At 50.2% G+C, this 70053-nt stretch overlaps 2 protein-coding genes across 6 annotated transcripts; one reads left to right on the top strand and one right to left on the bottom strand.

Moving 5' to 3' along the window:
* The first annotated feature begins 25814 nt into the window (after positions 1 to 25814).
* Vsx2 (visual system homeobox 2) lies at positions 25815 to 48079 on the top strand. Of its 2 annotated transcripts, none has more exons than XM_052185445.1 (5): positions 25815 to 26184; positions 27425 to 27509; positions 31967 to 32090; positions 46750 to 46930; positions 47757 to 48079. In XM_052185445.1, exons 1-5 carry the CDS (start codon positions 25815 to 25817, stop codon positions 48077 to 48079), a joined length of 1083 nt encoding a protein of 360 aa, XP_052041405.1. The 2 variants fall into 2 exon arrangements, with proteins under 2 accessions (XP_052041405.1, XP_052041404.1); XM_052185444.1 differs by having other exon boundaries at positions 47700 to 48079.
* A 7872-nt stretch (positions 48080 to 55951) lies between these two features.
* On the bottom strand, positions 55952 to 69251 carry Abcd4 (ATP binding cassette subfamily D member 4). Of its 4 annotated transcripts, XM_052185424.1 has the most exons (19): positions 69121 to 69251; positions 67380 to 67498; positions 67132 to 67259; positions 65933 to 66072; positions 64848 to 64964; positions 64386 to 64511; positions 63655 to 63705; positions 61556 to 61650; positions 61160 to 61281; positions 60939 to 61030; positions 60709 to 60798; positions 59193 to 59401; positions 58981 to 59072; positions 58515 to 58551; positions 58146 to 58195; positions 57526 to 57578; positions 57156 to 57232; positions 56571 to 56686; positions 55952 to 56407 (listed from the first exon to the last, which is right to left on the bottom strand). In XM_052185424.1, exons 1-19 carry the CDS (start codon positions 69156 to 69158, stop codon positions 56339 to 56341), a joined length of 1821 nt encoding a protein of 606 aa, XP_052041384.1. In that variant the 5' UTR covers positions 69159 to 69251; the 3' UTR covers positions 55952 to 56338. The 4 variants fall into 4 exon arrangements, with proteins under 4 accessions (XP_052041384.1, XP_052041385.1, XP_052041386.1 ...); XM_052185425.1 differs by lacking the exons at positions 67132 to 67259; positions 67380 to 67498 and having other exon boundaries at positions 69121 to 69245; XM_052185426.1 differs by lacking the exons at positions 65933 to 66072; positions 67132 to 67259; positions 67380 to 67498; positions 69121 to 69251 and adding an exon at positions 65521 to 65928.
* Positions 69252 to 70053: the final 802 nt, after the last annotated feature.

The raw sequence follows: 70053 nt of genomic DNA, 5'->3' as shown, positions 1-70053 counted from the left end.
CCCACCTGCCCTCTTAGACTCCCTTCAAGTCACGTCTTCCCACTGCCAAGGATAGTAGTGGGCATTCTTTAGGTCTTACTTATTCTTATTGTGTGTGTGTGACGTGTAAGTGAGCACAGGAAGGTGTTTGCTAGGCTTGTGTGGAGGTGGGAGGGACCTTCCAGAATCAGTTCTCTCCTTCCACCCAGGTCCCAGGGATCAAACTCAGGTCATCGTGTTTGCACCCACTGACCCACCCACCAGCCCAACCGGTGACATTTAACTGAGTGCTTTCTAGGAGACTTTAGAGAGCAGATGGCTCAGTTGTGGCCACCTAGCTCTAACCACAAGTAGACCTCTCTCCAAAACCTACACCTAGCACCCACAGACCCCACCCACCCCACCCCACCCCACCCCGGGCTCATCTGCCCCACCTTCTCACTGTAGGAGCTCCAGGCTTTACCATTCTCCTGCTAGGGTCCATTTCTCAGGTCCATCTGCTTTTCATTCTCGTCCTCTCTCCTTTCTAGAGCCCGAGCAGACATCTCCATTTGGGACCCCTTCTCCTTCACTGCCGGTCCCCTCTACTCTTGACCTTGAGTCTGCCCTACCTGAACCCTGGGGTCGGCCCGGCCCTCCCCTAGGTGATGCCTCAGGCTTTTGGGGTTGGAAGAGCTGGAGAGGGGAGCAACGGTTACCATCACCTGACCATACCCAGCCAATTCATAAAGACAAGATGTCAAGTTAATGAGCCTGTAGGCTTCTAATTAGCTGTCAATTACCTCAAATTAATCAACTCCTCGCCTAATTAAGCATTATCGGCAGGTGGGCACAAAGCAGGCCATTGTGTGGGAGCCATGAGAAAAGCCGGGCTGGCAAACTTGGTTAGGATCAGCGCAGTGCACCGAGGCAGCCTCCCTACAGCTCTGAGCCAGCAGCCAGCTCGGAGGCACCAGGGCCCTCTCCCCCCCTCCCCACCCCCGACACTGGGGTCTCCAGGTCCTCCTGGGAAGCTGGGTGAATGGACAGGGAGAAGCAGAGCTCAGAGGGAGGCGGGGCGTTAGGGAAGTGGATCGTAGGAACAGAGAGCCGTGGAGAATCCTCAGGAGCAGCCCCTGACACTTGCGATCCTGGGCAGGAGCGGAGCCAAGAGGAGGCTGGGAGTTGAGGCTCCCCGCGGATGTGAGCTCTGCGGCACTGGAAATGACTTAAAACTTCTTTAAGCTGCTTTTCCATTCTAAAAATTAAGAAGACTTTTCAAGGCCTTCCCAGGTCTCTGAGCGTCTCTGTGGGAAGTGCCTGGTGCACGCTGGTCTGGTCGGCAGTCAATGGTCTGACAGTGGATGCAAGAGACTCAGGACTCAGCGGCTTTGCCTAAGAAGTGCTCAGGGTGGAGAGAGTCTGTACCTCTAGGCTCCTGACAATCCCCAGCCTTCAGTGCTGCCCCTGAAGAATATGAATTGGTGGTCTAGAACATGCCAGGTACTGGAGGCTAGGGTGCTCAGGCTACATCGTGTCCCCAGGGTTCAGGTGTCCTTCTCCACTCACCAAGAGCCCTGGATGCAATGCACGGCTCGTCATGTGAGTTACACAGCTTGTCATGTGAGTTAAATACAGACCTCCAACTAAAGGACTGGAAGAAAGGGGCGGATAAGGACCCTCTCCAACTTAGGTGTTGGGGGTGCAAGGCCTAAGGGGCCAGAGCCTCAGGTCAGACCTTGGGTACTGAGATCACGTTTCTGATATGGTTCTGGCAGCTGAATACTGCCGGCCCTCCTGTACGGGACAGGGTGAGCTTGGCAGCTGTGACTCCAGTAACAGTCAAACTCCAGCACACCGAGTATTTGCACGTCTCCACCCTGGCATGGGACATCTTCTTCCCTTGTGGCAACTGGAGCCCCCCCCCCCCACGAAACTTAAAACAATAATAAAGATAAAAATTTGAATTATATATACACATTTTTTATTTTTTATGAGTAATGGAAACAAGGTATAGTGTTTCTGTCTTCCTTTTTAAAACTAATGCTCCCTTGAGATTGTCCCAGACCAGAGTGTAAAGTCACAATCTCCCAGAATCCCATTCTTTAATGGATACTCCTCCCCCCTGCCCCCCATCTATAAAATTAGGCTGAAAATGTGGTTCTGTTGGTAGAGCATGCACAAAGCACTGAGTTCCATTCCTAGTGACCCAGAAACCCAGGTGTGGTAGTGAAGGTCTTCAACACGTGACTAGGGAAGCAGAGGCAGAGGGCTCAAAGGTCAAGCTCATCTTCAGTCATATGAGGAACTTGAGGCCAGCCTGAGCTACTTGAGATCCTGCCTCAAAAAATATTTTTGTTGTTGTTCTGTTTTTGTTTTATTTTGAGACAGAGTCTCTAGTGGAGCCCTGACTGCCTGGAACTCAATATTAGACCAGGCTAGCCTCAAACTCACAGAGATCTACCTGTGTCAGCCTTCAGAGAACTGGGATTAAAAGTTTGGGCCACCCCACTTGGCTTCAAAAAATAACTCTTTATGAAGGAAATAAAATCACAGCCCAGGTGGTAATGCTGATTCCAATCTAAAGCCACATTCTGGAAGAAACAAACCAACAAAATGAGCATTAAATAAAGCTAGAGAAACTTAAAGCATGGACTTTATTTAGGCCTAAATAAATAAAGTGTAGTGTGTGTGTGTGTGTGTGTGAAATTTGTTCTATTTTTCCTATTAATCATAACAAAGACACCACGATATTAAATAATAACAGAAAATGAGTGCTCGATGTGTGCTTTGCACCATATTTAAATTTCTTTTAAAAATCGTTCTTGGATAATTTAAAATAAGACACTGATTAATAAGGCCTCAACTCATGTAAAAGCACTAGGGGCCAGCACATAGGCCCTGAGTCAAATGTGAACTTGAGAAGGCTTGTGTGTGTGTGTGTGTGTGTGTGTGTGTGTGTGTGTGTGTGTGTGTGTTGAAAATGGACTGAAAAGTTGTAACTGCAGCCCCGGCCCTGCCTGTCATCGGACCACGAGGAAAGTGCGTTGGTTTCCGAGGGACTAACTTACCTGTGGTCCCTGACTGAGCACACGGGGTTCTTCCAGGTGCTCCAGCTCTCAGCAGATTGCCATCAGCTGTCCCCACCCGCAGACGCTGGCGCCCTCCTCCCCATGCCGGACTTTGAGCTGAGTGCCAAGAGAAAGATGCCCCTGATGTGTGGCCCCTGTTGGAGGTGCTTCCTTTTAACATTTAACCGACATACAGTTGAAGGAAAGATAGTCTCCTGATGGGTGTCAGCAATGATCAAGAGGGAAAGCCTTTCTGGTACCCCTTCCCTCGGATGCCGTGAAGGGCGTGGGCACCACCGACCAGTGTTCCAGCCTGGGCTCTGTCCTAAGCCGAGGTGCCTGCGCCCTGCTATGCCCTCCGTCACCACTAGAGGGAGTGAAGAGCGGTTCTTCCCTGTGCTCTGTCCTCCGTAGCCTTCCTTGCCTATAGAGGTAAGAAAGGTCCCTCAGAGTGAGTCAAAGTGGGAGGAGGTCTAACTGGGAAGATGGGTAGGGGACAAGTGAGGAAATGGAAGGGTGGATATGAGATGAGATGAGATGAGATATGAATCTCATAATAAAAGTCATCATTTTATATAATTAATATATACTAATAAAGAAAAATTTAAAAATAAGAGTGTGAGGCCCAGGCCTGTGACCTCAACTTTGGAGATTGCCTGGCACTAAAAATCACACTCTGCCCTCTCCTGTGAAAAGCATTTTGCCATTCGGAACCAAGGGGCTAACAAACCTAGCCAGGGTCACACAGCTGTCAAACTCAGGGACCTGGCTCCGGACCCCCCCTGCCTCCAAAGTTCTCCCTCCGAGGGTCTGAAGTGTCATCACCACAGCCTTCTATCCCAGGAAACCAAGGCAGAGGGCAATGGTAAAAGCATAGTGTGTGGGTGGCCCCATCTGTCAGGGGTGGGCAGAAGGCTAGGCCAGACCCTTGGCAGATGACCATAACAGGAATGCCAAGGGCTCCAGGGAGCCAGAGGGTGCCAGCCTGCCCCCGTGAGAGAAGGGAACTGCTGCTGACTCTCTCCCAGGCATGGGTGACAGCTGCAGTGCAGGGCAGGACGCAGGCCCCACACAGTAAGGACTTTCACTCACTCTGCCTGGGGTCTAATCTCATTACTCTACATGGACCCTCTGGGCCACCCTCCCTAGTCCCTTTTAATCCTCTCCCTCCCTCTGGGAATACTCAAAGACCCTCCCCTTGCCAGGTCCTGCCAGGCCCATGCAGGCCCCACCCTTCAGTCTTTGTCAGACTGACTACCTGTGCCTCACTTCTATGGTTTTCAAAGAAGGGCCAGGAAGGCTGAAGATCTCATTTCTCTCACCTGCCTGTAGCAGTCCGACACGCCTTCCTGAAATGGCCTTCTTCTGGGCCCCCTGTTTCATGAGTCTCTTGTCCCCCACCGCCCCCTCCACTTCCCTCCCCCAGCTGGAAATACCCAGAGCTACCCTGTGCTAGACAAGTCTTCTACCTCCCTCTCCTTTCTAAGCGGCTCCCAGGGCTTTTGTTTGGGTTCTGCCTCAGGAGTGAGTGATGGAAAGAGACCCCTGTGTCCACAGTAAAACTGAAGCCAGGCAGTGGTGATGCATGCCTGGAATCCCAGCACTCTGGGAGGCAGAGGCAGGCGGATTTCTGAGTTTGAGGCCAGCCTGGTCTACAGAGTGAGTTCCAGGACAGCCAGGACTACACAGAGAAACCCTGTCTCGAAAAACCAAAACAAACAAAAAAAAAACCAAAACAAAACACAGTAAAACTGAAACAGCAGATCCCCCTTCAAACAGCTGTTCTGAAGCCAGCGTGTGGCAGAGGGACCCTCAAGGTGTTGGTACCAACATGGCTTTTTTCGGGGATGCAGGTTTTCAACATCACATGTGCTAAAGATGTCTCCTGGTTGAGGTCGGGTGCGGGAGGAAGGTTGGGACTCAGTGTTTATAATCTTCCTAAGAGTGCTAGGTGTCCCTGGCTTTGAACTGAGTTCCTTACTACCAGCACCCTCACAGGAGAAGTCCTGTATTACTCCCATTTAGCAGACATGAGAGCTGAGGTTAATGGACAGCGCGTGGGAGATGTAGCTGCAAACGACTCCACTCCAGGATTCTCCAAGGCAATCTATTGCCTCTCAGGACGCTCTAAAAAACAGGACAGATGCCCAAAATACTATCCCCCTGCCCCAGTAGTATGTTCTCCGTTCTCTAGAAGTATTCGGGGTAATGTCACCAGTAGTGGCCCCGACCCCCATCCCAGCCAGCCAGGGTCCTACTCTCCTCACCCTGAGAATTCGAGGGGTGCTTTTGGCTCTGTGTCTCCCTCTCTCCCACCTTCTGCTGCTGTTCCTCATTTACATAAATTATCTCTTCCCCAATTATCCATCCAGCTGTCCCAACGGTGATCTGTGAATGAATTAAAAACGGAATATAATTTAATAATGGCTGATTAGAAGAAGATTAGTTGTTATATAAAAAGGAAAAGCCAAGAGCCAGCTAGTTGCCCTTAATCTGAGCCAATACCTTCGTTATTCAGGGAAGCTGCCCTGGCCACCGCCGGGCAAGGCAGACACGGGGCAAGAAGAGCTCTGGGGTGGGTGGCAGACCACCCCAGAGACAGCCTGAGGGCTGATTCCCACTACAGCACAGAGACCGACTGGGCGGCTGCTGTGACTCCTTCTAAGCGGTCTGAGCCATGTCTGGGGCGTCTGTTCATGCCCTGAGTTCTAGGCAGCCTGGAAGAAAACCACCAGGTTCTCCCAAGGCAAGCACCGTACCCTTAAGATCCCCTGACGGGTTTCTACTCAGTCTAGGATACAAGGTTCCCAGAGCACATGGTAGTATGGGCGCACAGATCTCCCTACCAAGGAATCTGCCTCTCTGGGGTAGGTGGCGAGAGAAATAATTGGATGGGTTAGCCAAGGATGGTTCTGTGGAGGGACCATCCCACACAGGGGACTTGGCTCAGTGAAGGGAACTGGCGTTACCTTTTAGCATTTCAACCTCAGCTTAAGTGAACCTTCTCCAGGAAGCCTGGGCTGACCTTCCCAGTCTCACAGGCAATCTGCTCCCTCCATCAATACCTGTGCGTGTGTGTGTGTGTGTGTGTGTGTGTGTGTGTGTGTGTGTGTTGGGGGAGGGCTTCCAGCCTCCTACATTGAGAGTTGCTTGAGGGGAGGGGCCATGGCTTTTTTTCTGTCTTAGTATCGATATCTGTCTGTGCATCAGTCAACAAATAAAGACATCCAAACCCCTTCTGTGACTGCCTTCATTCAAGTAAACCCTTCTTGCTGCTTTCCCAAAACAATGCCCTCAAAAACATAGATGATCGGGCTGGCAGATGGCTCAGCAGGTAGAGACACTCACTCACTTGCCACCACTCCTGATCATCTGAGTTCTGCCCCAAGGACCCCGATCCACCGGGCGGAAGGAGAGAACTGACTCTCTAAAGTTGTCTTCTGAACTCCACACTTCACACACACAATAAATAAAAGGGGTTTGTTTTTTTTAAATACAGCAAGTCAGTGTTGTTTAGGATGTCTGTCCGTCACTCCGTCCATCGGTCTGACTAAACAGTTTTGGATAAAGATGGAGGGGCGGTGCTGTGGAAAGAGGGAAAGAGGGTAAGGTTGAAGTCTGACTAGAGGGGATATGCCTCAGGTTCTCAGTTTCCTGTATGACCTGGGGCATGTTACAACTCTCTGTGTGCCTCGGTTGGCTCTTCTGTAAAGTGGGTGTCTGTCACAGCAGAACCAATCTCCAAGGGTTCTATGAGGATGAAACACAAGAAAGGAGGAAAAACATTTAGTACTAAGTCAGACTTATCCTACTTGCTGCGTAGTCAGTTTGCCTGTCTGCATCCAGACAAGAGTTCCTAGAATTCAGAGAATGGCTTTTTTTTTTTTTTTTTTTTTGAGACACAACCTCATAGTGTACCCCTGGCTAGCCTAGAACTTTATTTATTTATTTATTTATTTATTTTGGCTTTTTTGGATTTGGTTTTTTCAAGACAGGGTTTCTCTGTATAGTCCTGGCTGTCCTGGAACTCACTCTGTAGACCAGGCTGGCCTTGAACTCAGAAATCCACCTACCTCTGCCTCCCAGAGTGCTGGGATTACAGGTGTGCACCTCCACCACCCGGCTAGCCTAGAACTTAATTTGTAGACCAGGCTGGCCTTGAACTCACAGAAACCCTCCTGTCTCTGCCTCTCAGGTGCTGGGATTAAAGGTAATGTACCTCACCACCACACCTGGCTGGCTTCTCCCCTTGCTGTTGGGTGGACAGACAGTCTTACAAAGGACTCTTTCACATCCCACAGGTCGTGACAGGCCTATGAGGCAGGTACAACTCCGGCTCTCGGGTCTGGGCAGTGTATCCCCTGTGGTGGGTATGTGTGGATGTCTTCCAGGCCCAAGGACACACCAGGAATCAAGAGGGAGGTTGCCAGAGGAAACAGGACTGACAAGAAGGGCCAAAGCGGTGGAGTGGCGAGCCTGGGTAAGCAGGGCCACCATGGATCAACCTGCAAAGAAAATGGCCCGCAGCACTGAAGGTTGGATCTCCCCCCAGACACCCAGCAGGAAAAAAAGTGTGCGCAGTGTTTGTTGATTGGCCAGCTGAGATTTTTCTAGACTTTCCTAGTCATCAAAATAGTCTTTTGTCTGAGTGGTAGTGGCACAGGAATTTAATCCCAGCATTCAGGAGGCAGAGGCAGGCAGGTCTGTGAGTTCTGAGGCCAACCTGGTCTACAGAGTGAGTTCCAGGATAGCCAAGGCTACACAGAGAAACCCTGCCCTGGAAAAAACAGACAGACGGCAGAATATTTGCATGTAATTCATGAATGTCCTTTGGGCCACTTCAGCTCCTCTTGTGATAACTACTACAATGGCAGTGTGGTATAAACTGTATGCTTGTATTATTATTACTTTGTACTCTATTATTGAATGGCAATAAAAACCTCTCTGTGTTCCCTGAAAGTACAGGGTTTTCCAGAGGATTGTTCATCCATGGCTGCTAGAATTCATAAACTCAGAATTCATGGATATGGAAGGCATGGAAGGCCGATATATTTGACTAGAAGATCGGTCCTCCTACTCAGGCCTGGGAGGGGCAGTGGCTTATAAGGACGGGCTAACAGGTGCCCCTCACTTTCCCCAGCACACCTGATAGCCATCAGCATCCTCTGGTCCAGTCCGGTCTCTTCAGTGTCCCCCATAGATCTCAGAACACATCCGTCCATATTGCAGTGGGGGCATGGGGGTAGGAGATGCTCCCAGGCCTGCCTAGGCTATGGGATAATTTGATATTCAAATCCTGGCAAAGACCTGCTTCAAATTGCTACAAATTAAGCTGATTTTGGCCCTCTGGATGAGGGATTTGCTCCCGTGGATCAGCCTTCCCGGGACTTGATGAGGTCAGATTACAGAAGGAGGGACAAGAGAAAGAAAGGACTGGGGGCTGGGGGGAGCTGGGAAATTAAGGGGAGGGAGCAGCCAAGACCTTGTAGTTAGGGAAGATTCCCAAGGTCTCAAAAAATCAGCTTTATCGGTGGTACCAGGGATGGCAGGGTGTCTGGTCCCAAATGGGTCAGAAGAATCCCCCAGATTTCCAAGAAAGCCCAGCCCTGTGCCATTCACAAGGCAGTCCGTATAAAGTCTTTATCGAAGCCATGGAAGTTGGTGCAGAACCAATCACCCCATTCCACTGGTAAGGAAATAGAGGTTCTAAGGGTTGAGACAGGGCTGGCTGTGGACCAAATAAACTGGACTCAATGGCTGCCACCGCCTTGCTGTGTGACCTTCAGCCAATAACCCTTCTTATAAGGAGTATTAGCAGGACACCCACAGTAAGGAGCACATGGCAAGTACTCTGTAAGTCCTGTCCAGGGCACTTGGGAAAGCCTGACCGCAGGGCTGAGCGTGGCTACTCCGGGTCACACTCAGTCGCTCAGGGAAGAATCAATCCCCTGCCTTCTCCTCAGTCTGCCTCCCTCCCGACAAGACACCCCTCACCCCCGCAGAACCTCATCTCCATCTGCTTGATCAGGGCCTGCACTGTATATTGCAGCAATTTTAAATTGCACCATTAAAGATTTTATGCTGGAGACGTTAAAATTAAAAAGATCTATGTGCAAAGCGTCACAACGAATTTAATCAACTTGATTTAATAGAAAACAGCAAATGGAATTTATGATGCTCCAAAAGACAAGGGAATTTTTTCTCCCACAAAAAAAATAATAAAAAGCACTTTGTAGAAAACAGAAAGTGGAGTACTGGGGGGAGGGCTCCCCATCTGAGAGTTTATCAGAACCTAATCCGGGGAGAACAACGCTGGCCGGGGCTGTTTGCCTGCTAATCCCGGCTGCCATTAAAATATTAAAGATAAATCTAATCGTCTCTTTATCCAAAATAAGCGACTTTTGTGTGGGGAGAAAACGTCTAACCCCTTAGGAGGGGAATTGGTTCTAATGCATCAAATGGAATTCGGTCCAGGCTGAGGCGAAATAGGGTTTAGAGGCAAATGAGACGGTAATAGAACTAAAACCCAGAATAACAAATTAAAAACCCTCATTTACACGAATTAAAACGGCTCACAAAAGGGATAGAAACCCAGCTCTGCCCTCCTCAGCCCCCCAGGCTGCCTTACTGTCTTGTGACCCCCATGTTCTCACCACCAAGCTCTCCGTCACCCACCCACACGTCCCCTGGAGAGGCCACAGAATGACCTCATCCTGTCTACCTCTCCCACCCCAGATGCTTCCAGGCAGAGGTGCACAACAAGCCCTGTCCAAGCCCGGGCCCAGAATGTCTAGATCCTTTGACCTCCCACAGCCAGGTCCTCCTGCCTCTCCCCACAGTCCTCACCAGGGCTCTAGGGTCAGACAAAACTCCATTCCTGTCCTGCTTTGTCCCACACAGTGGTTTGGTTTTGTTTGATAGGGTCACTCTATGGGTATAGGCCACACTAGCCTCAAACTTATGATTCTCCTGCCTCAGCTCCCTGAGTGCTGGGATGTACAGGCATGTTTCACCATGCCTGGACTAGTGTTTTATATTCCAACAGCCCCTGCTGGCTTGGGAAAATAGGTGTCACAGCCCCTGTTCTTACACATCTTCCAACCCCAGCCTTGATCCTTTAGTGTTACCGCCTGTCCCAACTCCACTGGACTGCACCAGGCAATCCTGTACGGGACGCTCTAGAACAGGCCTGTCTCCCTTCAAGAGCTCACGCTGGCTCTGACAGTGAGGCACCTGAGAAACTAGGTCTCTGCTTCCCCTGCCCCTAAGAGGAATGTCTAACAGGGATTCCAGCGGAAAGCAGAATGGGCGGCTGATCTGAACACCAGGTCGGGTCACCCCCTGGGTTGTCACTCAGAGGGGACAAGGCTGTCCCCATATGTTTAGATTTCTCTTCGGGCAACCCCCTGTCTCAGCATTAGCATTCTGCATCCCTCTACATGTGGAGCCCTGTCTCCCTGGGACCTCCACACCTACCTTCCTGATCAAGCTCTGAGTCCCCTCACATTAAAACAAAATCCTGTTTATGTATATCTCTGAGGAGGCACAGAAGGCTCAGGGCCTCTAATACCCGGTCACGGATTCAAGGAATCTGGGTACACACGGTCTGACAAGTGAGTCTGTTTGGACTGCAGAGGGGAGAAGATGAGGAGAGGCCTGTGTGCCCCATACCAGGAGGGCCAGAAAGCACCTCTGACCTCCCTCAGCCTTCTTAGCAAATCTACTTGAACGAGAAACTCATGTTGACAGCACCTTATTATGGGATGTTAAGGGGAACTGGATTGTGAGGCCAAACCCTCCCCTGGCTGTTTCTTCATTCAACTCCCCCTTGCACAAACATCATGGTTGCTCCTCACTGCAGGGGGTGTTATGTCGGGGCGGGGGCTGGGGGAAGCAGGGACACGGACATATTTTCTCTCTGCCCACCATCTACAGCATTGCAAGAAAATGACCTCCGCCCTTGCTTTCAGGCCAAGAGAAAAATTTTGAGATGGGGTGGAGATACCCAGCTCCTGGGGGCCTAGCAGCCCCCCAGGATGGCTGAGGGGAACCATGAAGAGGTCCCTGAGTAGAAGAGGTTGTTCCTTTTGGTCAGGGGATAGACGGTACAGAGTAGAGGTGGTTACAGGTAAAGCTGTTGAAGGCGTCATTGCTTCAGGCCAACTAGGAGGAGTCCCCTGTAAGTCAGAGCTCAGAGTCTAGTCCTGCCACTGCCTCCATCAGGAAGGCTTCCCAGTATGTCTATAATCCCAGTTACTCGGGAAGATGAGGCAGGAAATTTGAAAGCCAGATGGGACAACTTATTAAGTCCTTGTCTCAAGGGAAAAAAAAGGGACAAGGATGGGGGTATGGGGGGGGGGTCACTCAGTAGGTAAAGGAACTTGCTTCTGGGGCTGGAGAGATGACTCAGAGGTTAAGAGCAGTGTCTGCTCTTACAGAGGTCCTGAGTTCAAGTCCCAGCAACCACATGGTGGCTCACAACCATCTGTAATGGGATACGGTACCCTTTTCTGGCCTGCAGATGCACATGCAGGCAAAACACTTATACATAATAAACAAACCTTACAAAATAAACAAACAAACAACAACAACAAAAAAAACACTTGCTGCCAAGCCTAACAGCATGAGTTCAATCCCCAGGACCCACATCAAAGTGGGGAGAGAGAACCAGCTCCTATGAGCTGTCCTCTTACCTCCGCAGATAAGCCATAGAAAGTGACCATGGAAATAAGTAAATAGGATTGGAGAGATGGCTCAGCGGTTAAGAGCACTGACTGCTCTTCTGAAGGTCCCGAGTTCAAATCCCAGGAACCACATGGCGGCTCACAATCATCCGTAATGAGATCTGACGCCCTCTTCTGGGGTGTCTGAAGACAGCTACAGTGTACTTACATATAACAATAAATAAATCTTTAAAAAAAGAAAAAGAAAAGAAGTAAATAAATGTAAAAATTAGAAAAGAAAGAGAGGAGGAAACTGAAACAGAGAAAAACTACCTTGCTAGAACAACCCATCCTAAGTGGCAGGTGGGAGCTGGGTAGCCCAGAGGTAGAGCATTTCCTTAGCAGGCTCAAGGCTCTATGTTCAATGCCCAGGGACTGGTTTCGAGCCAGTGCCGTCAGCCCTGCTTCATTGGTGACTTGAGCTTGGAGAGATGGAGACAAGAGACTGCATCTAGCCGTGCTAGGGCCTTCAGGAGCACCTCGGCTGCACGGCGCCCTTGACCCATCTCAACCCTGCCTCAGCGTAGGTGTCAGGGTAGTTTTAAGTTCTCAAGCCGCGTCTCTGCTGTACATTTGTTTCCTTTGGTTTGGTTTGGTTTTTTTGAGACAGGGTTTTTCTGTGTACCCCTGGATGTTCTAGAACTCACTACAAAGACCAGGCTCAAACTCACAGAGATCTGCCTGCCAATGCCTCCCGAGTGCTGGGATTGAAGACACACGTGCCACTACACCCTAGCAATTTCTTACTTTTCACCATCAACATGAATGGTAATGACAATAAGGCTGTGCTTCCCATGAAATTTCATGGCTGTGAACCTTTAAAACTCCCATGACTCATGTAAGTCACGGGGAGGGAACCTGGTACTCCAGCAACACCTGACTGTCATTAGGGTTAGAATCCCATGATCCTCAGCAGGTTGGAGGCAAGAAAGATGGAGACTGTGACTGCCATACTCATACTGTGGGCCTCTGGGGCTCTGGACCTCGTGCTAAGAGTGGGTGTGGAATTAACAATTTAATAACGTCCCCAAGGGAGGGGCGTACCTGTGAGGGATTTTTCTTGACAGAATTATTTGAAATGGGGAGACACACCTTTAATCTGGACCACAACAACCTATAGAAAGAATCTGGAAGAAGGAAGCTTTGCCCTCTTTTCTTTCTTGGTCTCTCTCTCTCTCTCTCTCTCTCTCTCTCTCTCTCTCTCAACTCTACTCCTTCAGTAGCATCTGAAGACCAGATGCAACATTCACTCTTGTAAACAACTACTGGATTCTTGGACTTTTTGTTGGTAGACAGACATTATTGGACTTCTGAACAACAGTCTCTAATAATTCATATGTATACACACACACACATGCACACACACACACACACGTACACACACACACACACACACACGCACGCGCACACATATACACACACACGCGCACACACGCATGTGCGCACACACATACACATATTCATTCTATCAGTTCTGTTCCTCTAGAGAACCCTGACTAATATGGTGGGAGGTGAAAAGGACCCCACAGTGCACAGCGGTGGCAGGAGAGGATAGAGGGAGGCCCTGGGGATCAGCCACGCAGGCAGGTGCTCTACTGTTCAGGGTTCTCTAGAGGAACAGGACTTTATAGAAAAAAAATATAATCAGAATAAATTAATAAAAATTCTAGTAAAGCATATATATGTTTTATTTGTATATATACATATATATGTACATACATACATACATACTTTATTAGAGTGACTTACGGACTACGGTCCAGCTAATCCAATGTGGCTGTCTGTAAATGGAAGGCCCAGGAATCCAATAGCCCATGAGACTGGATGTTATGACTGATCGTGACAGTACATACTGGAACCCCAAAGAAATAGGCTCTGATGCCAGTGAAGAACTGGACTGGGTATTGAGGGTGAAAGCAAGCAGGCAAAGAGAGAGCTTCCTTCTTCTGTGTCTTTTATACGGGCTACCAGCAGAAAGTGTGGCCTAGATTAAAGGTGGATCTTCCCACCTCAAAAGATCTGAATTACAGGCTTATCTTCGAACCTCAAGCATTAAAAGTGGCTCTTCCCACTTCAAGGGATTTAATTAAGACAAAAAATCCCTCCACAGATGTGCCAAGTTGTTTTGGGTTTTAGTTCATTCAGATGTAGTCAAGTTGACAACCAAGAGTAGCCGTCACTGGTGCCCTCTGAGGGAAGGCAGCACTGGGCACAGAGGCGGGTGGCCAGGGGCTGTTGCAAACTGACTAGGAGCATGGGTGAGGACCAGAGTGACTCTGAAATGCCAGAAGCCCAGGGCTCAGAGCAGATAACAAACAACAAACGGGCTCTTGTGAGGGGTGCTTGGGGGGGGGGTGCTACTGAGGTGATTCATGATAAAGGCTACCTGGGCTAGATGAGAGGAGACTCATGGGGCTGGGGTGGGGCTTAGTGCCAGGTCACTTGCCTGGCATGCGAGTCCCTGGGTCGCATCTCCAGCGCCAGTGGGAGAGTGGGGAGAGTATTGATTGCACAGAGCCCATCAGCCGCCGCTTCTTCTTCCTGCTATTCTGAGTTGTTTTTTCCCAATATGTACGTATCTTTAAATATCGCTCTCATTCTCCTAGAGCATGCACTCAAGTGATTCCCCGACCCTTGTCTCATTTTTCAGTGTCTGTGGGACAGCCTGGGAACCGAATGGGGCTGTTGGGGTGACCAGGTTGGCTGAAGAAACTGCTCCAACAAAGAAGGCCACAAAACCCATGACTTTCAGAGTCCCCTGTGCCTCAATTCAATACCAATCTCTGCCACTCACTTCCCTGTGTTCTTAGACAAGCGTCTGCCTGATGCTTCTCTCCAGTGGGAATTAGGACAGACAGCACTCAGTGTCTTAGCAAAGGCCTCCTTTAGTTGCTGGTGACAGAACCCAACTGAGAGAGAATGCTGGAGAACACAAATCAGCCCAAGGACCTAACTGGATCATTATGGTTTGTCTCAGAACCCAATCATCTTGACTTCTGCCATGAGAAGGGGACACCTAAGCCAGGCGTGGTGGCGCACGCCTTTAATACCAGCACTTAGGAGGAAGAGGAAGACAAATTTCTGAGTTCGAGACCAGCCTGGTCTACAGTGTGAGTTTCAGGACAGCCAGGACTACACAGAGAAACCCTTTGTCTTGAAAAAAAAAATGAGAGAGAGAGAGAGAGAGAGAGAGAGAGAGAGAGAGAGAGAGAGAAGGGGACACCGTGGACGTTATCAATCTCAGAATGAACTATGTGCAGTTAGCCTTGAACCAATCCATAGTTTAAGCAAGGTCAGGTATGCATGGACCCTGAGGGGGAGAGAAAGCCCTAAGGTGTATACATCATTTGTTATGTAGTATATTATATGCAGGAGTCTCGGGGTTGCTGTTAGGATACTGTCTTCTTGCTGTACGACTCAACTCATCCTGTTCAAATACCAGGGACACAGCCACTTAGCTGCCCAGCTGTGCTGCACTGAGGCTCGGTTTCCTCATCTGTGAACACTAGAAGCAGAAGCATCCACCCCTGAAGTGTCTCTGTGAGTACTGAATAAGGTAATCCGTGTAGTATCACTGATGCCTAGTAAGCTCTCAGTAAATATCAACTGGGATTGAGAAGCGGCTGTAAATCTCAACAGGTGAACTCTATGGAAATGCTACATAGTAAAATACCAAGTCAACAGGAATACATCTCAGGCAGATTTTCACAAGCCTGGAGCTGAGAAAGGCAGGCAGAGGAGCTGCAACTGTGGATGAGTAGCTAACGAATGGGCTTGGGCAGGGGCCTCACATACATCGGGCCATTGTTTGTAACCAAGAAGCAGATGAAAGGATTTCTAAATGATCTCTTCCCGTCCTCTGGGATCTTTCTTGAGTGTTTGTCTTCTAGAGCCCTGTAAGAAAGCCAGGGTCAGCATCAACATCCCCATTTTACAGACGAGGGAACTGAGGCCAGCATCAGTGTCCCCATTTTACAGATGAGGGAACTGAACAGTTAGCACAGAAGAGTTATGTGACAACCACGAGTCAATCAGGATCGGAGCCATGTCAGTAGATCTCATGAGTACCACAGATGGACAGAAGGTGCTGGGCACACAGTCAAACAACAACAACAACAACCAAATCCCAAGAGTTCAAGGTTGGCAGGGTCCAGGCCACTGCCCCTACAATAGTAAGACCCACCATAGGACTTTACCACAGTGTTCCGGGCACTATGAGCAATAACCCTGTAAGAAGGTTCTGTCCTACCCATTGAGCCTGATGTACGTGCCTATAGGAGCGCCCTTGCCTTAGAGTAACCATGTCCCTTGTTAGACCCTTAGTGCCAATAGCACTACCGTGCTCCTTTCGAAGGCTAGCCCTCCCCTCTGACACCCTCTCCTCCGGCTGAACAAAAAATCTGGGTAGTATTCACATTTTGGTTGCAAGCCTGGTCCCCTAGTGTCACATCGTTAGGATGTAGTGGGACTTTTCAGAGATGGCCCCAGTCACAGATGGTGATCAGGTCATGAGAACATTGCCCTCAGAAAGAAACAAGGACAGACCTGCCGTCAAAGAAAGCTGCGGGGCATGATCCCCTTGCCTCCTTCACTTCCTGACCATCGGGAAATAAACGTTTTTGTTATGTATTCCCCTGATCGTGTACTGCCTCGACCTAATTCCAAAATCAACAGGCCAACCAAGGAAACCTCTAAAACCTGAGCCTTTCCTTTTCTGAGTTCATTATCTCGGCTTTCTTTGGTTCTTTTGTTTCTTTGTTTATGTAAACAGGCTCTAGCTATGTGACTCTGTCTGTCCTGGAACTCATTGTGTAGGCAAGGCTGGCCTTGAACTCACAGAGATCCTCCTTCCTCCATTTCCAGAGTGCTAGAATGAAAGGTATATGTGCCACCATGCCTAGCTTCAAGTATTTTATTACAGTAATGGAAAGCAAATTAACAATGGGAGTTTTGCTCTCTTTTATACTATATTACTGTCTTTTCATGAGACAGGGTCTTGCCATGTAACCTAGGCTGGCACAGAACCCACTGTCTTGGCTAGGCTGTCCTTGAGCTAATGACACTCTTACCTCAACTTCTTGAATCCTGGAATTACAGACACCAAACCTGGCTATGCCACAGTTTTCTTGCCAACAAAAATAGTATCTTGGGGAGGCGAGATAGCTCAGCAGTTAAGAGAACTGGCTGCTTTTCCAGAGGACCTGGGTTCAATTTCCAGCACCCACATGACAGTGGGTGCTGTCCCAGTGCAACTGATGCCCTCCGATGGCTACCACAGGCGCTGCACGCACACGGTGCACATACACATAAAATAAAAACAAATATAGCCTTGCCAGGTTGTGGTGCCTTTGCCTTTAATCCAAGCACGTGGGAGGTAGAGGCAGGAGCATATCTGAATTTGAAGCCAGCCTGGTCTGCAGAGTATGTCCTGTGGCAGCCAGGGCTACACAGAGAAATCTTGTCTGAAAATAAATAGGTAGATAGATAGATAGACCTTTAAATTTAAAAACTATATCACAGATAGAAGATAATAAATATCTGTTGAAAGAGTAAGTGCATGCCAGATATGGTGGCACACAACTATGATCCAGTGATCCCAGCACCCAAGAAAATCTTGATTTTGAGACCAGCCTGGGCTACATAGTAAGTTCCAGGATAGCCAGATCTACATAATATGACCCTATATTAAAAAAAAAAAAAAAAACTAACTAGTTTAGCTTATAACAGACCAGTGAAGGAAAACAGAATAAACCAAACCCCACCTTAAAACTCCCATTCCATCCTGACATCACCTCAATATGGTCCACTTTTCCCCCATAGTTCCATCTGTCAGGCGGCAAACAGGGCAAAAGACCCAAGGGCAACATGGACAGTGGATGATGGTTGGTGTGGTTTCGTTAACTTAGTCTCTGGCCCTGTTTGTGAGGGATTATCTTGATTGGAGAAAGTACCGCTTTCTGGCTTGGATCTTGGACCTCATAAAAAGGGGGAGCTGACGGAATGCAGTATCCATTAGGCGTCCGTCGCCCTCTGCTTTGCACGTGTGGATACAACTTGGCCGTGCCTCATACTTCTGTCCCCAGCACTTCTAGAATGGGCTGTAGCCTTGAACTTTGAGTCAAAATAAACCCTTTCTGCCTTAGCTGCTTCTGTCAGAGTGGTTTGTTGTTGTTGGGTTGGTTAGTTTTTACCAGACAGGGTTTCTCTGTGTAACCCTGGCCACACAGAACTGGCTTTGTAGACCAGACTGGCCTCGGACTCACAGAGATCTGCCTGTTTCTGCCTCTCCAGTGCTGATATTAGAGGTGTGCACCACCACGTCCGACCGTCAGGGTATTTTATTACAGAAACAGGAAAAGAAACTCAGCTGGGGACAGGCAAGACAACTTTCTTGGGAGAGGCTAAAGGCATTACCTGTTCTTCCCTTGTGCACCCATGCACCCCTGGACCCTCAAGGAAAACACCAGAGTGAATACTGCTGCCTGTGCCCTTTGAGAGAAGGGGAGGAAGGCTGGGTCTAGTTAAGATGTTCTTAGCAGCCCTAGGCTCTGGAGAACAGTGGTACTGCATGCCTTCCTATATCCAATATGCCTATGTCTTGACTCCATCTTTAAGAAAACAAGCAGGAGCCCAGAGTAGTGGCACACACCTTTAATCCCAGCACTTGGGAAGCAGAGGCAGGCAGATCCCTGAGTTCTAGGCTAGCCTGGTCTACAGGGTAAGTTCCAGGACAGCCATAGAGAATTCCTGTCTTGAAAAAAAAAATGTCAAAAATCTTTCAAGGTAGTTGGAAAGACTCATTGAGATGATGTGAAGAAATCCAGGAGGCTGGAGAGATGGCTCCGTGGTTAAAAACTTAAGCTGCTCTTCCAGGGGACCTGGGCCCACTTCCCCAATGGCAGCTCACAGTCATCTGTAACTCCAGTTCCAGGCGATCCAACGCCCTCTTCTGGCCTCTGTGGGCACTGCATGCACATGGAGCACGGCCATAAAAGTAGGCAAAATATCCAACCACATTAAACCAAAATAAATAAATCAAAAAACTATTTTAAAAGCAAGTCCAAAACTTAACAAGGATTCATTTATATAAATTAAGTGTGAGTCAAAGGCCTCTTGAAGGGACTGAGGGCCAGTTCACAAGTAGAACGTTCGCCTGCCTTGTACTAAGGTCCTGTATTTGACCGTCGACTTGGAGAAAAGAAAAATACCCCCTTCAGGCATCAGGCTCTTTACTGAACTCAGAGAGCGGGAGACCTAGCCCAGCATCTGAGGATAGAAGGAAAGATGCCGGCAAGGTGGGCGTGGCCTGTCCTCAGGGTCTCTGAGGAGAACTGTCCAGCACAAGGAAAGATGAAGTTCACCAGCCAGGAACCTCAAATACCCCAGAGCTGATTTATAGCGGTACCGATAGTTCAAAACCAGCTCCTTCCCTTCCTGGCGGTTTCCAGGCCCTCCCAAAAACGTGTTGCTGGGGAGTGACTCAGGGACGCAGAAGCTGGGGACAGGATCTGGCTTCAGCTAGGCTTAGGAAGCAGACAGGCATGGAGGCCACACTGACACGACAAACTCCACCCCCCTCCTCCCCATCCCCCACCACCTCACCCCACCACCACCACTCCTGCTCCCCTTTGCCAAGTTTAGGTGTTCTCTTTGCAGCAAGAGGGACAGGACCTCCTGAGCCGTCTTCAGTGGATTAACTGTGTGAAAGGGGTTGACAGCCATGAAATGATAGCAGGAGGGACTGTGGTGAATTGAGCCCCCCAAACCAGGTACCATGCTAACTGCTTTAAGACTTCCCGCTCTGGGGCAGGAGAGATGGCACTGCCATCAAAAGCACTTGCTGCTGTTCTGAAGGGACCCATTTTTTGTCCCCAGCACCCTAATACAACTGTCTGTAACCCCAGTTTTAGGAGTTCCAATACCCTCTTCTAACTTCTTCAGGCACCAAGCCTATAAGTGACACACACACATATACGTGCAGGTGAACACTCGTGGTTTTTGTTTGTTTGTTTGTTTGTTTGTTTGTTTGTTTGTTTTTGGTTTTTGAGACAGGGTTTCTCTGTGTAGCCCTGGTTGTCCTGGAACTCACTCTGTAGACCAGGCTGGCCTCAAACTCAGAAATCCACCTGCCTCTGCCTCCCAAGTGCTGGGATTAAAGGCGTGCGCCACCACCGCCCGGCCGTGTGTATATTTTTAATTTTAAAGAATACCACCCCCTTCAATCATGGGCTCAGGTTCTACAAGGGCAGGAACTAGGTCTCCACCCCCACCCCCACCCCCCATGGCATCCCCAGTCTCAAGCAGGGTCTTCCTACGTGGGTTAGTCACAGAGACTTCTCCCCGCGGCCTTATTTTGCAGTCTTTCTATGCTGAGTCTTTGGCAGGCAAATATGTAATTATGATGGTTCTGAGGGACTGGTTTTTATCGTGATCCCTATTTTGTGGCTAAAGAGACTAAAGACACAGAGAGTTTGGATGGTTTTCCCAAAGTTACCAAGCAAATTCTAGAGCAATCACCAAAAGGCACGCAGGCAGCCTAACTATAACGCATGCCCTTGACCTCTGTGTGGACTCGGTCGGGGGATGCATTTAGCTCTGGGATTGTCTGGTTGGTTGGCCTGTTTTGCTCTTGGATTGTTTTGTTCAGGCCGACACCCACCCTGGCCTTGAACTGGTGGCAATCCTTTTGCTTCAACCTCTCAAGCCCAAGAGTCGAGGCCTGCCGCCACACCTAGGTAGAACTCTGACATAGTTATTTTACAGTTTAATTGGCTGACGCTTCGAGAGAAGCTAAATGACCTGATCAAAGGAGAGCCAGGATTTGAACCCACTGTGATCAGATTACATGTCCCTGAAAGGGCACACTTCACTTCTCCCAAGACCTTGCCCAAGCTTTGGAGGACAATCTTTCTCTATAGATATTCTCAATAAAGGCTTTTTAGGTGTAAGGGTCGAACTGGGGGTCTCACGTGGCACAGTCTGGCCTCCAACTTGCTGTGAAGCCAAAAATGACCTTGAAGTTGTAATCTTCCTACCTCTGCATCCCGATTTCTGGGATTCCAGACCTTCACCACCACACCCAGCTCCACAAACGTTTTGAGTCAAGCCTGACACCTGTGGGCCAGTAACCATCAAAGTAAAATGACCATCCCACCCCTGCCTGCTGCCGCCTGTACCCTAAAATCAACTCTTCCAATTCTCAGAGTGTCTGGCTCTTACTTAATGCTGGTCCCTCCCTCCCTCCACCTGTAGCCTCTGGCAAGGGTGTTAGGAAATAGGGACTGGTCCAGAGATTTTTCTCCTGGCAAGAGCCGACATCATCACTCACTCTCTCCTCTTCTTCTTCTTCTTCTTCTTCTTCTTCTTCTTCTTCTTCTTCTTCTTCTTCTTCTTCTTCTTCTTCTTCTTCTTCTTCTTCTTCTTCTTCTTCCTCCTCCTCCTCCTCCTCCTCCTCCTCCTCCTCCTCCTCCTCCTCCTCCTCCTCCTTCTTTGTGCTTGCCCCTTGGCTGGCATCTGGTTCAGCATGCCTGTCTCACTCAAGTCAGAGATTTTTGACAGGTGCCATTAACATAACATTCCCATCCATCCTCCCCCCAGCAGGCTGGCATGGAGGGGAGACTGAGAGAGGTCTGGAGTCAAGAGACAATTCTTCCTTCCTTTCTTCCTTCCTTCCTTCCTTCCTTCCTTCCTTCCTTCCTTCCTTCCTTCCTTCCTTTCTTCCTCTTCTTCTTCCTCCTCCTCCTCTGTCTGTCTCTGTCTCTCTGTCTCTGCTTCTCTCTCTGCCTCTCTCTGTCTCTGTCTCTCTCTGTCTCTCTCTCTCTGTGTCTCTCTCTCTCTCATTTTTCTAGACATGGTTTCTCTGTGAAGCCCTGGCTGTTCTGGAACTTGCTCTGCAGACCAGGTTGGCCTTGAACTCAGAGATCTGCCTGCTTCTGCCTCCAGAGTGCTGGGACTAAAGGTGTGCGCCACCACTGCCTGGCTAGAAAGAATAGTTTCTAACTTTGAAATTTGGAGGCTGCCTGACCTTTGCAGCTCACTCTCTAGCTAAAGTCTTGGGGAACCCAAGTTTCTGTCTCCACAGAAAGGAGGCAGAAATTCCTCTGGCAGGCCAGCACATCACTTAGCACAGCCCCAGGAACTCTGTTTGCAATATTGTCTAGTTATGTGAGGGGTGCTACTCAGATCCCAATGCCACAGAACCCAAAGGAAAAGATGCCTTGTGATCCAGACCCCTGCTAAGCTGACTTCCACACATGGCAAGCCAGGTGTTTGGGGAGATACATGTGACCCCAGAACTTGCGAGATGGAGGATCGGAAGTTCAAATCCAACCCTAGATACATCAAGGAATTGGAGACCATGAGGATACATGAATCCCATCTCAAAAAGCCTCAAAACAAGAGCAATAAAGCCTTTCCACAAAACCGTTAGCAAGGCCTGGTTGTGTTGTGTTTTGTTTTGTTATGTTTTGTTTCTTTTGTGTATGTGCACAAATTCACATGCACATTCTTCATGTATGTGCAGATGGGCATGTGTGTGAATGTGTGCACATGCACATAGAGAACAGAGAATAACTTAGGGCGTTCTTTCTCTAAGGACCCTGTTTTTATTTTGGTTTTGGTTTTTTGTTTATTTACTTTTTAGACAGAGTCTAAAAAGTTGTTGTGGTTCCATTGGAGTCATTGATTAGGCTGGAATGGAAGTTTGGTTTCTTTTCCTACTGTTGTGATAAATACTCTGACAAAAGCTACTTAATACAGAAAGAGTTTATTCTGTGTCAAGGTTTCAAAGTACAGTGCGACTCTGCTGAGAATTCAGGATGGTAGGGGCTTGAAGCATCTGATCGCACTGAATCCAAAATCAGGGAGCAGAGACTATGGATGTGTGTTGTTGCCTTCTCCTTTTATTTTATTTATGTATAAAATTTATGCACACACACACACACATTCTATATGTATGTCAGTCAGTCAGTTCCCAAGGAAGCCAGAGAGGCCATTGGATCCTCTGGAACTGGAGTTACTGACAGTTGTCAGGCACCAGTGTGGAGGCTGTCAGTCACACTCAGGTCCTCTGGGAAGAACAATCTATACAGCTCAGCTTTCTTTTCTTTCTTTTTTTTAAAAAAAGATTTATTTATTATTATATCTAAGTACACTGTAGCTGTCTTCAGGCACACCAGAAGAGGGCATCAGATGCCCACTACAGATGGTTGTGAGCCACCATGTGGTTTCTGGGATTTGAACTCAGAACCTTCCGATTAGCAGTAAGTATCCTTAACCCCTGAGCCATCTCTCCAGCCCCCCAGCTCAGCTGTCTTATTTGTAGAATCTAGGATCTCAGCCAGGACATAGTAGCACTCAAAGTGGGAGTGTCTCTCCACCTCAACTGCAATCAAGATAATTTTCCAGGGCTTGACGAGATGGCCCCAGCAGTTAAGATCACTCACTACTATTACAGATAACTATTAGAGTTTGGTTTCCAAAACTCACATCAGGCAGCTCTTAACTGCCCACGACTCCGGTCGAAGGGATCTGATGCCGTCTTCTGGCCCCCAGGGGCAGCTGCCCTCGCATATGGCACACCCCTACATAGATGCACATGAATGAAATCAAACATACACACAAATAAGAAATATGCACATGCGTAGTGGCCTATCTGCCAGGTGGCTCTAGATTCTGTTACATGGCAGTTGTCACAACCATCACAGCAGGCTAGCCCAGCAAGGTCCAGAGGCCCACCTGCCTCTGTCCTCCCAGCACTGAGTTTACAGTTACGGGCCGCCATGCCCAGCCATTGCCCTGGGTGCCAGGGCTTGACCTCAGCTCCTCGCGCTTGCACAGTGAGTGCTTTCCCAACTGAGCCATAGCCTCAGCTCCTGTTTTAGTTTTGTTTTTGAGAACAGGATCTTAGGTAGTCCAGGCTGGCCCTGAACTCACTATGTTACAATGTGTGGTACCCACCCCAGTTCAACAAAGCCTAATTTCCACACCCTTTCCGGTGTCTCTTACCGCTCAGTCTGTCCCTATAGAGTCTACATTCCAGACACCACAGCTGCCACCAAGGAGAGCTAGAAGGTTCCCCTTTCTTTGGAGGTTTGCAGTTGACAAGCCAAGGCATTCTGAATGAAATCTCCTGACAGTCTGGTTTTTCCATACTGCTCAACTCAACTGACTCTGTCCTTACCTTCCTCCTGAAGGTGTCTTTAAGTCAAAGAACCATCCATTAAAACTCATCTTGCCGGGCAGTGGTGGCACATTCTTTAATTCCAGCACTTTGGAGGCAGAGGCAGGCAGAATTTCTCAGTCCAAGGCCAGCCTGGTCTACAGAGTGAGTTCCAGGACAGCCAGGGCTGTACAGAGAAACCTTGTCTCCAAACAAACAAACAAACAAACGAATAAATAAAAAATAAATAAACTAACTCATCTTTTCTGGTGATGGTGGCACAGGCCTTTAATCCCAGCACTAAGGAGACAGAGGTAGGAGGATCTCTGTGAGTTCAAGTCCAGCCTGGACTATAGATTAAGTTTCAGGCAGCCAAAGCTACACAGAGAAACCCTGACTCAAAAACAACAACAACAAAACAAAACAAAAAAACCTAAGCCAAAACGAATAACAACATCAACACCGCCACCTCATCATATGTTCTATATAGTGGATTGAGAAGTCCCCAAATTAATAAGATGATCTCCAGTTCTGGGAGGGTGACAAGGAGCTAAATCGAAGGTCTATAACGTTATATGGGACCCATGTTCTCCTCAGCTCGTGACACTTGGACCATGCTCTGGTCTGAGACTTGAAGCAAGTATTTGAAAAACCAGTAGCCCCGCCTCCCACTCAGGAATCCCCGCCTCTCTACAGGTAAATCTCCCAGGCCGCTTGAAGACTACCCTTCCGAAGCGTCTGGAGAAGGAGGTGGTCCCAGGGGCTCCAGCAGCCGGGGACAGCGGCTCCCTCTTAGTTACTGCCTGACCCCTTGTTCTGCATAGCGCAATCACAGCTTCACACCCTGCCTCTCTGGTTTACTTCAGAACCCCCAAGCTTTCGGCTCAAAGCTTGAGGTACTTGATCCTTACTAACTGAATGACTGTTCGACAGAATGAATATAATCGTCGAGAGAAGCACTTCATGCTCATTCTATGAAGATGTTCAGAAAGACATAGCTGGATGGTCAAGTCGGCCCCCAAAGGACATCCCGGCCCTCGGGAGGAGCACGGAGTCTGAGAACAACCTGGACTCTATAGCCAACCTGTCTTAAAACACCAGGAAGAAAGGAGGTTGGGAGAAAGGAGGACTGGATAAGGAGAGGAGGCCAGGGGACGAAGGCCCCATATTTGTTCTCAAAGAAAAACCTCACTGTGTCTCTTTCTCACGAGGGCTCCCTTTAACGTGGGCCAGTATTTATCGAACAGCTCCTCAGAACCAAACACAATGTCCGGTGCCGGGGAGACAAGCCCTCCGCACACATCTCCTTCTGCAAGGCTAAGCCCCTTTCTGGATTCCTATTCCCAGCACCCAGTTCAGGGCCTTCCAGCCTTCCTTGTCCCCTGTCTGAGTCTATCTGAGGCTACTGAGTTAAGGGAGGGGGGAGGTCTCCTAGCCTTTGCCTGCTGTCCATCCCCACACCCCTAACCCTATCCCTGGGATCTGTCCCAGCTAACCTAGGACCGGCCCCGGCCAGGTTATACAACTCAAAGCCCCTATCCACCGTGTCTCCTGGAATAACCCCAAACCTGGCTGTTTCACCTCTGTCCCTGCAAAGGCACCCTGCAGAGCCCACCACACTTGGGCCTGCTGCGCCCTGGCCCCTCGCTGCGCTACTGGTGGCGGCGGGAGCTGCCAGCTTTTTGGAATTCCTAATCGCTCCTGGCCCTGGTGATTGGCTGTTCAGCTCTGACCCCACTTGGGCTGCCGCCTGGTTGGATAAAAAGGGAATCTCCTTGGGGCTCCAGAGCATTAGACACCGGAGGGGGCACCTGGGACCAACTTCACGAAGCGGGGAGCCCGGCGGGGGGGGTTGGGGGGAGCAAAAGACCCGCGGCCTCAGCCCCTCCGAAGGACCGGGAGATGACGGGGAAAGCGGGGGAAGCGCTGAGCAAGCCCAAATCCGAGACAGTGGCCAAGAGTACCTCGGGGGGTGCCCCGGCCAGGTGCACGGGGTTCGGCATCCAGGAGATCCTAGGCTTGAACAAGGAGCCCCCCAGCTCCCACCCGCGGGCTGCCCTCGACGGCCTGGCCCCCGGGCATTTGTTAGCTGCGCGCTCGGTTCTCAGCCCGGCAGGAGTGGGCAGCATGGGGCTGCTGGGACCCGGGGGGCTTCCCGGCTTCTACGCACAGCCCACCTTCTTGGAAGTGCTGTCCGATCCGCAGAGCGTCCACTTGCAACCACTAGGCAGAGCGTCGGGGCCGCTGGACACCAGCCAGACGGCCAGCTCCGGTAGGTGAGGGGCGAGGCTGCTCGCCTGCCACACTGCTTGGGAAAGTCGCAGTCTAGAGCTGTCGGCTCTCGCCTGCGGGGTCCCGACCTCCCCCGGGAGGAAAAGTTCATGCAGGTCAAGGGAGCTCAGACTAGGCCTAAAGTCAGTGTCCCCTACCCCAGACTAGCGACCCCGAACTCCAAGGGTTTTCAAATTTAGCTTGTCCGACCCCTCCTCAGACCTAGTGTCTGTCGGAGCTCGATGGATTACCTGGGTGTGGGACCCAGCGGATGCTGGCTCCGGGTAGCTGAGTCCTTGGCGCATCCTTTTTCCTTAGAGCTATAGCTGGAGGGCCCTAGCTCCACCGCTCCACCGAGGCTCGGGCCTTGGGCACGACCTGCGCTCCTGAAGCCCGATGTTCTTTCTACTTGCCCCTATGTTCAAAGTTGTCCCCCTTTCCTCCCAGTTTCTGTATTGCTGTACCAAACCCCTGTGTTGCTTAGCCAAGGTTCGATATCCTCCCGCTACGAACTGGGAAAAAAATAAAGCCACCACGGGACCCAGAGGGCAGCCATCAGATCTAACCTAAGCGGCACCGTGTATTGGATCCCGATTTTTCTCTGGCTCAGGGACCCTGCATGAGCTTCCTTTCGCCCTGACAGGGCCACTTCCCTGGCGGTGTGTGATCTAGCTCGCCGGCCCTCAGTATTTTCCCAGATTTTTCTTGCCATTAGTACGTATTAAACGTAGCAAGACAACGAAAAGTGGTTCATCGCAGGCTCCCTGAACTCGAACAGAAAAACATTCTGTGGGTTTCACAAAGAGACAGCAAACCCGCAGTCTTCAGCCCTTTCCAGGGACCCCAGCTCCCCTACAATAACCCTGTAATCCTCGGGACAACTTTCGGGTTGACTTGGGGGCTGTTGGCTGAGGGGAAGATCTCGACGCTGGGAGCACCGCCGGGGGTCCCTGCAAGCCCGGTACCTGCCTCATTCTCCCAGGTCCCTGCCAGCCAGCGCCCCCGGCCTTGGCCTCTCTTGCAACGAAATGTATTCAAAATCTATGTTCTCAAGAGCGGACCTGGGGAGGGCCAGCCTGGTCGTAGGGAAGGGGGATAGTGGCCGGGACCCAGGAGGGCTTCGGTGGAGACCACAGGCCCGCGTGGCTCACAGAGGCTGCAGAAGGTGGGGTCCTTTATTTTCCCCGGCTCCGCGGAGCGCACTCCCCATTCCGCTCCCTGCCTCTCTGCTCGCTTTTCAGATTCCGAAGATGTTTCCTCCAGTGACCGAAAAATGTCCAAATCGGCCTTAAACCAGACCAAGAAACGTAAGAAGCGGCGACACAGGTAAGGGCCGCACAGTCCTCTCCTGCTCCCATCCCCAGCCATCTGGTCCCGGGCCGGGTGACCCAGATGTCGTTTTCTGCCGATCCCAGATGTGAGGGCTCTGGTTGCACCAGGGCAAAGACACCTGCGTTGTATGCAGGAGCCTGTCCCGGGGCCCTGGCATCCGGTGAGAGTGACAGCCAGGGCAGCCGCACTGTTTCAGCTTTCTCCTTGTGCTGGAGGCAGGAAAGGCCCGGCTGGGGCCAGATCTGAGGCGTTGGCGACCCCGGATCTCTCCATGGACCGGATCCGAGAGGCGCGCAGACCCTGTAGAGGACAGACAGGCTCCCACTTCCGGCTGCAGCCAGATCCTTACCCCTCAACCCTGGAAGCCCGTTCCTCTTACACAGCCCGAGGCTTGTCAACTCTCCTCCGGGTTTCTGATCCCTCACCCCAAACTTCAGTGACAGCTGCACGGCTAGACCTTTGCTTTCGGCCTCTGCTTGTTTGTGCTACCGAGAGGGTAGCTATCCTTCCATGAGCCTCAGTTTTCTGGTCTGAAAGATGGGGAAGAAAGTGGGCTGTCTGGTTTCACCAGCCGAGACGTGTGCAGTGGGGTGGACTGCCCTGCTGCTTTGGTGTTCAGGCTGAGGAGGGTTGGCCAGCTCCAGGGAATCCACGCATCCTTCTCGCCTCCTGGGGCACCACGTGCATAATACTAATAAACAGATACCCAGGCACACACAAATTTTTAATGTGGAAAAAGTCTTTAAGTGGACGTTGCGTATCCAAAGTTAATATTCAAAGGGTTTGTCCTAAGAACTATGTTCTCTTCGTCCCTTGCCCCCCACAGGGGTTGGGGCTGGTTCAGACCTTCATTCATTTCAGCGTCAACACTAATCCATTCCTAATGGAAATCTTCGAGGAGATTTTTTTTTAAAGATTAAAAAAAAAAAAAAAGGCAAGAGGGCCCAAACAAACAAACAGAACTACAAACAAACAACTGAGTTTTGGGGGTGCTGTTCCTAGGTGCTGTCCCTCTGCTCCTCAGCAGGCCAGTTTCCCACTTTTCTGTCTGTCCCAACCCAAGTGGGGCGACCACAGGGACGTTTCCCCCACCGCTGCGAACTCTGCCGCCTCCTCGGCTTCTCTCCCGGGTTTGTCCGGCATCCTCTCTGGAGTGCTCCCTGCATTCCGGCATCCTGCGTCCCTCCTCCCCTCCCAGAAAGACCGCTACTGACTCTCTTTCCTGACCTCAGCACAGGTTCTGGCTTAAGGGAAAATGAACTTCAGCTTGGGTTTCTCAGGGGGACCTCAAATTCATTCCCTGAAGGAAGCTGCTTGCTTTAGTTCCGTTTGTTTTATTTTTTTAAATGTCTAATTGTTACTGTTTTGTGCACGCATGTAATGTAGGGGTGCGGATGGGGTTTGCTTACGCCGTGGAAATGTACCTGGTGGTCCGAGGACCACTTTGTGTAGTTGATTATCTTCCTTCCACCTTTTTGTGAGTTCCAGGGAATCTACTCGGGTCTCCAAGGTTGCATCACAAGCTCCTTTACCCTTAGTGTTTGGCCATCTTGCCAGACCAGTTTATTTTAAACAGAAAGAAAATTTAGTAATCTAGTCACTGGTCTTTTTAAAACACCATCCAACAAATATTAATTAAAACATTACCTATGCATCTCTGGCTGGCTGGTCCTAAAGGAATCTTCCCTAGCTGGCAAAAAGTCAGCTGTGGTGGGAGGGGTAGCACTGAGGGCCCTGGAAAGAACATCCGCACCCCCAAACTCTGTACTGTGTGACCCCTTAAAAACCAGGTGGCCCTAGCCACAAGTCCATGCCTAAAATTCCTCTTCATCTGCCATCCTTTCTGATAGAGCAACGTTTTGGGTTTTGGTGGGTTGGGGGTGGGGTAGAACAGCTCACCAACATCAGTGAACTAGAGACTCTGGTTTTCTACTTCTGAAAGCAGCAGATAATTGGAAGGAAGTATGGAGTAGATTGGGTGGGGTGGGGGAGGGGATAGAAAAACAAAACAAAACACACTTCCCTGAGCATCTGTCCACTGAGGATTTTGAGGAAGAGACCCTGGAATCCTGTGATGAGAGACCTTTTGCTTCCAGGAAACAACCCAGTTTTAGCAGGACTTGGGGTACAGCAGCAGTGATGGCCTGGCTCTGGGGTTTTGTTTTTAGGGAAACTGCAGATCCTCTAGTAAGAGTTCTTGGGCTCTGCCTCTGTCAGGAGCAGAGTTTGGCTCACTGGGTGGGGAAAGGAGATCTCCCTGAAGAGTAATCAGTAAGAGGACCAGTTCTGAGGTAGGAATGGGGGAATCTCGGAGAATTTAAGGTTTCCTTCCTTCCTTCCTTCCTTCCTTCCTTCCTTCCTTCCTTCCTTCCTTCCTTCCATCTTATGTTTATTTAATTATTTTTTGCTTGTTTGTTACTTTTTTCTTGAAGTGTATTTCTGGCTGGCCTTGAACTTGCTGTGACCATGCTCCCCCACGCTCCCCCACGCTCCCCCATGCTCCCCCACGCTCCCCCACGCTCCCCCACGCTCCAGTGAGGTGGCACAGGCCAGTCCCCACCACACCTGACTCTTGTTTCTTTCTGAATGGAACTCTTTCTAACTACAGGAAGGCCCTTGTGACTTTAAATGACTAACAGTCAGCTCCCTGTTGGGCTTTGGCCAGGCCACACTAGCTGCTTTCCTCAGTTTCCCTGGTTTTAAAAGGGAACTTGCATATTTTGATAATCTGCTCAAAGGATTTCTAGCAAGTGGCAGGAGAGAAAAGGAGGCTGCAGTTGTTCAAAAGTCCTGACCAATTAACTTCTTTCTTTCTTTCTTTCTTTCTTTCTTTCTTTCTTTCTTTCTTTCTCTCTCTCTCTCTCTCTCTCTCTCTCTCTCTCTCTCTCTCTCTCTCTTTCTTTCTTTCTTTCTTTCTTTTTTTCTTCGTTTTGTTTGAGACAGGGTCTCACTGTCTAGTCCTGGCTGGCCTGACATTCATCAGGCTGGTTTCTATCTCGTAGAAATCTGCCCACTTCTACCTCTGTATAAGATTAAAGGCATCACTTCTACACCCAGTTTATAAATTAACTTTCTTTATGTGTAAGTCTACATAGCGCCAAGAGAATGGAGAAAATAATTTAAAGTCAAACTAGTCTTTTTCTATAAAGAGCACATATGCATTTTCTCATATGCCCCTTATAATAATATCCCTGGCGATATTAAAGTCCATATTAGGACAGGAAATGGGGGGGTTACATGTGCACGTTTTCTGTGCACTGGGAGAAGGCGAGGACACAGCAGAGAGAGACATTCTACTAATAAATCCAGTGCTGGTTCCAGGGTTCAAACCTCGGAGCATGAAGAAGGGGCCACTTTTTACAAGTTCTCTTTGTAGAAACCCGACCTGTGATGAGGGTATAAGGTAAAGGTCAGGAAAATGCAGTGAGTGTAAAATCTGAAAAGAAGAGTTTGCACCTGTGGTTTCTAGTTTATTTTAAAAGGGCGGGTGTGAAGCCCTTAATACTGGGGGCTAGTTATTTGCACATGTTCCTAGGGTGAAAGAATGTAGCCTGTTTGTTTGTTTGATTGTTGGTTTTGTTTTGTTTTGTTTTGTTTGAGACAAGGTCTCTCTTCATAGGCTGTGTTGAAACTCACTATGCAACTCAGACTGGCGGTGAACTCACAGAGATCCGTCTGTTTTTGCCTTCCGAGTGATTGGAGGTTTTAACTAAAGGTTCATCAGTCCTTTCCTGAGTCTGTGTGGACCATTCTGGGGGCAGGAGAGGGAATGTTTCATGCTCACACATAACCTGGGGGCAGCCAAAGCTGTGTGGTGGGTCTGGGTGGTAGAGAGAAAGAGCAGATATGAAGGGAGGGAGGGGCGGAGTGTCAGGTGTGTGTGACTCTGTTCTCAGGAGACAAATGCAGAAACTGAGGCTGCATTCAGCCTCTAAGGAGAGGAGAATCTTTCCATTTGTCTGGGGAGGAGCACAGGAGGCGGGCAGGTCCAGGGAGCCAACGCTTCAGTCCTTTGATGAAGTCTCCTCTTTGGTTTGTAGGGGAGAAAGACTGATTTTCAGCCTTCTAGAATTTTCTTCTTATCACACTTTCCCACGACTTCCAGAAAAAATTCTGAGTGAAATGTCACTGATGCCATGGCCACCACCAAGATAATGTGGGACCTCTCCCCTCAATAAAGAAGGGTCTAGAAGGTCAATGTGTGTGAATGTGGTTTCATGTGTGGGGGTATAAATATTTGTTCCTGTGAGGTATGTGTGTGTGTGTGTGTGTGTGTGTGTGTGTGAGAGAGAGAGAGAGAGAGAGAGAGAGAGAGAGAGAGAGAGAGAGACGGAGACAGAGTCAGAGACAGAGATGATTATGACCAAGGCACAGGAGAGAACTATTCTGTGTTCTCCAAGGCAGACTCCTCTCATTTCCAGCATTCTCAGCTCTGATCTTGCTCCCCTCAGGACAATCTTTACTTCCTACCAGCTAGAGGAGCTGGAGAAGGCATTCAATGAAGCCCACTACCCAGATGTCTATGCCCGGGAGATGCTGGCCATGAAAACGGAGCTGCCAGAAGACAGGATACAGGTAATAGCCGCTAGCCCTCCCGCCACCCGGAGACATCTAGGTCCCAGGGCCAGGGGCTCCTCCTCTCACCATCTAGGCTCTGCCCCGGAGGTAGAATCATTTGCCGGTGACCCTGTCCTCAGTAAAAACAGTTTTTTTTAAGCCTATTATGCTGACAGATATTTGCTGAATACCTACCATGCAAGCAGGCCATAGGAGGACAAGAAGCTTGGCGGGTAAGTCCTGCTGGCTCTTGTAAACACAGGCTTCCTGGGTTGGGGACAGAGTTCAATGGTGGATACTTTGCGTAGCATGAATAAGGTCTTCGGCTCCATTCCCAGCCACGGAGAAACCAAACCGAAACGAACAAAATAAAGATGGTAACTTCCTGAAAGCACATTGTAGAGACCCTGAGGAGGCCTGGTGATAAGGGACAGAGGTGATGGGGGCGGGGCATCCTGAGCAAGCCTATCATAGTACAAGGCTGTTCTGAGACCAAAGGTAGGACCAGGCCAGCCGCTGTGGGTGGCTGAGAAGAGGGAGCTGGCTTTTGCCTCTAACCCTGGTCCGCTTCTCCTCCTCCTCTCTCCTCCCCTTGAAGAAATACTGTCTCTTCTATTCATCCCATTCCTTGACACCACATCCAGCTGTAGCTCTGTGCTCCCCTCATGACCAGACAGCTGCTGTCCCTGCCTGCAGCTTCTGCTCAGTGCTTCTCCCAGATATGGCTGGGTCCGCATTCTGAGCCCTCTGCTGGGACAAGTGGGACCCACCAAGCCCATCCTCCTCTTCCAGACAGTACTGTAGCATAACCAGCCACTCTTCTGGACTGGGTGTCCTCCTGTGGTAAGAATGGGGGGGAATTGGACTGGAGAGATGGCTCAGCAGGTAAGAGCACCGACTGCTCTTCCGAAGGTCATGAGTTTGAATCCCAGTACCCACATGGTGGCTCACAACCATCCGTAAAGATATCTGATGCCCTCTTCAGGTGTCTGAAGACAGCTACAGTTAGTGTACTTACATATAATAAATAAATTAAAAAAAAAAAAAAAAAAAGAATGGGGCAGCCGGGCATGGTGGCGCACACCTGTAATCCCAGCACTTGGGAGGCAGAGGCAGGCGGATTTCTGAGTTCGAGGCCAGCCTGGTCTACAGAGTGAGTTCCAGGACAGCCGGGGCTACACAGAGAAACCCTGTTTCAAAAAAAAATGGGGGGCTCCCAAGCAAAACATCTTCCCCACCCCAGAAAACCCAAGATACACATCATGAGGCTAGAGATTTGAGAGGGATGGTAGATTATTTCCAAAAGGCCTGATTCCAGTTAGATCTTAGCCTTAAAGGAAAGGTGGTCCTGGATGGTCAGAACTGGCAGGGGTCGGGGTAGAGGTGGAGAGAGCAGGAGTTCCCGATCTGTTGCCTGGCTAGCGTCTCCTCTCTGTCTCCACTGGAAGTCCTTTCTGTGAAGGGCAGCAGCCCAGGTGTACTAGGGAAGGAGACAAAGTTTGTGGAGGTGTTCAGACTGTCTGACTGGAGAACCAGAGACTGGACAAGGGGCCTGGAGCTGTTTTTCCTTTCCCTAGAAATCGATTTGGAATTTCAGCTCTAGACACTGACAGCCACAATCAGCTCAATTATTCATAAGCAGCTTACGCTTAGCTATAGAGACCTGGAACTAGTTATTCTCTCTCGGTTGAGTTCTAGTGGGAATGATCTGGGTGTAGACTCCGAACTGTGTGTGCACACATGTGCACGGAGGAGGGCTGCTCTGTAATCCAAGCCCTGGTCAGTCCAGTCATCTCCTTCTGGCCTTCATTAACATCAAGTTGGCCATTAAGAGCGGCTTTGAGGTCACTGCTGAGAGGCCCACATTTGTAATGCTCATTAAGAAAAAGGAGCCTCCGTCTCTATTAGTACGCAGGGCTGTTGGAAGCTAATCTCTATTTGGCCGTGGTGCGGTGCGATGAGGTGCGGTGGGCAGGGCTGTTGGAAGCCGGAACCTCCCCAGTAACTGCACTGCAAAAGCCCCAACAGCCCCAGGCTAGGCGCGGGAGAGGTGGAAATTAAAGAGCACGTATTGCTCTGGGACTGTGAAGGCTGACTGTGGATGGGTGGACATCGGGCATATTGGCAGAATCTTGCCAATCTTCTGGGCACCACATAACTAAGTGCTGCCCCCTGCAGGTGTTTGTGAGTGATTACGTGGCCCTGCCTGCAAGGCATTTAAACAAGTGGCTCGATGTGTATTGGTAACAGTTCCAGGCATTGCAGAGAAGTGTTCATGTCCCAAAGGTGAATACAGGTTAGGCACCGTGAAGTAGTGACTCACCAGACACTGATTCCAGAGCCAGATTCCTGAGTCCCTAGCCAGCCATCTCCTCCCAGAGCCTCCTGGTAACTAGACTCCACCCCTGTGCCTAAGCAACAGGCTGCAGTGAGAGTGGACCCCGCCCCTTGAGTGGACCCCGCCCCTTGTGCAGGCTGCAGGTGAACAGAACTCAGCAGCTCACTCTGAGTCAGCTCAGCTTGATGACTGGTGGCAGGGTAGAGACCAATTGCCTCCTTTAGAACTGTGGAAATGGCCAGGCAATGGTGGCACACACCTTTAATTCCAGCACTTGGGAGGCAGAGGCAGGCAGATTTCTGAGTTCGAGGCCAGCTTGGTCTACAAAGTGAGTTCCAGGACAGCCAGGGCTATACAGAGAAACCCTGTTTCGAAAAACAAACAAACAAACAAAAACTGTGGAAATGAGGTCAATAGCTTCCCGTGTAAGCGGAGGACGGAAGACTGGAAACTGGGTCTGTCCTTAAAACCCTCCTTTCTGCCTTGGACATGAAGAAGCTGAGCCTAAATCTGGATGAACCAAGGTGCTTTGGAGTCAGGAGTAGGGTCTGGGCGTGGCGATTAGGAGGGACCGATGTATCTGAAGACTGACTGATACCTCTGCATCCCCTGTGTCTGTGTGCTGTGTGCCCTGTGTAGTAGTCATGTGGGCGTGTGTGTGTCTGTCTGTGTGTGTGTGTGTAAGAGATTCTGTAGCTCAGAAGCTTACAGCTGGGATACAGCGATGTTTGTTTGTTGTTGTTTTGCGGTGGCGCTGTGACGGGAACTGACATCCTCTTGTATACATGGCCAGCACCGGACCCCTGAGCTACCCAACCAGGAGCAGCCTCTGTATCAGGATCGCAGGCCTCACCAGGGCTTTAAGCTGCCATGGCTGGGGTGGGAGTGCGGCCGACTGGACTTTAACAGTAGACTGCTGGGGCCTTAACCCGGGCTCGTCCACGCCAGGCAGACTCCTAACTCAGCTGAACTTGCTTCCTAACCCTAAAGATGAAGATGGCCCACGGTGCACACATAACCGCTGGGCACATCTCCTTCCATCCTCTGTTTCATTGCCAGCAAGTCACAGGCTGAGCCTCAAAAGGCTCATCTGTAAAAATAATAATAGCATTTCCCCAAACTCCTAAGTTGCTAACAGTACTGTGACTTGGGGGCATTTACTAAGTAGTCACCACTTATTTATTAAGTGTCTGCCATGCATTGTGGCATTGTGCCATTTCATCCTTCAGCACCAGATGAGGAGGGTGTTGATTTCATACCCATTTCCTGGATGAAGAAACTGAGGACTGGAGAGGTAAAGTCAGTAAGGAACCAGGGGTTTGAGCCCAGTTCAACTGCTATCACACAAGAAGAAATGACACTATCTATACACGTCATAATAATTAGGGTAAATGGCAGTGACCAGGAGCCAGGCCTCACTGGGCGGCTCGGGGCTGGGGTTGGAGCGTGGTGCACAATGGCCGAGAAGAGACTAAGTCACCACAATATGTTTGGCCATACAATTCACTCTATGTCTGGAATTCAGGATACACACTGCGAGATTCTTCTAGGTGTCAGTCCTGGGGAGTAGGAAGTGGATTTCCAGGCCAATTTTATTTTCTCTGAGGTTGATTATAAGAGAGGGCCACATACACGGTTTGTTTTTGTTTTCGTTTTGTTTCTGATGCTAGGGATGGAACCCAGAGCCAGGCCTGTGTGCGGCGCGCATTCAGCCGCTGAGCCACATCGACTCCTGGCCCCATGGCTTTTTTGTTTGTTTGGTTTTTTAGATTTCTATTTCATATTTCATTTCATTTTATGTTATATGCTTCATGGGTGTGTGGTGCCTACTGAGACCAGCAGAGGGCGTTGGATCCCCTGAAACTGGAGTTACAGATGGTTGTGAACCACCAGGTGGTTGCTGGGACCTGAACCTGAGTGCTATGCAGGAGCAGCAAGCACTCTTAACAAGGAGCAAGCTCTCACCCCACCCCTCCTTGGCCCTCTTTTAAAATAGATTTTTTTCTTTAGGAAAATTTAATTTTTATTTTCAATTTTGTGTGTGTGTGTGTGTTTGAGTGTGCTTGTGTATAGATGCACGTGGGCGTGTGGTACATGCACTCAGACACGTTCCCAGAGACTAGAGGGGCATGTCAGGTGTCACGCCCTGTCACTCTATGACTTATTTCCTTGAGACAGGGTCTTTCCCTGAATTTAGAGCTAGGCTGGCCACCAGTGACCCTCAGCCAGCATCTCCCAAGGGCTGGGATGATAGGCAGGTGTGGACCGAGGCGGGCTTCATTCTCCAGTTGTTTACTCTGCTCCTTTCCTTTCCTTTCCTTTCCTTTCCTTCCTTCCTTTCTTTCTTTCTTTCTTTCTTTCTTTCTTTCTTTCTTTCTTTCTTTCTTTCTTTCTTTCTTTCCTTTTCTTTTCTTTTCTTTTTTTTTTTTTTTTGAGCCAGGGTTTCTCTGTATATTTCTGCTGTCCTGGAACTCCCTCTGTAGACCAAGCTAGCCTCAAACTCACAGAGACCCACCTGCCTCATTTGTTTTTATTTGTGTGTACGGGTGTTTTGCCTGTACATGTGTCTGCATGCAGTATCCTTGGAGGCCAGAAGAGGGTGTCCCAACCCCCAGGACTGGAGTTACAGATGGTAATGAGCCACCAGTGTGGGTGCTGGGAACTGAACCCAGGTCCTCTGCAAGAACAGCACATGCTCTTACCTGCCTAGCCGTGATTCCAGCTCCTTATTTATAATTTTTACAATGCTGGGGGTTGAACCAGGGCCAGGGCCTTTGTATATTCACAGACAACTTTTTAGAATACCCACCCCTGCAGCATCCCTAGACCTACCAAGGCAAATTTAATTGGTCTGTAGTAGAGCCTTGATGTCTATATTTTAAATCTCTCCAGGTGAACACTTTTGTGTTCAGTTGGAGTAAAAACGCCAATTCTCAGGCTTAGGATATGGTTGAAAGTGGATTAACAGGAGTAGAAGAGGGGCTGGAGAGATGGCTCAATGGTTAAGAGCACTGAGTACTCTTCCAGAGGTCCTGAGTTCAATTCCCAGCAATAACATAGTGGCTCACAACCATCTGTAGTGGGATCTGATGCCCTCTTCTGGTGTGTCTGAAGACAGCTACAGTGTACTCATATACATAAATTAAATCTTTACAAAAAAGTGGAAGAATATGCAGTTTGGGGTGGGGGAAAGGAAGGAAAAAAACTTGTTCATGGTAGAGAGAAGGCTGCTGCTTGCAGACGCCCAGAAATGTGTGCAAAGCTGCCCCCTTCTGGACATCAGAGAACATGACAAGCTTGGTCTTTGAGTCTTAAAGGAGATAAGTTGGAAGAAAGCAGCTTGAAACGTGTGTCTGTAGTGTTCAGTGCACTGAAGATGCTGAGGTAGGAAACTTGCTCTAAGGTAGGATGATTACCATGAGTACATGTGATACACGTCACATCTCTCACACACATACCCCAAAGTGTGTTGCCACACACTTTAATTACAGGGCTCAGAGAAGAGGCCAGAGGACCTTTCAGAGTTATAAATCAGTCTGGTCTACATAGAAAGTTTCAGGTCAGTCGTGGCTATATAGTGAGACTTTGTTAATAATAATATAAAAAGTCAGGAGGTAGCAGGCAGATCTCTGAGTTTGAGGCCAGCCTGTTTGACAGAGCAAGTTCCAGGATAGCCAGGGCTACCCAGAGAAACCTTGCTTCAAAAAACATACAAACACCAAAAGATAAATAAAATAAAATAAAAGAGACCCTATCTCAAAATGAATTAACCCCTTACACAGATGCGTTTGTACACACACAGACACGCATACAGGCACACACACACACACAGGCATGCGCATGCACACATACACACATATACACACACATACACACACACACACAGGCACATGCATGCACACACTAATCCTGAGTGGAACGTTGACTAATGGCCGCATCAATTCCAAATTCATCACTTCCAATCAGAGAAGAGGAAGGAGGCTGGTGAATGTGACTGTGACGGATGCTGCCCCATGGCCACAAACCTGGGAAGCAGACAATGGCTCTGGTGGTCACGGCGGCTACAGGCCAGGCACTTGGAGGCTGAGGCCAGAAGATAGCGTCCAAAGCGTTGAGTTGGAAATGGTACTCAGTTGGCAGAGTGCTTGTCTAATCTGCACAGGCCTGGGTTCAGTCCCCAGCACCACATAGACCAGGTTTTGTAATCACTGCACTGGCGCATGCGTGTGCCTGTATGTGTGTGTGTCTGTGTGTGTGTGTGTCTGTGTGTGTATGTGTGCATGCACATGCCTGTATGCATTTGTGTGTGCCTGTATGTGTGTGTGTGCCTGTATGTGTGTGTGTATGTGTGCATGCACATGCCTGTATGCATTTGTGTGTGCCTGTATGTGTGTGTGTGCCTGTATGTGTGTGTGTGTGTATGTGTGCATGCACATGCCTGTATGCATTTGTGTGCATGCACATCCTGTATGCATTTGTGTGTGTGTATGCCTGTATGTATGTGTGTGTGTATGCCTGTATGTGTGTATGTGTGCATGCACATGCCTGTATGCATTTGTGTGTGCCTGTATGTGTGTGTGTGTATGTGTGCATGCACATGCCTGTATGCATTTGTGTGTGTGTGTGTGTGTGTGCCTGTATGTGTGTGTAATAGCAGCACTGGTGGGTGGAGGCAGGATGGTCAGAAGTTCAAGGGAATCCTCAGCTACATTTTGAGTTTGGGATTATCCAGGGACTACATGAGACCTGATCTCAAACAACATCACCAAAAACAAACCAGGGGACTAGAGAGTTGACTCAGCAGTTAAGAGTGCTTACATGCAGGCACTCACGGGTACGCATAAAATTAAAAAATAATAAATCTTAAAAACAAAGCAGGACTGCTTGGAGACAGCCTGGGCTACATGGCACACACTTGTCTCAGAGAAAAGCAAACCTTGCACGCAGGAGTTCACAGTTACCCTCAGCTACCTTCGGAGTTCAAGGCCAGCCTGCGCTACTAGAGTCTTATCTAAAACAAAGCAAACAAACGGCGAGGCTTTGCTGGGGTCTCTGTACGTGGTGCCCATTTGAGGCACTTTGGGACCCTCAGGAAACTGAGTGGGGGAGGGAAGGCTAGTCTCCAAGGATTTTTGCAGGCTTCTTAGAACCAAGAGCCCAAGTAGAAAGGGAGGGGCCTAGATGCTGCTGTGAACTCTGCAGGTAGGGAGGCAGGAGGACCTTTGTTTGACCCTAAAGCTGATGCCAGAATCCACCAGCGTCAGGCTGGTTCCTTCCGGTTCTCGATACATTCCCTACACGTTATTTTATTTAATTTTCCCAACAAGCCTTCTCAGCAGGTGGTAACATAGAGCAATTAAGACCCAGGAGAGATGGCTTAGTGATTAAGATTAAGAGCACTGACTGCTCTTCCAGAGGTCCTGAGTTCAATTCCCAGCACCCACATGGTGGCTCACGACCATCTGTAATGGGATCCGATGCCCTCTTCTGGTGTGTCTGAAGAGAGTGACAGTGTACTTACATATAATAAATAAATAAATAAATCTTTTTTTTTTTAAAAAAAAAAAAGAAGAAGCAGGAAGCTCTTAGAGTCTAGGAGGTGAGGGGATACGTATCAGCCTCTGTGACAGCCACAGACAGAGCAGCAGTCTCCTGGCCATGTGATCACTGTCCTGTCTCCTCTCTCTGTCCTTTCTTGTCTCTCCTATCTACCTAGCCAGGTAACTGAAAACTGGCCTACTGCCCAATCACAGGCTTTAGCCTTTTATTGGCCACACAACAAAAGCTCATGTACTTGGGAGTTCCTCTCGGTGGTGGAGGGTGTCTAGATCTCAGCGGCCAGTAGCTAGCATTTGAATACATGGCAGCAGCAGACCAATCCTGCCCAGGCCTTTGGGCCTGGACTCTAATCGGAAATGAAGAGTTTCAGTGGGATCTGATTGGCTGGATCTTCAGATGACAGGAAGGGAAGCCAGAGACTTCAGAATTAAGATATGAAAGCCCAGCCAGGAGCTGGCTCAGCAGTTGCTTCTGCAAGCAGGCCTGGGTTCTGTTCCAACACCAATGTCAGGCTGTCCTCAACCACCTGTAACAATGGTTCCAGGGAATGGGATGTCTTCTTGTGGTCCCTGTGGGCACCTTCATGGACATGCAGGCAAGTAGACACACATACACACACACACACACACACACACACACACACACATACACACACACACACACACACACAGAAGGAAAGGAAGGTCTTAGGGTTGGAGTGCAGGTTGTAAGGCCCAGGTTCCATCCATGTGGGGTGGGGGGCAGGGGCAGGCAGGGAGATGAAGGCCTGGAAGTTAGTCAGTTACCTCTTGCCTTTCTGCCTTTGACTGACTACACTTGCTATCATCTGTAAGTTTGGCTTTGCTAAGGGACAGGGTAGGAGGCCAGAGGGTCAGGTCATGCCGCTGATTAACCTGCCCCATAGACAGACTCCCATTGATTTTCTGGGTCTCCTTTGAAGTCATAAGAGCTAGCAATTATTAAGCACTACCTGTATACGAGCCAGCAATTATTAAGCACTATCCGTATGACGAGCGCTGATTTTGGGCACTTTCCATTTATTCCATTTAATCTTCAAAATGGCCCTGAAATGTAGCACAATCATCCCTCATTACTGGAGAGGGATTAGTTCTAGCCTTTCTCCTTAGGAATGCCCACGTCCCTTTATAAAATGATGGAGACGGTGATGGAGTACACCGTCTACCTGCCTAGTATGTGCTGGTCTCTGGCTTCTACTATTAGATGTGGAAAAAGCATAGAATTTGTACATAAACCAACAGGTAATCAGAATATCTAATCAGCATAATCCTATATAAACAGTTGCTATGCTAGGTTACTTTGGGAATAAAGGCAGGCGTGCAAGCATCTGTAGGGCTAGGGAGACCGCTCAGTGGCTAAAGATGTTTGCAAGATGTTTGCTGTGCAAGCAAGCCTGATCTCCAGTACCCTGTGTAGGAAGCCAGGTGAGGTGGCACACATCTGTGATACTGCTTTTGAGAAGTGAAGATGGAATAGAATTCACTGGCCAGCCAGTCTAGGCAATCTGTGAGCTCTATGTTCAGTGACAGACCCTGTCTCAAAAGATGAGGTGGTGGTGGGGTAAGCTTTTAATTCCAGCACTTGGGAGGCAGAGGCAGGCAGATCTCTATGAGTTCAAGGCCAGCTGAGTCTACAGAGTGAATTTCAGGACACCCAGGCCTACACAGAGAAACTCTGTCTTGAAAACAACAACAACAACAAATATAGAGTGTGAGAGAGGAAGGCACCTGATACCTGCCATGTGTGCATACATGGGCGCTTGCACATGCACTCACATTTGCAGTATACACATGGATTGTTGAGCCCTCTGTCACAGATACTGAAGGCCAATTACAGATTTTTTTATTTGAAAAACCTAAGATCAGGCTGGTGAGATGGCTCAGTGGTTAAGAGCACTGACTGCTCTTCCAGAGGACCCAAGTTCAAATCCCAGCAACCACATGGTGACTCACAACCATCCGTAATGAGATCTGATGCCCTCTTCTGGTGTGTCTGAAGACAGCCACAGTGTACTTACATATAATAATAAATAAATCCTTTAAAAAAATTTAAAAAAAAAAGAAAAGAAAAACCTAAGATCAACATAGCACCTTTCAGTTCTGATTGCTTTGGCTTGAAGTATAGTGACTTAAAAAAAAGTTATTTATTTTATCTATTTATGTGTATTCAATATATTATGCATGTTCGATGTGTATAATTTGCATGTATGCCTGCATGAGAGAGGGCATCAGATCCCATATGAACACCATATCCCATCACAGATGGTTGTGAGGCAACGTGTGGGTGCTGGGAATTGAATCCAGCACCTCTGGAAGAACAGCCAGTGCTCTTAACCGCTGAGCCATCTCTCCAGTCCCAGGAATAGTGGCTTTTAAGCTCGGTGCACACGCTGGTTGCTTCCATGGAGACAAGAGAAGGAGACTATGAAAATGGCTCTCTAATTCCTTGTCACTTCCCTCCAAGGCAGTCGTCACTTTTGATGCCAGCTGCCCTTAAACAAAATCGTTTTGGCCGTCCAGGTTTTCTCCATAAATTGCAGCCTCATCTGGTCTTCATGGAGTGCCAGACATCCCAGGAACTCATAATTGAGGACCAGGGTTCGAGCCACCAGCTGGCGCATGCTGCCCTGGGAGAGTGTCAGGGGAGAAGGTGACCTTCACACCAGAGATTCATTTGCTGGAGGAGAACCTGAAAACCAGGTTCTGTTTGTGAGCCCAGAACAGGTTTACAAGCCTGTACCCCATCTTTAGTTCCTAAATCGCCCTTTCCATCCCTCAGCCCCACTGCACCTCTGGAATCCCCAGACCACCCAGGGGACACACCTTCCATGGAGGGCAGGCAGGGGAGTGCCTACCATTTGCACATTCAGTCGTCTCCAGAGTCCCTAATCCAGACAGTGCTGAAAATTGAAAGGTCCTTAATCATTTTAGCATCAAAATTCACGTGGTGGCAAAAGCAGACCAGGGCTTGTGCAGCTTTTGTGTGTCTCTTGGTGTGGGTAAGGGTGTGCTTGCTGTAGAGACTGAGGCAGTCAGAGATGGTGATGAGGTAGTCCAAGGGCAGAGCGGTATTAGCATGTGGTACATGCATCCTTCCTTCCTTCCTTCTTGATTTTTGAGACAAGCTCTTATTTGGCCCTGGCTGATCTTAAACTTCCTATGTAGCCAAGGCTGGCCTTGAACTCCTCCTTGTCTTTCCGTCTCTGCCTCCCAAGCGCTGGGGTTACAGGGTTGTGCCTCCATGTCTGGCTACAGATACTTTTATTAAAGATTTGTTTTTGTTTCTCCATGTGCATGTGGGTGCCTGAGTTGGCCATGAAAGAGCATGGGATAGCGCTGGAGCTGGAGTTACAGGAGGCATGTGGGTGCTGAGAACTGAACTCTGGTCCTCTGAAAGAACAGCACTTAACTATTAGCTTTCTCAGCCGGCAGTGGTGGTGAGGGACACCTTTAATCCCAGCACTCAGTAGGCAAGAGGCAGATGGATTTCTGTGAGTTCGAGGATAGCCTGATCTACAGAGCGAGTTCCAGGACAGCCAGGGCTACATGGAGAAACCCTTTCTTGACAACCAAAGCAAATAAACGCCCCCTCCCACGCTCCCCCAAAAAACTAGTAAGAGTCTCTTTAGTCCAGACTACATGTACTTTTAAGCATCTCAGCCTCTGGCTGCAGGTTGGTGGTCTAGCTAAGGAACTGTGACCCAGATGACTTCTGAAGCCCTGCATTCATCCTGACAGGATAGGCTATCTCCCAGAGGGGCCGCTGGCTGGCTTCCAGTCCTATTTTTGGTGGTTGGAATCTGTCACCATCTATTTTATGTTGTCTTGTCTGAGAGGTTGAGGGGACCAGAAGCCACTTATACTTGTATACAGTGGTCCCTTTAGATGCTGCCTCTGTTGGGAAGGAAGAGCTAACTAATGAGTACTTTGTAGAGGGGGACTAAGAGTTAATAGGAGGGAGACAGGAGAAGACCAGCCGGAGAGGCAGGCAGTGGGACAGACACCCTGGAGAATGGGCAGGCAGCCTTGGGAAGTGAGGCCAGGCCCAGACAAGTAGGCCAACGCCTTGCCCAGATGGTAGCTATCTAGTGGACATCACTTTATAAAAACTCCTTTCCCCTGGCAGTTTCCCAAAGTGTTGAAAGTCTTGGATCTTTGCTTTCTGGTTGCCCAGATCTAAACAGAAACTGCAGATTCCAACAGGTAAAGTATGGCTCTCTGACTGGGAAAGTCCAGTGATGGCTTTCTAAGCTTTTGGTCACTGAAATCTTGGGGATAATCATGGCTTCTGAGGCAGTGACGTTCTCATTTTTATTGTAGTTTATTGAGACAGTCTTACTATGCAACCATGGCTGACCTGGAACTCACCGTGCAGACCAGGATGGCCTTGATCTCATAGAGACCTTTCTCCCTAGTGTTGGGAATCAAAGGCATGCACTAGTGCATCCGGCCTTTTCCTACCATTAGAGACTCCTGGTTATTTGCAAAGAAGAGATCCGCAAACATGGCTCTATGGGCTAATTTAAAGATGTTTTGAAATGTGCGGTCTTTCCCACCCCCTTAAGTCCCCTAAGAGCATCCTCTTAGCTCAGGACTTGAACGGGTAGCGCCAGGAGCGCCAGGAGCGCCCCCTGCTGGGTGTGGCTGGCCCTACTCCAGACTACGTCTGCCAAGTGACGATCTGCGCCCACTGCGCCATCTGGCGGCGGTGGCGGGAAGTGCCAGTGAGCAAGGCTCGGGAGCCCCGCATCCGAGCTTGGCTCCCTCCTGGGTGCCCAGGCAGCTAAGGGTTAAGCTGTCAGCGGGGCGAAGCTAAACAGGTGTCAAAGGCGCCCCATATATCTGCAGATTGAAATCAAATTCTTTGCCGTATAAAAAGATAAATTACCCAGGCGCTGCCGCGCGTCCCACTCATCACGCCAGCGCCAGACGGCAAGCAATTTTTTTTTTTAATGTGCTAACGACCTAATCAAGCAATCAAGTCGGAGAAGATTGCAGAGTGACCGGGGCAGCCATCTGCCGGCGAGCCCCGCATTCATTTCCGCGCCCCCGCACCGGGCGGGGGCCGGGGAGGGAGCTGCGGGGGGGGGGGGAAGAGGGGAAAAATCCTAAACAAATTAACACCCAATTTTCCCCGTCTAATTAGTTAAATGAGAAGTGTTTGGGGTCCCCCGGGGAGGGGGAGCAGCTCGTGGTAAGGCGATCGCTGCCTCCCCAGCATTAATTAGTGCGGGTCAATGGCGTGGTTCCCAGGAGAGAAGCCGCTTTAATTTCCCGTGATATTTCAGTGCCTGAGGCCCATCGATTCAAACTGAAATTAACTTATTTTTCAATCAGCCCAGGGCTGCCCCTGGGGGTGACTCTTCTTTTGCCGCCTCCTGAATAGAGCCCGAGCAATTTTTCATCAAAAGCTGATACCGTGGCCGCCCGGGGCGGGGGAGGGGCCCACAGGGAAGGGCGGGGGCGCCAGAGGCGAGTGGGTGGAAAGCGCCCGGGAAACTGCTTTTCTATCCCGAGGTTCCTATCCTAAGATCCAGAAGGGACTTAGAAGCACCCCAGAGCCTTCCAGGTCCACCAATTTCTCAGAGGGCATCAGCCTTCCTTGAGGACAAGGCCGGGGGAAATTCTGGGCTCTGTCAGCAGCTAGTCTCAGGAAGGTTGTTTGGGGGATAGGGAGACATCCTGATCCCCTGAACGGACTGGATGCATGGATTTCCTCCTGGAAGCTGCAGAGAGGCATTGTAGCTCCGTGATAGGTGGTGGTGGTGATGATGATGATGATGATGATGATGATGATGATGATGCAGCAGACATCCCCAGGGGACCTCAATGTCTTTCAGATTTAGCCCGTGCCAATCAACTCAAGGATCAAATATACAGTCCCTAGGGTGTCACCTACCAAGCTCTTCTCGAAGAGGCCAGAAGAGGGTCTCAGATCCTCAGAACTGGAGTCGCAGAAGGTTGTAGATGCCGGGAATCAAACCCCGGTCCTTTGGAAGAGCAGCCAGTGCTTCTAACCACTGAGACATCTCTCCAGCTTCTGGAATTTGTCCTTTTGTCAACCAGAAGATCTCTTACAGGCATGGCCTGTATATCTGTAAATGTGGCCTAACACAAAGTTGTAAACTTAGAATGTGATATGGCTGAGGCCTTTTAAAAAGCCCCCCACATACCTTGATCCCCACCACTCCAGGCCTAACACTGAATGGAATTTTGATGAAGTGGGTGACATTCCTGGGTCAGGTAAGGAATATGACATTCTATAGTATTGGGGCAGAGAAGATCTTGGTAGGTGACACCCTAGGGACTTTGGTCCATGAGTTGACTGGTATGGGCTAGATCTGAAAGACACTGGTATTCAAGCCAGAGCTTCATAGGTGACAATGCCCCTTGGCCGCAGCAGGAGGCAGGACACACCTGTCCCCTGAAGGATGGAGTATCTGCAGGATCCTCTGCACCTGTGTGGACACCTCAGCTGCAAACCGAGGACCACTGGCTGCTGCCCGCCTGCCGAGCCTTGTCTGGGAGTGTCCTAGCCTGTCTCCCTAGCATGGCTTTGACTTAAAACAACAAAGGACCCATTTTGCCCGCGGTGGTCTCACGTCTTGATGCCATCGTTCTGAAAGCCCTGGGTCTGAGACTCCTCGGGGACTCTGTGGAGGAGGGGAGCTGGCTTAACAAACCCTCTGAGGCAGACAGAGCTAGGGGCCTTGGGCCCGGGGGCTCTCCGAGTGCAGCTCTAACCACTCCTCTGCACTGCCAGGTGTGGTTCCAGAACCGCAGAGCCAAGTGGAGGAAGAGAGAGAAGTGCTGGGGCCGGAGCAGCGTCATGGCTGAGTACGGCCTCTACGGAGCCATGGTGAGGCACTCCATCCCCCTGCCAGAGTCTATCCTCAAGTCTGCCAAGGACGGCATCATGGATTCCTGTGCCCCATGGCTACTGGGTGAGAGCCCCACCCTCCTTGGGGCCCCTGGCCCTGTGGTGAGGAGAGCGGGCCCCACTGGGGAGGGAACCGAACACCGGGTAGGGAGACTTGGGCCACAGTGACCCGGTGGCAGAGAGGTCTTCCAAGATGACCATCCAGTCTGGGGTTATCCTTTACACCTACCTACTGGGTGTCAGGACTCCCACTGGTCCCTCCCACCGGCCCCTCCCACTGGCCCCTCCCACCGGCCCCTCCCACTGGCCGAGTGAGAACGGGGGTCCTTGCTCTAGAGTCCCAAGTCCTTTCTCCCTGACTAGAGATGGCTTTATAGTGAATTAAATACTCCCCTTTGTGAGTTGTGCGGACTCCTATGTCCCTTTGGCCACCTCTCTAGCTCTGCCCAAGAACTTCTTTGCCCCAAACCTCCCCATCTGCCAAATTTCATCAGTTGCCATCCAGACCGGTGATAACAGTGCCAGTTTATCTTGGGGTCCTAAGGCCTGAACTATGACAGAGGGAAAGGGAGATGCCCTGGAAGTATAGAATAGATCGCAGGGAGTGGGGGAGGCTGTGTGTGTGTGTATGGGGGGGGGGGTGCTCAGGCCCAAGAGTTTGGTGTAGAAGGCCTGGTTCCCAGCTATTGGCCTGAAATCCGACCCCCGCTAGGCACCTGCCCCCTACCCCCATCCCATCCCCCAGTCCAGTTGTGGGACTTGACTGTGCTATGTGAAGAAAGGCTTTCTGCTCCTCCTTAATTCTGGCCTCTCTCTATCTTTGCTGTTTTCAGTTCAAGATGGCTTTCCCAGGCGCTTTTCTAAACCCGAATACCAACAATTCTTTTTAGGGATGCACAAAAAGTCGCTGGAGGCAGCAGCCGAGTCGGGAAGGAAGCCCGAGGTGGAACGCCAGGCCCTGCCCAAGCTCGACAAGATGGAGCAGGAGGAACGGGCCCCGGATGCCCAGGCAGCCATCTCCCAGGAAGAACTGAGGGAGAACAGCATTGCCGCCCTCCGAGCCAAGGCTCAGGAGCACAGCACCAAGGTTCTGGGGACTGTATCTGGGCCTGACAGCCTGGCCAGGAGTGCTGAGAGGCCAGAAGAGGAGGACGCCATGGACGAAGACAGGCCCGCAGAGCTCAGCCCGCAGCAGCTGGAGGGCATGGCTTAGGTCAAGGGCTGCTGGCCCCGGAACTGCTCTTCTCCGGCCCCCCGCGGTGAGGGGAGCTCTCTCTGAGGCGAGGCCACGTCTGGCTTCTGCTAAACCTCCCCACACCTCAGGCCCGCAATTACCCCACAACTCTAGGCACAGGCCAGTTCTGGCCATAGCTTTGGACCGTGCTGAGCCATCCTGGACCTGCTCCTGATCCAGCATCCTTAGCCTCAGCCCAGCTTCCCTGCCTCCAAAGCCTTCCTGCTACCCCAACATCGACGCTTGTCCCAGCTTACCCCTATTCTCTGCTCTCTAAGCCTTCTTTGCCAGCTCAGCCCCCTGGTGGACTCCAGCAGCCCACCCCGTTGCTGTAAGCCCACAGCCCGGCAAAGCTGTGATTGCATTGAAGACCTGCACAGCAGCTCCCGGTGTCCCGAGTACCCCGGTACTCTGCAGGCAGGCAGGCAGGCCTGTCCCTCTCACCTGTTCCTTCTCGCAGACCTGGACCCTGGGTCTTGCTGTGTGAACGCATGGCTCAGCAGGTCCGCGTGGGTCCTACTGTGTGCCCACGTGCAGCCTCTACCTTCTCTGCCCTGCCCACTAAGGGAAAGATTCAAGACTAAATAGGGCAAGTCCCAGACTGAGTCCTTCCCCTAACCTGTCTCATGCCCTGCTGTAGACCATCCTCAAGCCTTCTCCATACCCAGCCTGCCCTGCAGGTTCCTCCTTGGCAGCGGTGGGCCACACCCTGAGGGTGGGGGCGCTTCTCCACAATGCTGGGGATTGCTGTGCTGCTGGTGAGCCCTCACCCAGAGCTTTTGCACACCAGGGCCTGCATTTCTGAAGCATTTTGACCCTTCTGCCTGTGACTTTGGCTTGCTGGTTAAGGCTCCTTTCTCTAGAGCTTCCTGTAGCCCAGTGTAGCTTTCTCAAGCTTCCAGATGCTGTGACCCTTTCGTGCAGTTCCTCATGTTGCGGTGACCACAGCCCCCAACCTTAAATGTATTTCATTGCTACTTCATAGCTGTAATTTTGCTACTGTTATGAATCATAATGTAAATATCTGATATGCAGACTATCTGATTATGTGACTCCTCCCCACCCCACCCCGGGGTCAGAGGGGTCACGGCCCACAGGTTGAGAACTGCTGTGGTGGCCTATTGGTTCACACGTGCCTGCTTTGGAGAAAATGGGTGCGGCTTAAAAGCCACAGACACGGCCTCACTTTGACCTAGACATTCCTAAAAGGCCAAGCCTAAATCAGACCTGCACTATCTACACACACACACACACACACACACACACACACACTGTATAACAAGAAAGGCATAGGGAAATCTCAAAGGACAACAAGGCAGGTAGCTAGTGAAAACCCCAGGCTAAGCCTCAGATACACACAGCTCCACAACAGCTGTATGCCCAGAAACCTGTCCATGGAAAGGGGCCATGTTGGACTGGAAGACTTCGGCCTGGGAAGGAGTGGCGTTGTCCATACGGATGGCCTGCTTGCACAAGCACTTCCATCTGGCTTTCTACTTGTCCTAGGGATACACAGCCTTGTGGAGTCCTCTGCTCCTGGCTTCCCAGGCCAAGCATGAGACCCCCTTTATCCTGTGAACTTAGCTACCCTACTTACCTTTTTAGGGACCGCTTCACAAGCAAGGCCCGAGGCAGAGTTGTGATTTTAAATCTGTTCTGACAGTTAATTTCTTCTTTGTTCTCTTCATAGAATTCTCCCGCTTCCGAGTTCTTGTCTTCTTCTGGGTTGAGCTGTTAGACTGTAGTCCTGGGGTGTGAATACTGTACATAACGTAAGAGGGAAGAAGCTGGATATTGAGGTGTTTAAAACACTGAATTGTCATAACTTTTAGGTATTCGAAGCATAATTTCTGTGCTGTTTTCTGTAAAGACACAAGCAAGAATAAAATTCATGCAAAGACTGCTGGAAATGGGTCCAGCACTTTTTTCTAGGTGGGGGTCGGTTGGGTGAGTGTGTGGCATAAAAAGTTAACCCACAAAGTTTTTTTGGCTAAAACTAGGTTCCCTCTCCCAAAATTACTCCAGACTTTGGCCAGGCATGGTAGCATACACCTTTAATCCCGGCACTTGTGAGGCAGAGGCAAGTGGAGTTCTGAGTTCAAGGCCAGCCTGGCCTACATAGCAAGTTTCAGGACAGTCAGGACTACACAAAAAGACCCTGTTTCAGGCTGGAGAGATGGCTCAGTGGTTAAGAGCACTGACTGGTCTTCCAGAAGTCCTGAGTTCAAGTCCCAGCAACCACATGGTGGCTCACAACCATCTGTAATAGGATCCAATGCCCTCATCTGGTGTATCTGAAGACAGTTTCAGTGTACTCATATAAATAAAAGACATAAATAATCCTTGAGAGAGAGAGAGAGAGAGAGAGAGAGAAAGACCCTGTTTCAAAAAAAAAAAAAGCAAAAACAAATTACTGCAGACTTTAAGGACTAACTGACTTGTCTCTCAATGCTGAGCTCACACATTTACTGTGGGAGAGACCATTCTGCATTGCATGCCAATCCACATCTCCTGAGCTGTTCCCTACAAACCCCTGCTAGCTCCCACACACTAAGGGAGCATCTTTTCCCTTTAGTATTTCTTTCTAATCAAGCCTGTTTCTCTGGGGATGCCCACAGTTCACAGCCTCCCTTCATTTAGTACACATGCATGTGCTCATAAGTCTCAACCTTCAACCTCCACAACAGTGAATAGAAAAGGCAAATGTGCCAGGTGATGTGAAAGGTGGTTCAGCCATTGAGCGTTTGCTGCTCAACTCTACAGTTCAGAGTTCAGATATCAGCACCTGCAAGGTACCTGCAGCTCCAGCTCTGAGAGAGTTGAGTCTCTCTTCTGACCTCTGTGCTCAAAGGGTATCACACACACACACACACACACACACACACACACACACACACACAGTCTTTAAAGGAAGAGGGATGAGGAGGACAGAGCCCCCAGAAGTGTGTAATTGCCCGCAGACAGCGGTGACCCATAACTTGATGAAGTCTTGGACGGAATTACAAGCCGAGAGGGCAGGGATCAGACTAGATAGGTGGTATCTGGGCTCAAGAAATCTCATAAGATTGTTCCAAATTGGCTCAAGCCGTGGAACTCCCTAGCAGAAGAGACTGCTGACAGCCCATCAAGATGAATGACAGGAGGTGAAAGGCTTCATACCCCGAGCAGACTCAGACGTGATCCTCCCCATCCTGGAGCCTGAGGGTGCGGAACCTGTGCAGATCTTGTCAGCTGGACCTGGGGTGAGAGAACCTGAGAGAAGGGGGCAGACTACAGTTGAATCCTGTACTCAGTCTCAGTGTACTTTTACCCATGAATGCAATAAAGAAAGTATTGATCCAAGGAAGGTTGAGTTCAGAAAAACATGATCAGAAAACACATAAATAAATGCCAATAAGCACATATTAAATATTAACAGAGCAGCCCTCAGGACAGAGTAATTGAAACATAATTGCCTGGCACACACTATAGTTTGTATCTGGGAAAGCACAGATGCGAAGCAGAAGGCCGTATCCCGATTCAGGTATGCCAAATACACTGTGCTCTGACATCCAACAAGAATCAACATCTCATGAGTTCAGTGGCCTGGAAGGAAAAAGAAAGGACCCTGGGGAAAACCCTATCATGCCAAGGTCTGGGCTCTGAGGGTACTGCTCCACTCCTAGGTGGATCGGGTGACAAACAGTGGGACACTCACAGTGCCTGGGAGATAGATAGCACTCCTCTTGGAAGATCACTCAGGGCCCAGGAAGAGGCAGGGGCCTTGGCTGCTAACAGTTAACAAGAGGCAGAGGGCTGCTCACTCCTGGTCTCCAGATATTCAGTGACAGAAAGGCTGTGACAATCAGGGCAGACCTGCTGCTCAGGTGCAGACCTGTAACTCCCCTGGGAGGGGTGAGGCGCGGGGGGCCACAGCCCCACTGGCTTCCCATAGAAAACCGCATGCTTCAGGAAGCACAAGAAAGAGATAAAAAGGGGGGGGGGGACAGAGGGCCTGATTGATGAGGGCAGTCTGAGCTGTCGCACCGGCTGGCAGGGACAGATGAGGAGGAGGTTGGCTGTGGTGGGTGAGCAGCACCTAGGGATGGGGGTAGGGGTGAAGTGGGAACTCCTGAGGCCAAGGCCTGTGGCTTAAGAGAAAGCAGCAGTAATAGGAGAGACTTGGTCTGTGATGCTGCCTTCCCAGACACCCCTGGGGTGCTGCACCTGGCTCACCAGTTATTACTGAGGAGGCATACAAATGCCAGATGTTAATAGTGAGACACGGGGGGAGGGGGGGCGGGCGAAGGTGTTGGGAACACTGGATCTCCGTTCTCAAGTAAAGCCGGATATGATGAATACCTATAACTCAGCACTCAGCAAGTTACTCTGTGGGTTAGAACAAGTCCCAGACCTGTCCCTTGCCCTGTCTCCAACTCCTAAGTCTCTGATTACCAAGTTAGTCACCTGGGAGGCCAGGGGCCTCTTTTGTGTGTGGGTCTCCCTGATGTCCTCTTCACCACCCTGACCTTCCTATTGATCCTCGTCCTGGGCAGCAGTGCGGCCTGCTGGTCACAGCTGAGCAGAACCAGCAATGCTCGCTGCATTAATGTCCTCCAACACTAACGGTTCCCTTCCCACTGATTGGCAGCCCCCCACCTCTCCCAACTCCTCTCCCATTAACCTTCTCGACTTTGCTCTCAGTGTGGGCTGAGCTAGGCTGTGTATGGACCTCAGGGAGTCTCTGCCACAGGAAGGGAGTCAGGAATGATGAGGTAGGTGGCCTCGTGTTACGCTGCCAAGGATACAGGCTGTCCCGTTGTTCAATCAGGTAGATGGTTCCTTCTGTAGTATTATGGATGAGAATGGCCCCCTATAGGCTCATATACTTGGATGCTTGGTCTGTATCCGACGGAACTATATTGGATTGGGAGGTGTGGCCTTCTTGGAGGAGGTGTGCTAGAAGGTTTCAGACGTCCATGCCAAGCCCAATCTGTCTGTCTGAGTCTGTCTGTCTGCCTATCTGCCTGCCTGCCTGCTACCATGCTCCTTGCCATGAAACTTGCCTTCTAAAACTGTAAGCAAGCAAGCAAGCCTCCAATGAAATGCTTTCTTTTATGCTTTGGTTATGGTGTCTCTTCACAGCAATAGAAAGATTATTCTCTTTCTCCCTCCTTCTCCCTCTCTCTCTCTGGTTTTCAGAGAGTCAGGGTTTCTCTGTGTAGCCCAGAACTCAGAAAGCCTCCTGGCCCCATCTCCCTCATATTGGGATGAAAGGCACACCCCACCACAGCTCAGCGCCCTCCCACTCTTGACGGTGCCTTTAGAAGCCTGGGAAGGAGCACGGTGATCATGGCGGACTCGTGGGAAAAGGCAAGCTTATTCTCAACCCTCTGGGTGAAGCAGAGCGTGTTTGTGTATTGTGCTGGGGATCAGACTCAGGGCTGGGGCCTGCTCAGAAGCAGGAATGGCTGCCAAAAATCAGCTTAGTGGCCTGGAGGAGTGGCCCAGTGATCAAGAGCACTTGCTTTTCTTCTAGTGGACTCTGTTCAGTTCCGAGGCAGGTCATAATCTCCTGTAACTCTAGCTCCAGGGGATCTGGTGTCCTCTTCTAGCCTCTGACCTAGGAGTTAGATCACCAAGACAGGTACTGAGCTGACAGAGTATGCATTGTTCTTCAAGGGTCTCTCACACCCATATCCCATGTCTTCCCATAAACTGCTACAGTTCAGGAAAAGTCTGCCCATGGTTTGTGTCAAAGGAGCAAGACTCTGGGAAGGGGTAGGAAAGGTGCCAAGAAAGACAAGGCAGGGAACAGACTGCTGAGCCAGGCCAGAGTCCTCCTTCACCTGGGGATTCCTATGCCTACACCCAGTGGGTAACAGTCTTCCATGAAAACAGCATTTCCTGAAGACGGGAAGAAAGTCAGAGTGGATCCAAAAGTTGCGAGTGTAATACATGTAGACGCTTACCTTCCACATCCCCAAGTGTGGTGGACTCCACCCATGACATCACCTCACAGGTGGAGTCACCTCACAGGCCCCTGGCAGGTGTCCACGGAGACGCTGGGAGATGATCTGCACTAAATCCCTTCCCCTTGTGGACACTCTGAGTTTTGCTGACTTCTTTAGCTATGATTTTAGCTTTGTGTTCAGGAGGCTGGATCTCATATAACCCATGCTGGCTCCAAACTAGTTAAGTATCTGAGACTCTAGATGGGTCAGCCCCTGTCCCCTGAGTGCTGGGATTACAGGCACAGGCCACCATGCCCAGTTTTCTTTTTGTCCCAGGACTGGCAGGCTGGGCACGCTAAGATTAAAAAGCTGTATCTGGTGAGAGGCTTCTCACTGGGTCACAGTGCGGAAGGTGACAAGTGATAAAGGAGGGAGAGGCAGAGGGAGAGAACGGGGACAGACCTATCCACCCTTACAATTAGCTCCGCCACACTGTCCACGCTGGGACTGTCTCAGTCTGTTCACGAGGGCAATGCGCTGTGGACCTAGTCACCTCTAAGGGCCCACCAATCTCTGGGCCACCAGATCAATGGGTAAAGGTGCCTGCTGTGCAAGCCTGACCATCTAAGTTCAATCCTGGGGACTCAGGTTGGGAAAGGAGAGAATGGACTCTTACACACACACACACACACACACACACACACACACACACACACACACAAGCAAGCAAATCTTTTCTTTTTCTTTCTTTTTTAAAGGTCCCATCCAGGTTGGGCATGGTGGCACAAGCCTTTAATACCAGCATTCAGGGGAAAGGCAGGCAGATCTCTAAGTTCAAGTCTAGACTTGGTCTAAATATCGGATTATTCTGGTCCAAACAGTAAATTCCAGACTAGCCAAGGGTACGCAATGAGACTGTCTTTTTCTTTTTCTTTTTTAAATGGCTAGTGGTGATGGTACACGCCTTAAATTTCAGAGCAGGAGACAGAGGCAGGCAGATCTTTGTGTTCAAGGCCAGCCAGGTCTACAGATTAAGCTCCAGGACAGCCAGGGCTAAATAGAGAAACCCTGTCTTGAAAAACAAAACAAAAAATAAAAATAAGATAAATAAAAAATAAAAACAAAAAAGTTCCATCCCCCAGCACTATGACAATACACACACACACACACACACACACACAACAGAAATATTGCAAAAGAAAAAACCTTTGGTGTCAATAACTTTATCTTACACTTTTGGGAATCTGCTATTTAATGTATAGGGTCTTATGTATCCCAGACAAGTGTCAAACTCATGACCCCTCTGTCTTTGCCACCATCCCTTTGGGGTGACAGGTATGTACTGTCACAGGCATAATTTTTTTCTTATTCTATAATGCAGATTTTTTTTGTGGGGGGGGGTGAGACATAATCTACCACCTTTATTTTAGGTAGTAAGGGGAAGGGATGATTTTCCTGATAAATAATATGGACGTATATCAGTGGTATCGGACTTGCCTAGGGTTCATAAGGGCCTAGGTTCAATCCCTAGTAATGGAACAAACAAAAGGTTAAAGACAGAGGACCCCAAGGGTCAGTGGCCTAGGCACTGGCCACACCCTGCCATCTCCAGGCCATCAGGTGGACAGGAGGGGCACAAATTGAGCAGAAAGGCCCAGCAGACAGATGGCAAGAATGTACCTCAAACCCTTAAGGACAAGTGTGGAGACTCAGTCCAAAAGATCACTCAAGGGCCTGGAGAAAGAGAGCGTGCTGCCTGCTCCTGAGATCCCCAACACCCACATGGTGGCTCACACCCATCTGGAATGGGATCTGACGCCCGCCCTCTTCTGGCCTGCAGATGTACATACAGACAGAACACTCATTTACATTAAATAAATAAATAAACAAATCTGTTTTAAAAAAAGAAATCACCCTATAGTAGAAGAAAAACCACATCTTTAATATTCTTTTAAAAAAAATTATAAAATTTAAACGGTTATTAAAGTTTTTTGAAAAGTCTATCACTGTGAAACGCAGCCGCCTTTCTTGAGTCTTCTCGCCCGGGCCCTTTATTTCTTGTAGTTCATCCAGTTTCAGCAGCAAACATCATCTGAAGTTGATTTGTAAGAACTCACAGGAGCAGCACTGGGAGACCTCAGTGCTCCCCGCAGGGCCACCCCTGGGCAGGGCAGGAGGCTGCTAGGGTTCCTATGTAGGACCTGAGGTGAATCTGTGGCTCCCTCCCGGCCTCCTCGGGCTTCCTTGTCTGTGGGCTCTGCAGGCCCCAGAGCTCCGCTGTTCTGACGAACCTGAGTGCTTGCCTTCATTCCATTTTGATCCTAGTCAGTTCCCAGCTTCCTCCTCCGTGGAGTCTCAGAACCCAGCAGTGAAACTGCAAAAGCCCAGGACGCCACAGAGGTCAGACAGCGGCCAGAGAACTCAGTCACCCCAATCCCTCTGCCACCTGACGCCCCCAGCTAGAGGGGCCCCTGGTCGTGGCCAGGCCTGGCCTTTGGTCCTTCCTCCTCCTCGGGCCACCCCTATGGCATGGGTACCTTCTCAAGGCTGGGCCGATGTCCCACGCTGATAAATGTCATCCCCAGTTGCTGGCCAATCCGGTAGAGCTCACTCTCCGCTTCCTCTGTCAGGGCACTGGTGGCTTCGTCGAGCACTGCCGGCAGCGTGGGGTGGCAAGAGGTCACAGACTGCCCTTGCCCTCTCTGTCACTCCTCCAACCCCTTCACCCCGGGGTGAGGAGGACTGACAAGAGAGTCACGCTGGGATAGAGACCACACCTGTGAGCACGGCTCAGCTCTCTCGGCTGCCTGCAGATAAATAGCACTGTGCCCAAGACCCTACAACCCAGGACTCCCAATTCATCCCAGGCTCTGTGCTCAGAGGAGTCCATGCCTGCCACGTATGCCAGGCACAGCTCGGGAGTAGGGCGCTGCCCACTCATCTGGGACAGAACCCAGGGACTACGCCAAGGTGCCAAGCTCTGCTCATCACAGGGAGGGGACACAGGGAGGGGGTCCCAGCCATGTACACGTGTACATATGTGTCCAGATTGTGAACAAATGCTCCACGCACCTGCAGGTACACACAGCACCTGGCATGTGTGCCCACAATGCCCGCCTCACCTGCATACTTGGGCTGCAAGTAGAAGAGGCGGGCGAAGGACAGTCTTTGCATCTCCCCTGGCGACAGGACATCATACCTAGAAAAAGCAATGAGAACTGAACCCTGAAGGAGGTGACGGCTTGACTACACCAAGAATACACCTTGAAAGAAGCAAGTTTGCTATAGAGATTGGCCCCAGGAGAGAGGCCCTCCCTCTTAGTCACCTGTCATGTGACTAAGAGGGAGGGCCTACCCAAGATACAGAACCTGAACAGGTCCGGCAGCCCAGCACTGGGCTGCTGGGGTCTGGAGCCATTCCATCCTTTTACAGGGTGGCAGGGATACTGCAAAGGACCCCCAGGGGCGCTGCCTGGAATAGCTCATCCTTACCAGTTCCAATCCACCTGCTGGTCCAGACCTCCTGTCCTCGCCACCAAGCTGGACTGTAACAGACAGGGGTCAGAGAGTCCACACAAGTGTCTGGTGTTTTCTGCAATCCTACCTCCCCACCTCGAATGTTTCTGTGACAGACAAAGCAGTGGCGTGCCAAGGTGGGTGTTACCACCCCCACCATTGAGGCCGGCTGGAGTATGGTGACAAGAAGAAGCAGACAGCCCATCAGCTTTATTGTTAAGCTTTTTCTGCACAGGTGAGATGGCTCAGTGGGTGGAGCGTTTGTCACACCACCCTGGCAACCTGAGCCTGATCTCTGGAACCCGCACAAAGGCGGAAGGAGAGAACTGACTTCAACGTTGTCCTCGGGTCTCCACGTGTACAACGTGGCACACACACACACACACACACACACACACACACTTAAAACAATATCTCTATAGAGCAAGAGCACAGATCCTTCCTGCCTGTACACTGTCTGCAGCTCCCACTGCCAAAATGCACACCCACTGTTTGCCCCAGTCTTGGGCCCAGAGATGGCAGTGGCCCTGCTGGCCAGCCACTACCCGTGGCCAGTACTCTCAGGTCTGAGACCTCAGGGCCCCTGTCCCACTCACCAGGCCTGCCAACTCTAAGAACCTCATGATCCGCTCATCATCTGCAGAACCTGAAACAGAAGCATCTTCAGCACACCAGGGCCTTGCTCGGGCTGGCCAGGAGGGATGACAGGCGTGCATCCCAGCAGGGGCAGACTCCCAGAACAAACCTAACAGCATAAGGACACCTGCTTCCCTTCTCCACGGGTGTCTCTCTTCAAGAAAGGAAGACGGGACAAGAGAACCCCAAAATACTAAGCAGATAAAGGATAAGACCCAACCGGAAACCAGCATCCTGGCTGGCACTCTCCCCGGTTGGCACAGGGGAGACCAGGCAGGCAGAGCAGGGACAACTGAGAGGAGAACGCGACTTGAGGGGGGACAGCTCACCTGAGTCAGGGTAGATCTCCTTCAGGGGATATATCACCTGAAAGCAAGAACATCTCTGGCTAGGGTGGGTAATGAGAGACAGCAGGACTCAGTTCCATCATTAGCATCCCTAGGATCCACCCACAGAAGCAAGGCTCCTCCCCTCCAGGCGGAGCTGGAACACCCGGAGAGATTCAGTGTAACCCACGGGACAACCTTCAGAAGTGTGTTTGGGAGACAAGAGTCTTGGCGCCTCCTCAGGGTAAACCCTAACAAACACATGGAGCTGGCTACATAGCCAAGGAAGCAGCTCTGGGTTCAGTCCATAAATAATGCACAGAATGTTCTCAGAACCTGGGATTTCCCAGACTCCCCCGGGCGCTATTGTCCCTATCCTCCTGGGGCCTGAGACCTGTCACACTGTTAGAAGTCCTAGATGTACGTGGGTGGAATGAGGCTGGAAGAGTGGACCCCTGACCGTGCTGACCTGCTCCCGAAGTGTCCCATCAGTGAAGAACGGCTTCTGAGGCAGGAACAGTACCCCGTGGGGCCCAAAATCAGCCAGCATCTGCACTGAGCCTGCAGAACCCACAGAAGCCTCCATTGGGAGACCCCGCAGGCAAGGAAACGGCCTCTTCTCTCCATCTCTCCCTCTTCCCACCACACTGCCCGCCCTGTGGGCAGGGAGGGCTAGCTCACCTTTCACGCTCTCCCACAGGCCTCCCAGCACCCGCAGCAGGGAGGTCTTGCCAGTGCCTGTGTTGCCTGTGATGAGCAGACTGTGCCCCTCACAGATCTTCAAGCTCAAGTCCTTGATCAGGGGCTTGTCAGAGGAGGGGGCCAAGATGGAAACCCGATCGAGCAGAAAAGCTGTGTCTGATGGCTGTGTTGTCGGACACCCTGGGGTTCTAAGGCAGGGGAGAGAGGTGGAGAGATAGCCACAAGGGTAGTACAGAGGAGTGAGTGTCTGGTCTAGAGGCACCCGCTTTGTCCCGGGAGCCTTAGGGGTGTAACTATGGCCTTCAATCTCATACACTGCTGGTTCAGTCCACAGGGCTGGGAGTGAATGTGGAGACCGAGTGAGCTTAAAGCGAGGCTGTTAGAGCAGAGCCCAGGGATAGGGCATGCAGAGATCAAGTGAGGGGAACAGGAACGTGCCCATCCGCGGGCCAGGGAAAGATGGCGTGGGAGAAACCAACCTCGCCAACTCTAACCTACCCCTGGAATTCCTAGTGTGCAGACCTATGAGAGAACTCTTCTGCTGTTTAGACTGGTCTGTGGTATACTGTCATGGCGGCCTAAGCATTAACACGGGGATGGAGCTGGAGCACTAACCTGTGGCCCGCTGGGTGAAGGCCCTACACACCTGATCACTCTTGGTACCCATGGTTGGCAAATGCTGCCTGGCTTGGCAAATAAAGGAAATCAGCTCAGGTGGCTAAGTGACTTGCCCGGTGCCATACAGCTTTATTCTAGTAAGTATGTGTGTGTGTGTGTGCATGCACACACGATACCACAGGTCATGTCAGTGTTTGTTCTTTGAGAAAGGGTCTCTCGTTGAACCTGGAGATCACTGTTTGTCAAGGCTACTAGATATTGAACCTTGGGGACCTGCCCGTTCCCAACCACCCTGCACTAGGATTATAGGCACAGGGCCGGCCACACCTGGCTTCTGTGTGGTTGCCAGAGACTCGAACTTAGGTCCTCAACTTAGGTTACCCTAACCCAATCCCTAACCCTCTGAGCCACCTCCCAGTCCTCTCTTCTTTCCTTTTCCTTTCTTTTTCTTTCTTTCCTTTTCCTTTCCTTTTCTCTTCTTTTTCTTTCCTTCCTTCCTTTCTTCCTTCCTTCCTTTTTTTTAATGTATTTTGAAGCAGAGTCTCATCATGTAGTTTTTCAGAGTGGCCTCCAACCCTCCTGCCTCAGCCTCCTACGTACTGAGATTCAAAGTCTGAGCTACCATGCCTGGTTGTTTTGCTGTGGTGCCTGGCAGGTGTGTGCATTTGCTTGCCTTGTGGGGAACGATGCAGAGCTACACTGTGGGTGCCAGAATGGAGGTGCCAGCTAACAGTGCCCACTTACGAGACGACTGAGGCAACACAGAGATTACTCCCACCTGCTCCTTATATCCTGGCTCCACAGCTGGGAGGGGCTCCGAGTTAAAGCCCACTGCTGATCGTTGCACCCACAGCCATACTCCACAGGTGGTACTCACTTGTCCAAATCCCACTCACTCTCGCCTAGGGTTTCACAGTCTTGTGATTTTGGGGACATGTCCAGCAGGGCCTCCTGAAGCTCTCCAATCCTGGGCAAGAAGAGAGACTCTGAGGCAGGCTCTGAATGCCAGTTGAGGGGAAACGCCTCCCTGTCTCACGCTCTTCAATACGCAGCACGATCCTGCCCTGTTCCTGTTCAGCGTTTTCTGGTGGTACACACTCTGCTCACCTGTGCGTGTAACCGGCAACATCTGAGAGTGTGGTGGACAGGTCAATGAGCTGGGTGAAGCAATTGATGAGGTAGATGCACACAAAGGCATTCTGGACAGGACAGAGAGCAGTCAGTGCAGGCCCAGGGCCCCAGTGTAAGAGCAGTCAGTGCAGGCCCAGGCCCAGGCCCAGGCCCCAGCCCCGGCCCCGGTGTAAGGGTTGGTCAGGAGAACCTCTCACCTTGCTGACCAGGGTGCTAAGCTCTGTGGGACTCAAGTCTCCATAGATCCCACTGAAAATGGGTATTGCGATGACGACATAACTCAGAATGCTGCCCAGATAGTCAAAGGTGTTGATACCAACTGTAGGGGACAGAGTTCATGAGACCTGGGAGACAGTATTGTGTTCTGCAAGGACACAGCTCTCAGGATGGGGAACAGGAAGTCGCATAAGGTCATGCTTCCTCCCGATCTGCATTCTCCTATGACACCCGCAGCAAAGGCAAGGCTCCCCACGGTCAATCCTTTCAGTAAGTGGACCCCTGACCAGAGCAGGTGACAGCAGGGAGGTGCACAGTGAAGAGTTAACTGGGCCAGCCCCATCCCATGGGTCCGTCTCCCAGGCCCCTCTGCCTACTGTACAGCCAGAGCTCCCTGGACATCAGCTCTCTCTGGGTCTGAAGGAGTCTCTGCAGCCTGCGGTCTGTCCTCATGTGCTCGACAAGCCCGGCTCTGATGGAAAAGGATGGGGTGTCTACAGGACCTGTGGGGACTCAGCAAGGCTGGGATACCGCTGTTCCCACCACAGCCTCCTTTAGAGACCGAGCCCGTGCAAGTACTCTTAGCCTCAGACACCTTCTCCCATTAGCACCCATGCACAGTTTGAGCCTCATGAACTCAAGTTGTCCAGGCCTGGTTCAATCCCAAAGCTCTGCCTGGTGTCTACTAAAATAAGATACTTGGGCTTCTGACACCTTTGTTTTTTAAACGTTAAACTAAAAAACCTTGAACTAGTGAAACTTACATAGTAAGTTAGAACATGATTTAAGAGTTCCATTGAAGGGGCTGGAGGAATAGCTCAGAGGTTAAGAGTACTGTCTGCTCTTCCAGAGGTCCTGGGTTCAATCACATATATCCATCTATACTGGGATCTGATGCCCTCTTCTGACATGCAGGTGTACATGCAGATAGAGCATAAATAAATAAATAAAGTTCCATTGAGGGGCACTGAAGAAATGGCTCAGGCCTTGTTGCTCTTATAGAGGACCTGGGTTCAGTTCCCACCAAGTGCATGGCAGCTCACAACTGCTTGTAACTCCAGTTCCAGGAGATCTGACAGTCTCTTCTGACCTCAGTGGACACCAGGTGCTCACATGGTACAGATATACATGTAAACAAAACAGTCATAAAATAAGTAAATCTTTAAAACCTTAGCCCAGTGGAGTGGGGTATGCCTGTAATCCCAGCACTTGCAAAGGCAGAGACAAGCAGATCTCTGTGATTTTGAGACCAATCTGTTTACATAGTGAGTTCCAGAACAGCCAGAGACACATAGAGAGACACTGGTTTTGTTGTTGTTTTGAAATAAAAGTAAAAACAACAAAAATCAAGTGCTCTTAACCGCCGGGACAGGAGGCTGGCTCAGAGGTTAAGAGTACTTGTGGGCTTTTCCAATTCCAATACCCACTCAGACAGCTCACGACTGCCTGTATCTCCAGCTTCAAGGGAGATGCCCTCTTCTGGCCTCCATCACACACACATACACACACACACACAGGAATAATGTAAATACAAATGAAAAATAAAAAATTTTAAAACCAAAGGCTTTTAAAAGGGTGTGGGGGAGAAAGTTCTGTTTTTTGCTTTGTTTTTTGTTTATTTGTTTTAAGACAGAGTATCAGGCAACCAGGCCAGCCCTTAACTTGTTATGTAGCCAAGAATGACCCTGGATTCCTGATCCTCCTGGCTTTTACCTCCTAAGCAGTAGGGCTACAGGTGTGTGCATACCATACAGGTGCTAGGACTGAATCTAGGGCTGGCTGGCCTGAACTCACTATGTAGATTAGGCTGGCCTTGAACTCACAGAGCTCTGCCTGCTTCTGTCTCCTTACCTGCCTACTAAAGGTGTGAGCCACCACGACCACCTGCTCATCTCAAACTCTCAGTAACCCTGGTGACCCAACGAGGAAGTGACTGCTAACTGCAGTTGAGACTGACAGAAGGCAAAGGATCTAAGGTATTAAATTCACCCCATAAACAGGTAATCTAAGGGAACAGTCATCTTCTCAAATACAGCCTATGCTTTCCAGTCCAGACATGCACACCAGGGCCTGCCCTGGCCCAGGAGGGAGGAGCCTTCACGAACACTCCTTGCAAGATGCCAGGTCCTGGGCCCCAGCAAGTGTGGGGAGCAGATATACCCTTCTGTGAGAAGCCCATCTCCTGTCCCCCATGCTAAGAGACAAAAAGAAGCTATTTCAGACAGGAGAAGAGACTAAGGCAGTGCCTGGATCAGGACAAAGCTACCCACTCATTTTATTCCATGGTCATTTTAGGCCCCATGGTTAGACCACTAAGAAGCCACCAGCTTCAGAAGCAGTCCCTGTACCTAAGGACAGGGAGGAGGGTGGGGAGGGTCCCAGCTCAGTGTGACAGGGCCATGAGGGTAGTAGACTTTATCTTTTCTTTCCTCCCACTAACGGAGGGAAGAAAGGGAACCTTCTCCACTAGACTCACCTGTAGAAAGCAGCAGGCTCGGCGTTCACACGAATCTGCATGTGCTTGAACCTGGGACAGATGGGGGAGGGGGAAATGTGTGCTAACAAGGGGGGAAGCCCACTGCCCTACAACAGAGAGCCCAGCTCCACATACTCCATGACACGTTAGCCTCCTTTCCCTGGGCTGACTCAAGGATGAACCCCCCCCCCCACACACACACACACCCGCCAGGGCTTGGGTGTGGCGGCAGAAGCTGTACAAATGGTGCTGACCTCAGCTTTCTGGGATGGAACAGGTGCATTCTTGCATTCTTGTCTACAGGACCTCCCCCACCCCCAGCCTAACTACCTCCTCCCCCACCCCCCAGCCTAGCTTAACCAAGGCAGGAAGCAGGGCAGGTGCAGGATGTAGACCGGCTGCTGGCCCGGCAGACAGGGCAGTTAGATCGCGAGCATCCCTCAGGAGGTGCTGGTGATGGCCAACCCACACTTGTCCTGCTTCATTCACATGCACAATCTCCTTAATTCTCACAGTTCTCTCAGTAGACAGGCCTATCACTCAACTTTCGAGGTGAAGAAACAGAAACCTCAGGGTGCATATGAGGCCCATTCCCAACACACACACACACACACACACACACACACACACACTGCCCCCAATGAGATCACACACAGTAGTAGCTGTCACAGCTGGGACTCTTACACTTAGGCAGACAGCCCAGTCCCTCGACCTTAACCATGAGGACGCACCTGAAGTCCCCCTCCAGCTTCTCCTGCTGCACCAGCTTTGTCACGATGGGCCCCATCAAAGTTTTGTTCACCAAGGTACCCAGGATGAAATATCCAAAGATGCTCACAGGCCCAAGCCAGCCTGTGCTGAAAGGCAGAGAGAGGGAAAGGGAGGGTGGGAGATGATGTGGGGTGTCACAGACATAGCTTTGGGACCCTTTAGTCTTACTTCATCCCTCGGGTAACCCATTCAATTCAGGATGAATGACACTGACCTCTGACCCCTGACTAAAGTAAGGATCCTTGTCAGTGAAATATCACAAGACCAAAGGGGGGGGCGGAGTCATGAGCACGTGAGCTATCAGACTCCCTGGGGTGCCGGTGGCAAAGATGAGCCTCCTTGGACCCTGACCTGAGCTCTGTGTGGGAGGCTCTGGGTAAACACCAGGCTGGGGTGGAGGGCCCCTGGAGGGGAGGCCGCACCTTTGGAAACACTGGTAAGTGTAGTAGGCGAGAGTGAACGGGGAGATAATCAGCTTGCTGGTCATGCTGCTCAGCTGCCGGCACAGTCGCTCCACGTCCTGGCTGATGCGCTGGTCCCTACAGCCAGTGACACAGGGATGCTGAGCCCAGCCAGTGGGAACTGCCACTTCTAACCTTGACTTAGATGGACCCAGACAAATAGGCTTTAGGCTCCAACCAGGAGTCTAGAGAATTGCCTCAATTTACCCTACAGGGGGTGGGATGGAGTGGGGGAGCCACCAGAAGACCCAAGGGCCCGGGTCAGCTCTGCACAGAGCCAAAGGAAAAACTGAGGGTAGAGCTGTCTTTCTGGATGGTCAGAGACATGGTCTCCTTAATCTCAACCCCCCCCCCCCCATGTCCCTAGGGGCCCGAGACTCCTCCTGGTCAGGGTCTGGTGGTGAACGCTTCATCAGGACTGAGTCACAATGAAAAGGCCATCTTCTAAGGACCTTCACTGGGAAGCTCCGCTTGTGCTGTAAAGTTACCCCAGGCAAGCAACAACGTAGCTGCTGCGTTGTGCTGAGTGGGAAGGCCTAAGTGTGAAGGAGAGATCCCACAAGTCCCGCCTCACCGCCAGGGCCACCCTCGGACAGGCTGCTTGCAATCTGTCACCTCTAAAATGACAGCTTACACTGAAGCACTGGATGTCAGGCACTACACTGTGCCTGTCTTGACAGGAGCAGTATTCCATCCTCACTACATCCTTTGAGGCAGGAACTCTTCCTGTCTTCCTTGACCAGAAGGTGTGTGGGGGGCTTAGTGAACGAGCTAAAGGCAGAGATCTGAATCCCAGACAGCAATAGTAATTTTCATTTTCTTCTGCCCCATCTCCCTGCTGCACAGCCAAGAACTTGTTTCCTGGCAAGAATGCTTTCTTCATTTGCCTCACTTCAACTCAAGATAGGAAATGGACTAAAGAGACCCGCTCCCTCCCGGCTGTTTCCTTTTAGTTCCCCAGTCAGCCCCACCGCACTGGGCAGCCACGCTGGCCTCCTGCAGAAAAGTACGGTCAGGAGGCAGCAGGGACGGAGAGGGACGCCTACGGATTATCGATGTCGTCCCGCAGCACGTTGAGGGTGTAGTATACGCGGGCCCGGAAGTACAGGCGGTGCAGATGCTCGGTGAGGCCCTTCCTCCAGCTCACATACAGCAGGTTGCAGGTGAACTGGTCAAAGCTCTTCAGCTGTGCACGGGGAGGCGGGAGAGAGGAGAAAGAGATGGCTTCCTGCGAGTCTGGGTTCAAAGCTCAGAGCTGGCAGGAGCTTCTGCCGATGGGGCAGAATGCACAGGGATCATTTCAGTGCAGTTTCCTTTTAAGGCTTCAAATCACGAGACTTCCCTTTCCCCATTCACTCACGTGCCTATTCCTTCTACAATCTCAAAGAGCTTATGGAAGGCAAACTCCTCAACTCCTTCCGTCTCCCACTGTGGGCGGAGGAGCCGCTGGAGACAGAGAACCCTCTGGTCTGCTCCACCTATGAGTTTCCTCCTCTGTCCCCAGGATAGAAGACGTTTTACTGACTGAAGCATGCTCAACTGTACACCTTACGATCAGAAAGGACATCCCCAAGAAACTGCCAGTCCAGCCTGACAGAGGGGATCGGGTTAGGTCTTGGTAGAGCCTTGCCTCATCACCTGCCATTTTCGGACAAGCCTCATGCTAGGCACAAGGGAAATGACAAGGAGTTTACAATGAGCAGCCAGTGGCAAAGGTATAAGGAGTGTGGCAGTCGAGGAGCGAGGAGCGAGGACCCACAGAGAAAGGCTTGCGTTTGACGTGGAAACACAAAGGAAGTCAAGGAGGACTCTAGAGAGCTGCCAAGAAAGGTATCTTGAAAAACAAGGAGGCTGTTGCCAACTCTAGTAGTAGAAGGCAGCTACTGGACAAGAGGAAACAGGTGAGAAGTGTGGAGGCTGAGTCACATAGCTCAGCTGCCCGAGAAGTAGCAGCTCTCTGGCTGCAGATCCTGGTGTGAAAGTGTTCTGAGCTCCCTGAAGTGAGAGTTCTAGGAGGGGAAGGGACCTTGCCTATTTCTACTGAACGTTAAACCAGGAAGCTCATCCCAAGAAAGCCAATAGCAAATCAGTGCCCCGCTTCGGGTTCTGACCTTCAGGGAATCCATAGCTCTGATTCTCAGAAAGGGGCAGAAACAGGTCCAGAGCTTGGTTCCTGTTTCCTGAACACTCAGCCCTGCCAGGCATCCCACTAGACTGCAGAAGGGGGAGCACAGGGAGTCCTTACGGTGGAGTTGAGGACAATGAGTCCCACGGCCAGGAAGGTCAGTGCCTTAAATCCATCCAGGTCTTTGTTTCCCAAGACCCCATAATACTGACTAGGGATCAAGCCAACTTGGTAGATCACCAGTTGCTCTGTGGGGAGGGAGAGAAGGCAGAAGTCAAAGGGGAAAAGAAGACACCTCCTCCTGTTAGAGACAAGGAAAGGAATCCCAAACCCGGGCTTTTCCCCACCGCCCAAGGCCATTCACTCACCCAGAAGGGTCACGCACAGGAGCGTCATGAACATTAAGACATTCTGTGATGACCAAGAAGGAAAGAAAACCTTCTGTATCCTCACGAACCTCTGGACAAGTTGCAGATCTAATCTGGGCCTGCAGAAGTCAGGGCACAACATGGGGAGAAGGCTCAGAGGAAAGTCGAGCCTTATGGAAAGTAGTGAGCTTAGCCTTATTATTAGGCAGAGGGTCCAGGCTCATGAATGCTGAAGACGGTAGAATAGAGGATGTCCATGTGGAAAAGTGATATTGCTAGCCCACCAGAAGCAAATGTAAAAAAAAAATTAGTGAAGATACCTTAATAATGATGGAGTAGGAAGACACTTCTCAAATAAGACCCCAGACTTACAAACTATACAGGGTAAAACTGGTAGGCTTAATTTAGAATTAAGTATTTTATTTTACACAGTACCACAGATTTTGGTGAAATGAGAGACGGTATTTGCAGAATGAAACTGATAAGGAATTACAATCTGGAGCAGGCAAGGAATCTCTGCATGTCAGGATTATTTCTTTTTTGGTCTTTCAAGACATAGTCTCTCTGCATAGCCTTGACTGCCCTAGAACTTGCTCTGTAGACCTGGCTGGCCTCAGACTCACAGAGATCTGACTGTCTCTGCCTCAGACATGTTGGACTTAAAGGTGTGGTCCAACACCACCCAGCACATCAGGATATTTCATAGGAAAGTTGGGAGAGGATATAAACAGGCAGTCTGTGAAAGGGACAATCCATGAGCCTAATAAATGTACCAAATTAGCACTGTGTAGCTGACAAGATGTCTCAGCCAGTAAAAGGTCAACGTGTTTGTCTCTGAGATCTGAATTATGCCCTCAGGTCCCACTGTGAAAAGAAAGAACCAACTCCTCCAAAATCTGTTCCCCGATCTTCATTCCTGTGCGATGGCACGCATATCACACACACACACACACACACACACACACACACACACACAAATAAAGTTATCACAATAGAACACCATCTTACATACATCAGATTGATATATATGTTAGGAAAAACAAACTAAATAGTACCAAATATTGGGGATGGATATAAGGGACACCTGAACCTTTATATATTGCTGTCAGGAACTATAAATTGGTTGTGACCACTCCAAAACATTGTAGTATTAAGTACGGCTCAGCATCCTATCTTGAGGTGGATAACCTAAAGAAAAATCATCAATATCTACCAAGAGACAATTGCCAGAAAATTCATTAGAGTATACTTTGTGGTGCTTTAAATATTGAAAGTAATCTAGGAATCCATTACTAGGGAAATAGTGTCTAAGGATCCAGGGTGACACCGGGCAACATTCAGGAGTAAAAACTCAAAAAGCATGGATGACCTAAAAACTCAATGCTCACTTTAAAAACTTTTTTCTCTTGTTTAAAAATTACAACATGATTCATGAATTCAAAGGCAACATATATTTTAAGGTAACACAATTTAAATAAGAGGGCCTGAAAAAAAAATGCAGAAGAGGGTGTGCCAAGAGCGGATTCGGATTGAGAATGAAAACTAAGGGAGAAAGATACCAAAAGAGGGTGTCCGCAGTACCTAGAATGAGGCAGCGACAACCCCATTCTGTGCAGCCGGGGTTCCAAAGAGCCAAAACTGAAGGACAGTTGCGAGGAAAGACCCGCAGGGGAGCGGCCCCTTCCCACTGCCCAGGCAGTGCATCCCAGAAAACCCGGCTGTCCTCACTAGCCCTGCTCACCTGGCACCAGCTCGGGCCGTGGGTCCCGGGACCGCCATGACCCGGAACACGAGCGACGAGGCAACCGAGCAAGCCCGGTGTCCTCCCCGGGCAGAGTCCGCAGGGCTTGGGGCCCCGCCCTGGGAGGAAAGGGGAGGGACTCCAGCGACCACAGAGAGGCGGTGGATAGAGAGGATGGCTCGGGCGCTGAGGCCGCTCCCGGAAGCGCAGGCTTTCCTGAAGAACAAGAGAGTAACCAGAGGTTATAGAGCTGGCCGGGCGGCTAGAGCGTCCCCTGTGGGGCTGGGAGGCTTCTTTTGACAACTGGTAGTTCGGAATGTAACTTTTTCCCAGAGAAGACAGAATGATCTATTTTTAAAAAGTAATTAATTAAAAATATACATATTTATTTAGAGTGCTATGTGTGTGTTCACGCGAACTGTGAGCCAGGGCACAAGTGCCAGAGGACAGCTTGGAGGAGTCAATTTTCTTCCATCGTGAGGGTTCCGGAGGAGCCAACTCAGGTTGTCAGGATGGGAAAAACCTTCATCGGGTGAGCCAGCTCCCTGGTCCCAGCACGATTTACAAGATTTTCTTTAAAATATATTTTATGTATAGGAATGTTTTACCTGTATGTATGAGTACCACGTGCGTGCTTGGTGCCTGCAGAGGCCAGAAGAGGGCATCGGAGTCCCTGGAACTCAAGTTACAGACCTTGGGTTTCTTAAAGAGCAGCCAGTGCTTGTAACCGCTGAGCCATCTCTCCAGGACTCTCCATCTCTCCTCAGCGTGATCTTTTAAGTCAGGTAGATGTGACTCAGCGGCAAAAGGCTTGCCTGGCATACATAAGGACCTGGGTTCAGTCCCCAGCACTACAAAAATAAACACATAGATCAGTTTCCCAGCCAAATATGGCAGCTCAGCCTTGTAATTCTGAAACAGAGGAGGTAGAGC

This window comes from Apodemus sylvaticus, chromosome 6, assembly GCF_947179515.1.
Source record: "Apodemus sylvaticus chromosome 6, mApoSyl1.1, whole genome shotgun sequence".
NCBI lineage: Eukaryota > Metazoa > Chordata > Mammalia > Rodentia > Muridae > Apodemus > Apodemus sylvaticus.
The sequence above is the reverse complement of the archived record's forward strand: the minus strand, read 5'-3'. Positions and strand labels throughout refer to the sequence as shown.

Excerpts from the sequence above, each read along its gene's own strand:
- Abcd4 (XM_052185424.1), bottom strand. The coding sequence starts at position 69,158 with ATGGCGGTCCCGGGACCCACGGCCCGAGCTGGTGCCAG. Across the intron at positions 58,196-58,514 it reads GGAGATCTACCCTGACTCAG|GTTCTGCAGATGATGAGCGG; the intron begins GTGAGCTGTCCC and ends CTTCTGTTTCAG. Across the intron at positions 56,687-57,155 it reads CTTGCAGCCCAAGTATGCAG|TGCTCGACGAAGCCACCAGT; the intron begins GTGAGGCGGGCA and ends CGCTGCCGGCAG.
- Vsx2 (XM_052185444.1), top strand. The coding sequence starts at position 25,815 with ATGACGGGGAAAGCGGGGGAAGCGCTGAGCAAGCCCAAATCCGAGACA. Across the intron at positions 26,185-27,424 it reads CAGCCAGACGGCCAGCTCCG|ATTCCGAAGATGTTTCCTCC; the intron begins GTAGGTGAGGGG and ends CTCGCTTTTCAG. Across the intron at positions 32,091-46,749 it reads TGCCAGAAGACAGGATACAG|GTGTGGTTCCAGAACCGCAG; the intron begins GTAATAGCCGCT and ends CTGCACTGCCAG.